This window comes from Vigna radiata, chromosome 10, assembly GCF_000741045.1.
Source record: "Vigna radiata var. radiata cultivar VC1973A chromosome 10, Vradiata_ver6, whole genome shotgun sequence".
NCBI lineage: Eukaryota > Viridiplantae > Streptophyta > Magnoliopsida > Fabales > Fabaceae > Vigna > Vigna radiata.
Window position 1 is genome coordinate 5,274,669 of NC_028360.1, and position 72,089 is coordinate 5,346,757.

General features: G+C 35.5%; 3 protein-coding genes across 8 annotated transcripts; all 3 read right to left on the bottom strand.

Moving 5' to 3' along the window:
- Positions 1-15,404: 15,404 nt before the first annotated feature.
- On the bottom strand, positions 15,405-27,322 carry LOC106775957. Of its 2 annotated transcripts, XM_014663218.2 has the most exons (5): positions 26,881-27,311; positions 24,104-24,168; positions 23,971-24,031; positions 16,310-16,456; positions 15,405-15,658 (listed from the first exon to the last, which is right to left on the bottom strand). In XM_014663218.2, exons 1-5 carry the CDS (start codon positions 27,167-27,169, stop codon positions 15,534-15,536), a joined length of 687 nt encoding a protein of 228 aa, XP_014518704.1. In that variant the 5' UTR covers positions 27,170-27,311; the 3' UTR covers positions 15,405-15,533. The 2 variants fall into 2 exon arrangements, with proteins under 2 accessions (XP_014518704.1, XP_022642285.1); XM_022786564.1 differs by lacking the exons at positions 15,405-15,658; positions 16,310-16,456 and adding an exon at positions 20,205-21,085 and having other exon boundaries at positions 26,881-27,322.
- Positions 27,323-36,966: 9,644 nt separating this feature from the next.
- LOC106776129 (phosphatidylglycerophosphatase GEP4, mitochondrial) lies at positions 36,967-47,412 on the bottom strand. Of its 4 annotated transcripts, none has more exons than XM_022786685.1 (6): positions 47,174-47,412; positions 43,154-43,915; positions 42,972-43,049; positions 38,210-38,283; positions 38,005-38,112; positions 36,967-37,193 (listed from the first exon to the last, which is right to left on the bottom strand). In XM_022786685.1, exons 2-6 carry the CDS (start codon positions 43,842-43,844, stop codon positions 37,071-37,073), a joined length of 1,074 nt encoding a protein of 357 aa, XP_022642406.1. In that variant the 5' UTR covers positions 43,845-43,915; positions 47,174-47,412; the 3' UTR covers positions 36,967-37,070. The 4 variants fall into 4 exon arrangements, with proteins under 4 accessions (XP_022642406.1, XP_014518953.1, XP_022642407.1 ...); XM_014663467.2 differs by having other exon boundaries at positions 43,154-43,912; positions 47,174-47,411; XM_022786686.1 differs by having other exon boundaries at positions 43,154-43,720; positions 47,174-47,339.
- Positions 47,413-56,508: 9,096 nt separating this feature from the next.
- Positions 56,509-63,533, bottom strand: LOC106774410. 2 transcript variants are annotated; one of them, XM_014661397.2, is made up of 6 exons: positions 62,332-63,185; positions 60,577-61,116; positions 60,396-60,473; positions 58,192-58,265; positions 57,988-58,095; positions 56,509-56,836 (listed from the first exon to the last, which is right to left on the bottom strand). In XM_014661397.2, exons 1-6 carry the CDS (start codon positions 62,615-62,617, stop codon positions 56,714-56,716), a joined length of 1,209 nt encoding a protein of 402 aa, XP_014516883.1. In that variant the 5' UTR covers positions 62,618-63,185; the 3' UTR covers positions 56,509-56,713. The 2 variants fall into 2 exon arrangements, with proteins under 2 accessions (XP_014516883.1, XP_022642411.1); XM_022786690.1 differs by lacking the exons at positions 56,509-56,836; positions 57,988-58,095; positions 58,192-58,265 and adding an exon at positions 58,284-59,927 and having other exon boundaries at positions 62,332-63,533.
- Positions 63,534-72,089: the final 8,556 nt, after the last annotated feature.

The following is a 72,089-nucleotide window of genomic DNA, read 5'->3' on the forward strand; positions in this document are numbered from 1 at the left end:
TTAAGCATAGATACAATCAATCAACAATCTCACAATATATTCTCATAGTATCAATCAATTTGAAAGTAGAGATATATTGAAAGAAAAAACTATATGATATAGAATCTGTAAACCAAATAACCAAATTCTATTTAATGGAATTCATAACCGAATTAAACCAGTAGTCGATTGTTCCAGATTTGCAATCGATTTGTATTGCTCTCCATGAGTAGTAACTCCAATAGTATGTCCAGAAGTAATGTTTCTTGTAAAAACCTTTCAAGATCTTTTGAAGATCAAGCATTTTAGAATAATTTAAATGCAATAAAATAATACAGATATGAATTGAATATGAAAAAGAATTAATGTAACAGTAAACATGTGCATAATCAACTTCATCAAACACACAGTCTATTTTAAATCAATTCGAACATATTCAATTCAAGAATTCAAAGCAGATTGAATTAAAACGAAACGAATGATTTCATTGATACTTACAAAAGACATTACATCTCTTCATAACAAGAGATGATGGCATATAAAGCCATCTTACAAAAAGTAGCTAAGAAAGAAAAAAAAGAACAAAAAAGTATCAAGGTACAATGTTAGTTTTTCTTTCTCTTTTTGTTTACGAAATCACTAAGAATCATATCACTCCTGCTATCATCAGTATTCACTTCTTCAACACTCTCATCTGTGCTCATCTTTGAAGATACATCAGGAGTAATTACTTCTTCTTCGGATCCCTTCTCATTTTCAGTATCCATTTCTGTTGACAGAAACTTTTCTTTCAGTTCCAAAACAATATTTCTTGTTTCTTCATTCTGAAAAGTTAGATGTTGCACACGAGAAATTAAAAAGTGAATTTCATGAGTTTCAAATTAAGTATGAAAAAGCTTTGGATGAAGAAGTATCATTGAAAAATAAAATTTGTTATTTAGAAATGAAAGAGTCTACTGTTATTGATAATCCTGTTCAATGTTTTTCTTGCAAGAGTCATATATTTCATATTGACATCTTGGAAAATTTGCTCGTGAAAGCTACACAATCTATAACTGGTGTGAAAAATGACATTAAGAAGGATTCTTTCAAAAAAAATGTTTATTAATATAGGAGAGCATGTAGAGTTTGGGTTGAAAAGGGAACAATTGTAAAAACCAAACTGAATAGTGTTTGTTGCTTCTATTGTATGAAAAAGGGACACACTTCAAACAAATGTAGAATAAAACATTATGGAGTTCCAAATGGAAAATATGCTTAGATTCCTGTTATAAAATAATTTGTTTCTAACTTCAAAGGACCCAAATGAGATTATAGGGACCAAAGACACTATTGCTTTGTTTTGCAGGTTAATATTTCAAGAGAAAAAGAAGGCTCTATGATATCCTGATTGAAACCAAGAACATAATTGAAGCTCTTAAGATAACACTTGGTGTATTCTATGCAAGAAGAGCTTAACCAATTTGAAAGGAATGAAGTTTGGGAACTCATTACTAGAGAAGATAATTATTAAGTGATTTGTACAAAATAGGTATTCAGAAACAAGTTGGATGAAGAAGGAAACATCACCAAGAACAAAGCACGATTAGTTGCTAAAGGCTACTGCCAAGAAGAAGGTATAAACTATAATAAAACATATGCACTGGTAGCCAGGTTAGAAGCAATTAGATTGTTACTTGCTTATGCATACTTAATGAAATTTAAATTATATCAAATGGATGTGAAAATTACTTTTCTAAATGGTATTATTAAGGAGGAAGTGTGTGTAAATCAACCTTCTGGTTTTGAAGATTTTAAATTTCCCGATCATGTTTATAAATTGAAGAAAACATTGTAGGGCCTTATACAGGCACCTAGGTCTTGGTATGAGAGACTTAGTACCTTCTTGAGTGAAAATGACTTCTATGGAGGAAATGTTGATTCAACGTTATTCATTAAGAAAGTAGGAAGTCATATTTTGCTTGTTCAAGTGTATATGGATGATATAATATTTGGGTCAACTAACAACTCCCTATGTGAGGGATTTGCTAGTATAATATAAAGGGAATTTGAAATGTCTATGATGGGGAAATTAACCTTTTTTCTTAGGACTACAGATAAAACAAAATGAATGGGGAACTTTTAACTCCCAAACCAAATATTGTAGGGAAGTCGTTAATAAATTTGGAATGGATACTTCTAAAGAAGCTAACACCCCTATAACTGTTAAGATTGTTGACAACACAATATCTATATCACTCTAGTTTTTTATGATGACAACACATTGCTTAATAATACACATATGTCGTTGTCTTGATACATGTTCTTATGCTGATTGTTTGATATATCAGTTGAACGTGTTTATGTGCTATATTGTTGTGTATATGCATACTCATTGAGCTTGTACATGTTACATCATATCTGGATGCATTAAACTTGTTTTTAAGCATGAAAACCACAAGCACTTTTGTGAACTTATAACTGTGTGACAAAGCTGCAGTAAAGTCGACTCCAATATTAATTGAATCGACTATGCTAAAGTCTTTGTACAGATTTTGAGAATCAGTGCTTTGTGAGTTTTTGAGAAGAAAAGAATTTCAATTTGTTCTGACATGTTGAAGTCGACTGTGTGCGCCACACATTCGACTGCATTAGTTGTTTGTTTTGAAATTCTGTTATGCTCATATATAGTAACGATTATATTTTCAAAAGTTAGTTTAACATTGATTGAAAGTCAACTGTATTGAATGAGAATTAATTTTGGTTGATTATATGCTACTAGTCTGACTTAACTATTATAACTGTCTTCACTTAGTCGATTGGATTAGTAGCTTATTCGACTATGAGAACATCTGTTTAACAGAATTCTATAAATTGTCTGAACACGAATTGTTCAGAGACTTTTGATGATCTAACATTTTTACATTCTGTTTCAGATTGATATCTCTAGTTTATAGAGCTCTAAGAATTCTCCAAGAAGATGGTGGTGATCTTTCTTGAAAGAGATTCAAAAGGGGATTGTTTGCGCACTAATTGGTGATCATTTTCTGCATTGTGAAGGTGCACTGGCTTGATCAAGATTTGGCTGTGTACTTGTTGTGACTATAGGGGATAGACTCGTGGAGTCTGGTTCACTTTGAGAATTTTTCAAAGTGGTGGTTGGCGGATTGCAGGAGAGGGGACATCTTGCTACAAGTCTTGCTGTGTTGTATGCCTATATTTTGGTTAGAGGGTTAGAGAAGAGATTTATATTTTTGACGTGCAGGTCTTCTATAAATTCCTTGTTGTAAAAACCTTGACCATTATAGTGCATTTGCTTCCTAGGTTGGAAGGACACTGGATGTAGGCATTATTGGCCGAACTAGTATAAAAACCAGTGTTTAATTTCTCTATCCTTGCTCTTTTATTTTCAGTCGACTGTGATATCTGCGTAGTCAACTACGATTTTCTGCTGCACACAAATTTCATTACTTGCGTTTCAAGAAAGACTTGTAAAGTTTTCAACTTTGTTTTAAAGATTTCAAAAATACTCTGATTTTGAAAACTCACCAATTCACCCCCTCTTAGTGTAAAACGAAGCCTACCTGTTTCCCAACAATTGGCACCAGAGCTGGTTTTCATAAAATATTTGAAAAACTAGTAGACTCTTTTTTTCATTGAATCGACTATAAACCTGGGGATGGCTTCCTGTTTTCAAACTTTTGGTGAAGGTGCTTCAACAAACAGAGCACCTCTGTTTGTTGGCAAAAATTATCCTTTTTGGAAAATTAGAATGCAAAATCTTTCTTGAATATGTGGATAAAGGAATCTTGGATGCAACTTTGAATTGTCCATTTGTGCCTACCAAAACTGTTGATGATAAAACTATTTTAAAACCTTTTACTGAGTGGTCTGCTGATGAAAATAGAAAAGCTCAGTATGATATTAAGGCTAGAAATATTATTTCCTCTGCACCAACTGTTGATGAATTTTTCAGGATATCTAAATGCAAATCTGCAAAAGAAATGTGGGATGTCTTAGAGGTAACTCATGAAGGCATGGATGAAGTGAAAAGAGCAAGAAAGAATTCTTTGATTCAAGAGTATGAACTTTTCAGGATGAAGGCTGGAGAGACTATCTATGATGTCCAGAAAAGATTCACGAATATTGTTAATCATCTCATGATTCTCGGGAAGGTATTTGATAAATTGACTGGTTATTGATGATTGATTGCATGAGCTTATTGTCTGATTGTTTGATTGAATGAATGTGGTTGAAAAACTATTTCCACGACTACTAGTCGACTACATTTTTAACTCATTCGCCTATTGGCCTCTATATGTTTAAACTTTGTTTTAAATAAACTTTTGACATACATTAGTCAACTATGTGTTTAATAAAGTCGATTGTTGTTCTTCTGAACCTCTGGGTCTCAAAATTGAAATTTTGTTTTGGTGCAAAAATGAAATCAATTGTTTCCCTCCAAATTTTTAACCTTGATGAATATGAATATAAACCTGATGGTCATCAATCACTTCACAAGTCTTCACTTTCTGAACCCGATTGACTCAACCTCTGAAGGCAAATTGTCATCTTCAATGGCGTCCAGTTCAACTCCAAGAAGAAGAATCAAAATTGTTGCTACTAAAATTACTAGACGGGTATCTGATTTAAATGGATGGACTAGCGACGATGAAGGGCAATCAAGGTTTCTTGATTGCTGGAAGATGAGAAATCTGATTTCCCACAAATTCCCGAAGATAAAGTTTTTCAAAGACGAGAGATTTGTATTCCAAAGATGGCTCATACGTCAAGGGTTAAAGAAATTTGTTGAAATGGCTGAACCCTAGTACCCTTACTTAGTTAAGGTGTTTTACTGCAACTTGAAATTTGAAGATGGGGTTCTCTACTAAAGGGTTAAAGAAATTTGTTGAAATGGCTGAACCCTAGTACCCTGAGTTAGTTAAGGTGTTTTACTGCAACTTGAAATTTGAAGATGGGGTTCTCTACTAAAAGGTGAAAGGGGTTGATATCAAGATTACTGATGAAGTATGGACTGAGATTGGAGGACTAAGACTTGGTGGTGAAAAATGCCATTTAGGCATAGAGGGCTTTCACAAATATACTGAGTATCAAAGCACTTTGAGGAATCAAGAGGATAACAGAGATTACTCCAGTTACAAAATTGGGGGAATGAAGATGGATGATTGTTTGGCGATTTTTGTCATTTCATGGACACTCATGCCAAGAGGTGGTAACCACACACAAGCCACAACTGAAGATTTATTCCTACTAAAAGCGTTAAAAGAAAACATTCAAGTTGATTGGCCTGCAGCCATATCAGATAATATGTTAAAAGTCACTCGATTAGAATCAGCAAAGCTACCATACTGTGTGTTTATTTCAAAGGTGCTTGTCCACTTCGGGGTAGAATGCATCGGTTAATCGAGTGAGCCGTATTACAGGACAAGCTTAATTACAAGTCTGCCTTGCATCTGATGCACATGGTGAAAACTTCTGAAGGTTGGACATATAAAGATGAAGCAATGAGGAATGATAATGTTGCATCTTCCTTAGGAATTAATCAGTACAGAGCACGAAATGAGTTTGAAATAATTGTTCTGAGCAAGTTAAGAGACATAGAAAGGAAGCTTGATGAGCGTAATAATAGAGATCAACAATATGAAGAAAATGTAATTTCTGAAGAAGCAAGCTCTCCTGAAAGTTCTTCACAAAGAAGTGAGGATGAGGGAATTGAAGGGGAAGAGACTGAAGATAGTGAAAGAAGTCCTTCAGCATTTTGTCAATAATAAGAGAAAGAAAACTTAAACCTTGTTTCGAAAATCCTAATGTTGTTCTTATTTTTGGTTTTCTTTTGTATATGGCTTAGTATGCCATTGTCTCATGTACCTTGTTCTGCTTTTATCATTGTAATATATTTTTCTACAAGGGAATGAAAGTTAGTTTGAATCAATTTCAATTGCTTTAATCTGCTTAATTGAAATCTGTTATGCTGAGTAATGATTGATTCGACTATGCTATGAGTGAAGTCGAATATGTGTTTTAAACTGTTACACATCATTACATATATTGACTTCTTGTGAATTATATTTCTTGCATAACTAAAATGCTTGATCTGTGAAAGATCTTTGAAAGGTTTTGTAGGAACAACATTGCTTTGGAAACTACAAGTGAAATTTAACATCATTGCAAGCAATGTATTCGACTGGGATTTTAATTCAATCGACTGCACAATAACAGGGTTATAAATTCCAATTCTGGAATTCAATTATCTTTTGTTGATTGATTATCTAATTTTAATTATCTGCAATTATCTCTGATCTAAATTGATTTTGCATATCTTGGTTGAGATAATATTGTGAGATTGTTGAAATTTGTATCATTGCATGATAGAATTGTTTATTATCTTTTCTCTGATACAAATCTATGCTATGTTGTTTGTATACTCTAATTATCTGAACTGTGTTATGCATTTGATCTGGTTTAAAATTTTCATGCATAATGACATGGGGAGTATTTCACTCATACACATATTTTCTAACATGTCTATATTTCAGGGGGAGTTATCCTTTACATGTGATGAATGTGATAAGGGGAGCATCATTGTATTTCATATATTTGCACATTTTTCTGATGCATCTCTATTTTTTCTATCAGCATATAATATATAGAGCACTTCTTTTTTGTTAATGCACAAAAGGGGAGAGTATGTATGAAAGCTTTATGAAAGGGGGAGAAATGTTTTTCTATCTCATATCTGCTTGATATTTTGCTGATTGGTTTGGTTACATGCAGAGTATTTGAACTGTTTTATATCTTTTGCTTACTCTATCTTGTATTTGTTGTACAAACATGGTTGGTTATTAATCATGGTTGTGCATAATCAAAAAAGGGGGAGATTGTTGAGATTGTTGACAACACAATATCTATATCACTCTGAGTTTTTATGATGACAACACATTGCTTAATAACACATATATGTTGTTGTCTTGATACATGTTCTTATGCTGGTTGTTTGATATATCTGTTGAACATGTTTTTGTGCTATATTGTTGTGTATATGCATACTCATTGAGCTTGTACGTGTTACATCATATATGGATGCATTAAACTTGTTTTTAAGTATGAAAACCAGAAACACTTTTGTGAACTTATAACTGTGTGACAAAGCTGCAGTAAAGTCGACTCCAATATTAATTGATTCGACTATGCTAAAGTCTTTGTATAGATTTTGAGAGTCAGTGCTTTGTGAGTTTTTGAGAAGAAAATAATTTCAATTTGTTCTGACATGTTGAAGTCGACTGTGTGCGCCACACATTCGAATGCATTAGTTGTTTGTTTTGAAATTCTGTTATGCTCATATATAGTAACGATTATATTTTCAAAAGTTAGTTTAGCATTGATTGAGAGTCAACTGTATTGAATGAGAATTAATTTTGGTTGATTGTATGCTACTAGTCTGACTTAACTGTTATAAATGTCTTCACATAGTCGACTGGATTAGTAGCTTATTTGACTATGAGAACATCTGTTTAACAGAATTCTATAAATTGTCTGAACAAGAATTGTTCAGAGACTTTTGATGATCTAACATTTTTACATTCTGTTTCAGATTGATATCTTTGGTTTATAGAGCTCCAAGAATTCTCCAAGAAGACAGTGGTGATCTTTCTTGAAAGGGATTCAAAAGGAGATTGTTTGCGCACTCATTGGTGATCATTTTCTGCACACTGAAGGTGCATCTGGTTTGATCAAGATTTGGCTTGGCATCCTTGAGGATTGTTGTGTGTACCTGTTGTGACTACGAGGGATAGACTCGTGGAGTCTGGTTCACTTTGAGGATTATTCAAAGTGGTGTTTGGCATATTGCAGGAGAGGAGACATCTTGCTGCAAGTCTTGTTGTGTTGTATGCCTATATTTTGGTTAGAGAGTTAGAGAGGAGATTTATATTTTTGACGTGGAGGTCTTCTATAAATTCCTTGCTGTAAAAACCTTGACCATTATAGTGCATTTGCTTCCTGGGTTGGAAGGACACTGGATGTAGGCATTGTTGGTCGAACCAGTATAAAAACCAGTGTTTGATTTCTCTATCCCTGCTCTTTTATTTTCAGTCGACTGTGATATCTGCGTAGTCAACTACGATTTTCCGGTACACACAAATTTCATTACTTGCGTTTCAAGAAAGACTTGTAAAGTTTTCAACTTTGTTTTAAAGATTTGAAAAAGACTCTGATTTTGAAAACTCACCAATTCACACCTCCCTCTTGGTGTAAAACGAAGCCTACCTATTTCCCAACAATAACAACTTCCTATTATTTAGATAGAGATGAATCTGGGGTAGAAGTAAATCAAACCAATGTTAGAGGCATGATAAGATCTTTACTCTATCTTATAGCTAGTAGACTTGATATTATGTAGAGTGTATGTGTTTGTGCTAGGTACCAAGCCAATCCTAAAGAATCTCACCTAGTAGCTGTTAAGAGAATTCTAAAGTATCTTAAAGGAACCACTTTTTTTGGATTATGGCATCCTTCTGATGCAACACCTAGTCTAATAGGATATTCAAATGCTGATTATGGGGGCTGTAAAATTGATAGGAAAAGTACTAGTGGAACCTATCATTTTCTAGATTTTTCTTTGATGTCTTGAAACTCAAAGAAACAAGTTTGTGTAGCCTTGTCTACCATAGAAGCAGGATACATAGCTGCTGGAAATTGTTGTGCTAAATTGTATGGATGAAACAACAATTGGAAGATTTTGATATCTTCCTTGATCACATTCCTCTAAAATGTGATAACACTAGTGCAATTAACTTGACTAAGAACCCCATAATGCATTCCAGAACCAAACACATAGAAATTATACATCATTTCTTAAGGGATCACATTCAAAAGGGTGATTGTACCATAGAATACATTGACACAATGCATCAATTAGCTAATATTTTCACTAAGGCATTACCCAAGGATAGATTTTATGATCTTAGAAGGGGTTTGAGAGTTTTAGATATGTCTTAGGACTAAAATTCTTATCAAAATAGAGTTTTTCGTAAATCACCATGCAATTATCAATTACGAAATGGTTATAATCGATTATTTTAGGTTCTTAGAAACAACCTCTGATTCGCAAATAATCAATTATTGTAGTGCATAATCGATTATCTTTGCATGTTCCTGAAAATCTGAGTGTACATGAACAAATAATCGATTATCTTCATCGATAATCAATTATCAGTGATTATCTGGGAAACATTTTGAACCAATAATCGATTATCATCAGTCGACGCAGGTTTGGAAATATAGTCGTTACAACGGTCAGAAACGACTATAATCGGCTAGTTTTTCAATTCTCTCTATAAATACCCATCTATAATCGATTAACAACATCCATTTGTACCCAAATTTTGTCACAATCCAGATTTCTCAAGTTTTTCCTCTCTTTCTTCATACTTTCTTCCACAATCATCATAGTTGATTCTACACGCAAGATGGCCTACATGTATATGCACTGGTGTGCATCTTCTTCCCGTTCGACGCTCCTAGACTTGCCATACGTGAAGGATGGATCTCTAATCTTGATCTCCGATCCTGAGTTCTCTCATTTTTGGCAAGATAGAAGAATCATGGCAGTCAAATACGTAACTTTAGGCTGCTACAGATTCTATGGTTTTCAGTTTCCTAATCTGTTTGAAGCCTAAAGGATTAACAAATCTTGTAGAACAAAAAGGATGTATTTACCCCGATCTGATTCGAGTTTTCTATTACAATCTCTGTCTTCGTGATGGGGTTGTTACTACAAAAGTAAAAGGGCTACGCAGCATTCTTGATGACGACATCTGGACCAATGTGGTTATGTTCACCATCTTGGATGACACAGTGAAAGTACATCTTGGAGTCCCAAAGTTCAATCGTCTTCTTGTTTTCCAATATTTTCTGAGAAGTCCTCAATAACAGTCCAACCTCCAACAACTATTGGTGGGTGGTTTCAAGGTGCAAGAAAGGATGATCCATTACTTGATAGTTTGGATCTTATTATGCCCTCATGCTATCAATCATGCTCAATGCTTCGAGCAAAATCTTCTGATTATAAATGGTCTTTTGAACCATATACACCTTGATTGGCCTTCCCTTATTATTGATACTATGATAAAGGCGTAGAAATATCCTACCTATCATCTTCCTTATGCCTTTCTGATCTTTCGCATTCTTGAATACAAAGGGGTCAATGTTGAAGGAGAACATACTCAGGCTATTCAAGCCATTGGTTTAGAAATTGGGTAGACCATTGTGTGCCAAATGGGATTTGTTGCGTGTGGTAACATCTTTCTCCACAAAGATGAGGCAAATCAAGAAGATGAAAATGATGATGTTGATGCTCATATGGTAGAACATGTGAATGCAACTGATCTATTTGAAACTGGTCCCTCTGCCATTCCTTCCTCTTCATCCTTATCCATTGAAGACCATCTAACCAACCTTTCAAGGAAAATGAAAAAGATGAGTTTGGTTCAGCATGCACTTTATGAAGAATTCCTTGAGATGCACCAAACTCATTACAATTATGTTACTAAGCGACTTGAAGATTTTGATATTCAGCTTGGCAACATTGAGGACCGCCTCAACCTTAAACCTCAAGACTAACCACCTAGTCCAAATTTCTGAAATTTTTTGTTCTTTATGGCTGAATGATTGTTGTCTTTTATTTCCTTTTGTATGTTGTACTTCCTTTTCAATCTATGAATGAAATTTCAATTTTTCTTATCATTGAATTGCATATATACTTTGTTGAGGGGGAGCAACATTTGAGGAGGAGTCTTTCCTTTTGGAACCTTTTTTCTTTATGATCAAAAAGGGGGAGAAGCCTTCTAATTAGAGTTGTTATTACTAACTGTTTGTGTTGTTTGTTAGTTTGAATCTATGCAGGAAATTAGAAATGCTTTTAATAAAAGATCTTTTTATCATCATAAAAAAGGGAGAGATTGTTACCAATGAGGAACATTGGTATCTTGAAGCTACTTTTGAAGTTTCGATGATGTTAAAAGCTGAAAAATTGAAGACTCTTGTTATGTCTATATTAAAAGCATTTTGTAGAAACAATTATATATGATTAATTATGATGATGTAAAAGTACTTAAAATTTTTTGTATTTAATGAATCTCTGCGCCAATAATCGATTATCAAGGGTGATAATCGATTATCAAAGCCAAAGTAGAAAGAGATTGCTCGTGCAAATAATCAATTATCATACAAAATAATCGATTATCACTGCTTGATTTATTATTCTCCAGGGCGTGCAAATAATTGATTATCTCTCAGGATAATCAATTATCAGTTTTTTGAAAACTTCATAACAGTTGCAAATAATCGATTATCACTGGTTAGATTCTGACCCCTGGGCTATATATACACCTTTCTAAACCTCTAAGAGGTTAACTAAGCCATTTGAGAATACAGAAAAAAAAATATGAGGAAGTTCTCAAGTGTTAGTGTGCTCAAATCAAGTCTTGTGAAAAGGAGAAGCTTGCGCTTAATGGGTCTAAGGTCGAAGCGGTTCTCTTCAAGTTGATTGCGCAGGTTCTTCCATTCGTGTATCGAAGGAAGGTGTTCTCTGTCTTTTAATCTTTCCATAATTTTATAGTAATATAAAGGTTTAATATATTCGGAAGTCCCTATTTTTGTGGATCCATATCAATTGGGTCCCCGTATTTTGAAAGTGTTCAATTAAGTCCCTGTTTTGGTAAAATTGATTTAATAAAATCCCTACCGTTAAATTCTATAAACGACGTTAATTTTGTTGTGAACTGGCATGCTGAGTATACAATTTTTAATGACGTGCCATATTCTGGTTTATTGACTAGACAACATTTGCTGTCATCTCTTTTATTTTCCTTCTTCATCGTCTTCGTCACCATAACTCTTCCCAACTCTTCTCTTCAACTCTACAACATCATCGTTCAGAACACCATCATTATCGTCATCATCCTTCCCAATCAAGGTTTCCTTAATCTTGTGTGTGGTGTCCTTCATCGTGTCCCATGCCCCTTGAACGCCCTGCTTCGCCTAATTAAGAAACCCTAAAGTCGCAATTGAAGGGGTGTCTCCAGAGTTAACAAAATTAACTTATACTCTTAACCAAGATACCTCAAGAACAACTGCATTTTGGGAAAAAAGCAAAGGTTTTTCGACAGCAACGTATAAGTTTTCATGGCCCAATTCTTTCAGCGTCTTCAAAACAGTAAAAACAACCAGAAACTTGTGCAGATTGACAAACTTGAGCAGTTACATGTAGAAACAAGGAGGTTGGCAGTAAAAAAAGAGAAATTTCTGGAATATGCTGGTTGAAATTAGAAATTGAGTACCATCCACCAAAAAGGGTAAAATTGTAGGCGGTGAGGTAGAAACGCCTGAGAAGGGAGAAGAAACCCCGCCATAGATAGATCTCAAGGAGAAGAGTTTAAATCAGAGAATGGAAGAGATATGAATGAAGCGTTGCTTATTGTTACCGATTTGAAATGGCATTTTATGATGAAAACCTGAGAAACTATGGTTGTGCGATTAGGTTTTCAATTTGGGTTTCTGCTGTGTTTTTAGATTTGCAGGTTTGGCGATTGGAAAAGCTTGCGATTGACACTGTCATGGCGGCGCTTGGTGGCGATTTTTGGAGAAGGGGATAATCTCTGAGGTGAAAGAGAAGAAGAAGACTTTCAACTATTTTTGGCGAAGGGGATAAAGACATTAGCCAGTTCGATCACTCTGCTCTTTCTGATGCGGAGTTTGTCAAAGAGTGAAGAAGAAGGCTTTTTCTTAGTTTGAACTTCTCTGATTTTCTTTCCCGTTGACTAATTACACTCTAATTCAAAGGTACAAAAATTTTGTCAAAAGTGAAACTCATGGTGGATTGTTAATCTGTTTCTAATTTGCTGGTGGTAGAATTAATTGAATCTATGCATTGTTTGAGTGGATAGGATAAACTTGTGTAGTTTGGGATCTTATATTTTCTTTTGTAGTTTGGAATCTTGTTTCCTCTTTCTTTCGTTTTAGAGAGGCGATGGAATTCGATACAACTACTTTCCAGATCTGAAGAATGGTTAGGATTCATGTTGTTCAAGAGGTGAAATTCTTAGCAAAGAAAGAGGATCGAAAATGGAGAGGGTCGTGCTGCAACTTTCGATAACGATATTGCAGTGATTGTGAAGAGGAAGATGATGGATGGTCTGTTGAAAAATAAATTTAATCCACCTATGCACTTGAAACTGTACCACCTGGAAGCGTCTGCATGCCACATATTCAAAGATTTCACGATGTTATTTGAATTTAACGGAAAGGATCATATTGAATCAAATTGACAAAATTAGGGACCTAATTGATCACTTTCAAAATTGAAGGACCCAATTGAAACAAACTCCCAAATATAGGGACTTCTGAACCTATTAAACCTAATATAAAACTATATTTCAGTGGAAATAATTAATCACTCTTTATAAAGATTAACGACTGCACGTTGAATCTTTTGATTGGAACCAATATAAAAAAAATTATGTGATTTTCTCTATCTCTACATCTTTTGTTTACAATCTGTTTGATAACATTATTGAAAGAAAATCATAATTTTAAAAGAACCAATTCATACCACCCCTCTTGGTTTTTGACTGAAACACACTCTCCAAAATCATTTCCGCTGCGCGATACTAATTCTCAACAAAAAGAAGAGAAGAGAAGAGAAAAAGAGAAGAGAAGGGGAAAAGAAGATAGAAAAAGAAAAGGAAGAAAAAGAGAAAAAAAAAAGAAAAGGAAAGATTGCTACTGATGGAAACTTCTACTCCTAATTACGGAGGAACCCAAAAGGGAAGGTTTCCAATCATTTAATTATTCTCCAATTATCTTTAAGTCTTTGAATGATAACTTATCTTTTAAAACTAATTATCATACTAATTTTTATTATACTACCCTTTTCAAAATATGACAATTTAAATCTTGAGTTATTGTTATCCTTAAGGAAACAAGAAACTCAAAACAAAAGAAAAGGGACTTATGAATTAGGACTTTCAAATTTCCATAAAACTATAAAACAAAATATAGAAAGTCCTTATTCCAAAGTTACTTCCATAAAAAAAAAATTCTTTCTTGGATTGATACTAATTAGAGATATATTTGTTTCTTGGATTGATACTAATTAGAGATACAAAAATTCTTTCTTGGATTGATACAAAAATATCTTTCTTGAATTGTTCTTCTTTATATCTTCCCGATTTAAGTACAAATCATTTTTCAAGAGAGAGGATATGATGGAAACCCGGTTAGGAAATTTCGTTCAAAAGAGTACCGACTTAAGATAAGACTAAGAAAAAAGAATTGAAGAAGGATTTTTAAAAGCTCTTTCTTAATTTTCTTTCTCTAAGTCTTAGAAGGATTTTCTTTAATATGTTTATACGTGTTTTGTAAGGTCTAATAAGACTAAGAGATCATAGATCAACTAGCCAAGAAGCTTGATAAATCAAGAAAAGAAGCAAGGAAACATCAATAATGGAAAAATAAGCCAAATCTTCACTTGGAGGAATGCTGGAATCTTCGATGCATTATGCAATTGTCTAGCAAGATGCTCTAGGAAACCCAACATATGTCACATTCCAACAGCTTAGTTGAAGAACAAAAGGACTTGCAACACTCAACGCCCTCCAACTCACGCTCCGCGTGAGCGTTAGGACATCATTTGCATACAGTAGCTTCAAAAACGCTTTAGCAAATTCAACACGTGGCTCTTCATGTTTTCTTCCCACTTGCACAGCTAGCATTTGCTCCATTATATCATAGTTAACGTTAGCCAAGTGTAGGCATGAACCAGGAGTTTTGTTTCTCCTTTAAATAGCTTGCTCCATTGTTTGTAACCTTTACCTTTGATGTGAACGAAGAATTGGTTTCTATTAATTCAGTCAAGAACATTCTTCACCGAGAGATGAGCTTGAAAGTTTCCTCTTAACCTCTCTCCCTAACAAGGTTCACCAACCCATGTTCGATTCAAAAATCCTCTGCCTCCATTCCATTTCTTAAACACAGAACCGCTTGGAGTGTTACTCCAATTCCTTTCGATTCCTTATATCTTCATTCCACCAAATACATTTTCAGCTGACAATTCTCCTTCCTTCCGCTGCGTTCCATCATCATTTTAATTATGTATCAGTTGTTCGTGACTTCCAATCAATCTTGGAATCCAAAAGCAGTTGCATCCATATCCATTCAGAGAAGAAGATCTGGTTGATTGCTTCCACCACCAGTATCAACTTGATGTCTCTTCCATCAAAGTATTTCAGTGATTTTGTGATGAAAAGTTACTTTTTACGAGGTGATCAAAATTTTAGTACAAAACTTTTAAAATTTGCATATAATATATTCAGCACTTAATTTTCTATAGGATAATAAATTTGATGACCTTTTTCTTTTTACCTAAATTCAAACAAAATCACAAATAACCCTGTTAACAAGATTGAATTATACATTAATTGTGTTAATTAACCAAAGTCAAAATTTTCACCATTTGTTTATTTTAACTATACAAACATGAAACTAGAAGTTGATGTTCAACTTGTTTCGGTATCATCGCTTTTTTTGTTTGTGTCTAGTTCAGTTTCAGTTTGCCCATTTGTATCAGCAACCTTCACATTTTTCACCTTTGATACACGAAACATAGCTAAATGGGTATCTCCTGTAAATGTTAATGACAACAATTAGGTCTCAAAATTCATATAAAATATAAGATGCGGACACAAATAAGCAATTTATCATTTTGAAACAAGGTAAGACTTGTAATGACAGACAAAATATGCTACAGCTGTCTAATTTTTGGATTTGAATAATGATTTTTCTTTTAAAAAACTCATGTATCTTTATATATTAAGAGTAAACATGTTTTAATCTTTAAACATAAAGTTAAAATTCGTCTTTTGTTCAAAATTTTAAAATAGTTTAGTTTTTAATAAATAGTTATTTTGTCTAATAATATTAATTTTTTTGTGTTAAATAATATTTCAGATTGATAATTGAATTAAAATATAATATATTATATAAACATTCAAATGTCATCATAAAACACTGTTTACTACGTTAAAAAAATTAGCTTCATTATATTAAAAACATTATATTAATTCAACTTTTTAAGTTTGAAAATTAAAATATATAAAAATTTAGAAATAAATTCTAATTTTAAATTAAAATTTAAAACTTACAAACATATTAAATTTATTGCATTTTATTAACATCCTAAATTTCTATTATATATATCACATGAAAAATATTATCAAAAAAATAAAATATTATTGTAAAAAATTGTGATAAATTAGAAGTTTGTAAAAGTTACCAAATGTAATAGAACTCCCAGGTGATAGAGTTGCAGCTACTCCAGGTCTCAGACGTTTGTCATTAATGAATGTCCCATTAGTACTATCCAAATCTGTGACAAGAAGATTCCCTTCTTTCTTCTGAATGCGTGCATGCACACCGGACACTGCAAATATCATATAACCTTTTAAATTCCAAACATCCTTTATAATATTTTATTTCCATACCTTAAAAATTCAATTATCAAATCCTTGGGACCTCTAACTTCAGATATCCATAGACAAAAGTTAAATGTGGAAAATAAGACTGATTTATTATTCAAATCATAAAAAATACATTTTCAAACCTTCTATTTGTAATAATCTAGTTCTCCTAAAAAGGAAAATAGGGAAACTAGGAAACCTTGAAAAAATAAAATAAAATAAAAGATTATGTATCTATTTCCTCTAATTAGGAATATTCTAAAAGATATTATCTCAAATTACAACACTCTCCCTCAAGCTGGATCATATAAGATTGTATGAACCAAACTTTGAATAGACAAACTCAATAAACCCAATAAACCAACTAGGACAACTTCAACTTGGATAGCAATGGACGAGGGCAAACTTCAACTTCGGGATGGTGACTTGCAGTAGCAAACAGCAACAAACTGCAAGAATAGATGAAGGGCCTACAGTGGCGAATAGCAACAAACTGCAGGGACTGAATTGCCATCAATAGTGACGATCAACAACAAAACTTCAAGGGACTTAACTGCCCTAAACATCAACAAGCCTTCAGGAAACATTTGCCCTGTAGAGGCAAACAACAACAGACCTGCAGGGACTACACTACCCTGCAGCGGCTGGAATTAAAAGGCTAACAGCCATAAACCTGTAGGGACTTAACCACCCTAAACAGTAACAAAACTTCAAGGGACTTAACTGCCCTAAACATCAACAAGCCTTCAGGAAACATCTGTCCTGCAAAGGCAAACAACAACAGACCTGCAGGGACTACACTACCCTGTAACGGCTGAAATTTTCTCCTCCTTACGACTAAACAGCAGAACGTGAAGGTGGAAGAACTGGTGAGAACCGATCCGTACGAGGGACAAACCTAAATCCCATAACTTTGAAAGAGTCAATTCAGCGGTCAGTCTCAAATAACAACTCCAAGTGAGTTGTTATAACAAAGCATTGGCAGAAACCAAAAAACACCATGGCATCAAAAAGCCAAAGACAGGTTGGAGGTCCAAAGTTCTCTGCTGGACTACTCCTAAATGTGATACTTAGCACTGTATCACAAGAAGTACGGGCTAAACTTGAGCCCAAGAAGAAAGTTCTCTCCAGGGGCTGAAAAATATTATGGCTTCTTCAGATTCCAAGGAACACGCAAAAACATCTTCTCCGCAACATGGAAAAGAAAAGGAAGAAGCTTCGTCGAAAGAAGAGGATGAAGAATCCTCTAGAGAAGAGGCAGAAGATGACGATCTTCCACCACCCATCACCAAAACCAACGGCTAGTGCACTTAACAGAAATAGACTCCCCTTTATGCCACAGGCCAACGAGACATCACACTTCCAAGAAAGAATTACATAATTGTAACTAGATGGAGGAGACAGGCTTGGCCACAGGTGTCGATGCATTCGGCGGCACAAGCGGCGGATACGTCGGCAAGAAGCACCCATCAATAACGAATTTAATGAGAGGGAGAAACCCAATGGAGGAGGAAAGGTCCCAGTCATGAAACGTGAGGCGAAACCCGTTGGTTGAGGCATAAACCGAAACGCAGTAACCAGAAGGACCAAATCAGAACCCAAACACGAGAGCGAGGTCTGGCGGAAGTGGGTCACACCAAGGAGCAGAGACTAAAACTCATATATACTAAAATATAGCCCAAACGAGTTGTCACCGATCCTAGGAATGGGCTCAGGAGGCTCCGGCGACCCTGTCTGCGGCATCGGCGGCGAGTGGGTCTCACCGAAGGTGGGCACGTGGGCTACACGCGTCGGCGCCGGTGGCGGGGCGTGGAGGCTCCGTTGACGGAGCGACTTCTGGCTCTATGATCGCTGGTGTTGGGCACACCTTTCTGCCTATCGACGACCCCAACCGGCGACGGCGGCAGCGGCGGTGGTCGCACAGCGGTGGCGGTGCAACTTGGTGGACAGTGGACAGCGGTGAAGAGCGACGGTGCACAGCGGAAAAAGCAGCGAAGGCAGTAGTGTTGGATTATTCGAAGAAGAGACTTTCAGTCCCAAAAGGAATGGGTTCGAATCCGACTCTAATGATACTCAGACAAACTCTCTATTTGGCAATACTGGAAAAAAGAACAGAACTTGGCTAGGGCAATTGGAGCCCATTAAAAACACAGGTTAAAAAAAAGAGAATTTTAGGGGCCGGCGGCGGCCATGACGGCCGGTCGCCGGCAGACAGCAAAGACAGCGGAAGCGGATCAGACAAGCTATGATACCACGTGGAAAATAAGACATCTATGCATTTATGTTCATATATTTTTATACTTATATTCCTTTTTTATATTGTTTTGAACAATTATATATATCAATTGTACTCTCTCTTTATCATGGAATGAGAAATACAATATTTCGTTATTTCTTCTTTTCTAACATTAAATCAAGTCTTTTGAAGTCTTTGGACTTTATACTCAAAAGTACAATCTCTTATTTTGAGATCTTGTACCAAACAAGATATTTTATGTCTGAAGAATTATGTGACATCAACAATCTTTATGAATCCTCACATAGCTGCTTATTACTACTATACTTCAGGTACATTAGCTGATTAGGATTTCAAAGAGTTTTAAAAGCTTTGTTCTTAAAAAGTTTTATGATATTCAATGAATACTTTAAAAGGATATAACAAGTCTAGTGTCATTAAATTAGGACAATTATGATCTTTTAAGGAGGACAAATATTTTAGGTGTATTAAATTGAGATTTCAGAATATTGTAAAAAAACATTTTATTTTGGTATTCAACGAAAATTTTAAAGGGGACAATGAAAGTCGGTCATATAAGTATATATTTTTCTAATATTTATAAGAAATATGTTGGTAGTATTCATTCAAAAGGAATAAAAAGATTTCACGAGACTTTTTAGTAGTATTTATAATTAAGCACTCATCAAACAATCTTTTTCAAACCTTGAGACTTTTGCTTTATCTATCTCATATGTTAAGTTCTCAAATACTTGGCCATTTTCTTCACCAACGATGTTGGTGCAATGAATTTCCAATTAAAGTAATTGACGAATAATTTTATATTCAGTCTTATCAAATAACTAAAATCATGTTTTTTAACATATTCTTAAAACACAAAGTAGGAATAAGTGTAACTACGAACACGTTTTTGTTGACAAGTACGAATAAGTATAAGAATATGTTTTTATTGGTGTAGAATGAATGATTTTGTAAGGAAATAGAAAATTAAAATTCTAAGTTATATTTAAGAATATAAAATTAAAATTTCTTTACATCTTATTTATTTTTTGAAACTCATTTTCTCTAATAGCATATTGTCTTCTGAGTTTGATTTTCAATTGTGAAAGTAATTAGGTTGTGTTGTCAATTGTTAAGCTTGATTTTGAATTGTAAAAGTAATTAGGTTGTGTTGTGAAATGTTAAGCTTGATTTTGAATTGTAAAAGTAATTGGGTTGTGTTGTTGTGAATTGTTAAGCTATGGAAGGAGATGATAAGTGATTTAAAAGTAAAACAAGTTCAATTAGGTATAAGAATCATGTTAGAAGAGTTAAGAAAGATTGGTTTGGTGTGTTCAATATGTTGGTCGGTAAGGAATTAGCTCACCCAAATTCATTGCAGAGCATCTAACACAACCAGAAAATAATAAGCGGGAATCCCACATAGACAATAGAATGTAAACCAAAACAGGAAGAACAAAAAAAAAATCACACTATTAATGTGACTCGATTGAAGTGTTACTGAACTTCGATCTACCTTCACATGAGAATTCACTATATACTCAGAGATTACAACTTCACAATTTCTCTCACAGCAAAATCTCACTCAAATTACAACTCAAACGTTTTTTGTTTTTGTTTCAACATATGGTACAAAGGTCTTATTTATACAATAATAACGTTATAACTTACACATGTGATACACGTCTACAAGGAAGACATGTGAATAATAATTCTTATACTAAATTAGAAAGCCATTTAGACAGTTTAACCAAACAGTCCAAGTTTCGTAGATGCTAAGAAACTAGATGATCTACTGATTACCATATACTACATATCATAAAAACTATTGAAAAAAAAGTGACACGTGATCTTATTTTTCAATTCACTATGGTAATTTTTCATTAAACCTTAACAGCTTTTAAATAGATGTAAATAAGACCAGATCAAATATAAAAAATAAAAACTAAAACCAAAATATCAACTTACTTAAAATAAAAAACTACATAATCTATCTTTATCTATAACAATAAAATACTACTGCATCTAAATAATCAAAACTACTAACCTCTATCTTATTTTTAACAAAAAGCATATGGACTATTGTTCACCATCTTAGGAGATTGGTCATCACTCAACTTATAGTGAAACACAAAAGGTGTGGATACATGTTTAAGTGTTATACCAAACTTCTCTATGATTTTTCTGAGATAGGTTTCATGAGACACATATAGACACTTCAAATCACATTGTCTAATGATCTCAATCCCCATAATCTTCCTCGCAACTCCTAGGTCTTTCATCTGAAACTTGTTGTCCAACTGAGTTTTAATGTTATTCACTTCAGGTTTACTATTGCTTGCAATTAAAATGTCATCTACATACAACAACAATGTAATGAATTGACCTTCTCTTAGAAACATGAACTAGAAATAGGTATCATACTTGCTACGTTCAAAGCCAATTCTTGCCATGAACTCATCAAAACACTTGTTCCAATGCCTTGAGGGTTGTTTTGGACATACAAGGATCTTTTTAACTTACAAACATAATCCTTCCTGTCTCCTACTGTAAATCCTTCTGGTTGTTTCATGTACATGGTCTCTTCTAAGTCTCCATAGAGGATCACAATCTTAATGTCTATATGTTCCAACTCAAGGTTAAGTTCCATAACCATGACTATCAATATCTGAATGAATTTGTGCTTTACTACAAAAGAAAAGACATCATTATAATCAAATCCTCTTTAAGTAAAGCCTTTAGCTACCATTCTCGCCTTGAATTTTCGTTGATTTGTTTATGGATTGGCATCTTTACATTTGAAAATCCATTTCTAATTGGTGAACTCATAACCCACATGTCTATGAATAAGAGTCCATGTATTGTATAGATGAAGTGACTTCATCTCCTCTCATTGCTAGTGTAGAGATACACCAAAAGGTTCATTTTTAACACCTCATTAGATATGCGTGTCCTTACCTCTCTAGAGCTCTTACCGTTCTCCTTGTTTTATATCTAACAAACATGTAATCATTAGACTATTTATCTCCATTAGAAGCTTCTTGTAGGTCATCTACTAGATCGTCTAATATGCATCATGTTATAGGAAACTAGATCCTTATTTTTTGCTAGACTCCACCTTAATGTTTGCCTTTTCACCATCATGGCTACTAACATGTTCACATCCTGAAACTCTTAGCTTCTAAGTCAACTAAGTTTCACTTGTTGAATCCTGGCTCAAGACATCATAGACCATATCCTTTCGCACATTTTGGATAGCTTATAAGCATGCACTTAATACCATATGCATCCCTTTTTCCTTGCCTTGTGTGATCATAAGCAACACAACCAAAGATTCTCAAGTTATCAATATTGGAGGATTGTGCTGACCAAATTTCTTTAAGAGTCTTCATCTCCAACGTTGCTGAAGAGCATCTACTAATAAAATATGTAAAAATAAATTCAACACAGACATGTTTAAAACTCCAACACTTAATAACATAGAACTCACTCTTTCCATAATGGTCCTATTGCATTTCTTAACTAGGTCATTGAGGTGAGGAGTTCATGTTATCATCATATACCTTGCAATGCCATTTTCTTTATAATAGGTGTTAACAAGTCTAAATAGAATTCAAGACCTTTATCAATTTTGAACCTATTCACCATCATCCTAGTTTGGTTCTTAACTAGATGCTTCCAAGGTTTCCAAGGTTCAGCCAGATGCACTCCCTTTGAAGTGGAAGTAGTGGCACAAGAGCTACAACATAGGAATGAAGCCCTCAAACAACTACAATATCATTTAGAAAGGGCGCAAGGCCAAATGGATGAATTTGCCAACAGGAAACACAGTCCATCAGTGGTTAAGGAGGGAGATTTGGTATATTTGAAGATCAGGCCTCATAGGCAGGCATACATGCCTACCAGATTACACCCCAAGCTGTCAGCTTGGTATTACGGTCCTTTCCAAGTGACCAAACAGATAGGCCAAATAGCGTTCAGGTTACAGCTGCCAGAGTCAGCCTGTATCCATCTAGTTTTCCATGTATCACAACTTAAACTGGCAGTGGGGACCCATCAAGTAGAGAGGGAGTTACCGGAAGATCTACAAGGGGGAGGATTGGTTTGTAGTCCCCTCAAAATGTTAGAAAGAAGGACTATTCAGCTGCATGGAGAAACAATGCCATAGGTGCTCATTGAGTGGCAGGAAGGGGGACCGAAATCTACTACATGGAAGGATGAGGTGACCATGAGGGAATAATTTCCAAACTTCCACCTTGAAGATAAGGTTGTTCAAAGGCCGGCAGGAAATGATAAGACCTTAAGGGTTTATGTAAGGAGGAAGGAATTAAAAACAAGACATAATGGTTAGGAGGGGGGAAAGTTAGTTAGGTGGTTCTGGTAGGTGTGTTTGGTTTTAGGAATTAGCTATATAAAGGGGCAGAGTGTCTCGGAGGAGACACAATTTGTTGTTTGTTGTTTGACAGGAAAATTACATCCAGTGCGAAGGAAGGATTACTTCCTTGGATGTTTTCGAACATTTCCTTTGTACCTCGAATATTAATACAGTGTACCATTTGTGAGTTTGTGTGTGAGGCCTGTAACGAAAACCAGAGAATTCTGGGTTTCTTGTCACCAAGAAACTAACATGGATGGTATTACTTTATTGCATTGTACTTGTATTAATGTTAAAAAAGTCTTTTAAAATCCTAATTCTCTTACAACGTTTCTAAAGGCTTATTGTATTCAATAATATACCAATATCAATGAATTCTTTTTAAGGAGGATTACAATGGATTTTATAAATATCATCTCACTCATCAATCTCATCGAAAGACTTTTTTTTCTTATTGCTTCTCTGTCAAACTTTTCTTTCTCTCATCACACATTATCTTTTTTTCTCTTTGTAGAGTACTTTATAACTTTGTTCACAAAGAATAATAAATGTTCAACTAAATGAATAGACAAATATCTTCTTCAGTATTATCATATAACTTGGCAGATAAAGAAAATAATAATTTTGAACAAAATTTATAAATTTTAACCGATTGAAGAGAGTCAACCGGAGGAACAAGAAATTTTATGCGAAGACAACTAAATAAGATATGAAGTTAAAATCAATTGCTAATTAATCATTAACAGATTGAAAAACTTGTAATGGATTTATATATTTTTCCAACCTTATTATTTTCTAAAGACTATTGTAATTTCGAATATTCTTTTATAGCTAACAATTACTCTTTCTGAAATGGAACACTATACCTGTTGCAACTGGAATTACTAGATCAGCTTTGTCTGGTACACGTCCAACAGTCACCTCACTCTACATATTCAAAAGCCAGTTATTTAGAAGTATACTAGGCCACACAATATTATTGATCATAAAATTACTTACAGAAGCAATTTCATATGCACCTGGCATCTCGACCTTGTACCCTATGTGCCTTGTATCACCATCTCCTATCAAATAACATTCATTATGTTTCCAATGTAATAAAAAGCCTTGTTAATCTTGACACAAAGAAAATCATATTAAAACAAATACTTAAAGTGGTGGACCTTTGGGCCTCTTACCTTAAACCTCACAGATTCCTATTTTGGACTGCTAGCCCCATCAAAATCTTAAGTTAAACCATTTATTTCTTATTTAATGCTTAACTTGAAAGGTTTGAGATCAAAGAAGAAGCAAAGATTGTTATATTGACTATAAGACAACCTAAGAGTCTTTCTGAGGCAAAAAGATTGGTGGACCATTCCTTAGCCTTCAAGCAGTCATGGAAGCTTAGAACATTCCAGCATATTAAATGTCCATGTATCAAACTAGGAATAGAGTATAAAGAATGAGTGTTCAACAAGACATACTAGCACTGACTTCAAGAAAAAAAATGCAGATTATTTTATACTACAAGTCACATTTTAGGTGACTTTGATCTACCACGCAAAATGACAAGCAATAGAAGGAGATTTAAATCAAAGGATTTAAGCTGGGTGGATGAAAACAAGGGATGGTTTTGGTGTTATTGGAGATGGAAAGGTGTCTCTTAAGCTAAAAGAAAAATTTTACTACATATGACAAGTGATGATGCTTATTATGGTAATGAATGTCGAGAAACAAAGAGCTGGCATGAGAGTAATATAGTAAGGGTGGGTTGCAAAGATGATAATGTCATCTTATATAAGTGATAAGACCAGAAAAAATAGTGTGAGGAATTAAGTGTGGAGTTGAAAGTCTCACATCAATTGGAGATGGCTAAGATGAGCAATATATAAAGAGAAAGCTCACAATCTTAATGTCTTAATGTTTTGGGTTTTAGATGCCCTTAGGTCTCTTTTCTGGGGTTAAATTCAGACACATGTAAAGGAGAAAAAGAGCATGACAAAAGAAGGTACACGAAATATCTCTTCTATCTTGCATATCCCAACAGGGAAAATATATATACAAAGTGAAAAACCATTTTGGATAGGGATCAGCCAGGATAACATAAAAGACAAAATAAGCAAATACAACTAAAACATTCTAGAACCTACTAATATTTACAGCAAACATAACAATATAACAGATTGGACTGAGTCAAGAGTATGCTGAAGAATGAGGAATAGATTAGGCCAAGAATGTGTTAGGCTTCTTATGTTTTAACATAAATCCAAATCTCTTTGGTTATGCAGTTTTTAGTTTTTCTTTTTTTTACAAATTAGAGTATGAATAAATTAATTTTAGCTCGTGAAGAAGCTAATTTTAAGTTTTTTCTTATTTTTTCTTCCTAAAAGAGTTTATGGAGAAATTCATCCAACCAAATCCATAATCATGTAATTTTTAACTTTAGTGACACATAATTCTCTTTTCTGAAATAAAAGTGGGATCTCTTCCTTAGTTTTTTGTTTTGTTTCGTTTAGTTTTGAAAGCAGTAAGCAACTAATAGAAGAGCGTTTTCTAACAAAATAACCAACTAAGCTCTAATAACAAGAAAAAAAAAAACTACAGAAACTTTGACACTGCACAACCATAAGATTAATGACGCTATATTGTATTAAATATTGGAGAACACAAGAGCATATGATAAAGGCTGCTAAGTGCATTGATGAGTGATAAAGGTTTATTGGTATCTAACATTTGAGAAGATAGTAGAATTGAGCCCAAGACTGTTTGGGCATTAGAGAAAAATGATAACAGAATCCAGTTGAAAGAGTTGATCAAACCGAGGATATCCCAATAGTTAGAGAAAAAGGTGGATTAAAACCAAAATAGATTCAAAATGAAACTGATGATAGATTCAAAATGAAACTGATGAAAAGGCTCTATAATAAAATGGATTCTTTGAAGAATTGGTTTAGCACAGAACATAATATTTAGCCATCTCCACCAAGTGGCAAATGCTTTGCTGTTGTTGTAACTTACATTTTCCAAACTAATTTCTCAATTTTTCTGAAGAAAAATCATGCACAACTGTGATGGATCTTACAAAATAACATGTTCAAACAATTCATTTGTATTTTAACAGGTCTCAGATGACAAAGTTACCCTCTCCCTAGTTAAAGAAACTAAAACAAACAAATAGAATACCCTCCCAAACAAATAAAAGTGTGGTCCATTTTCCTTTAAATAATATCATCTGTCTTCAAAATTTCAAATGTGAGCACTATACCAAATGTGAGAACTATTTACTAGGCAAATCTCAAAGTTGTTCTGGCAGGGAATTCCCAATTTTCCCACAAGATTTTCAATCATCTATTGAAGGGTGTCACAACCTTTATTGACAAATTATATAACTCCTCTATTATTGAATAACCTGTAAGAAACGTAAAGGAATCCTGGGATAAAATTCTAACATGAATTTCTTTGTTTCATATTTAAACCTTTAGGAATTAGTAACAGGTGCTCATCAGTCATCAAGGGTGTGCATGCTGCATCCTAGATTGGGTACACAATTATAAAACATCTCATAATATAGACCAGTACAATTCCCCACCACCCCTACCTAAAAAGGGTTCGTATCAATAAAAATAAACACCAATTTTCCATGTTCAAGTACACTCTCCTATGATCCTTTCTGCATAACTCCAAGCACATTGTATGCAAGATTTTTAGTTTATAGAAAGCAGAAAATTCTAGAGGGATTATTTAAAGCTCAAGTTTGTAGAAAGGGTTCTATAGAGGAGAAAGATGTAACTGACCAACTGGTTCAAGAAGCCATCTTTCTGCATTATTGGCATTCGTTGTAGTTGTTGTTGTTGAGGATGCAGCCTCTGATGCATGTACAACTCCAAGGTTCTGCTTTTCTTTTGCTTTGGATCTAACACCATATTGTGAGTGCAACAGAAAGCACTTGGGCAAATGATGGTGGGTTACTGAACTGAAAGCAACTGAGGTGGGTTTGCAGTGAACCAAGAGTGGTGAATTCCACAAAGTTTGAGACTTTGAGAATTTTGCAAGGGAGAGAGAAGGTACAAATATGATTTCCATTTGAGCTAGAATTGTTAGACAGTGCTAGAGAAAAGTAGCTGATGTTTGCTCATATGGGTTGGCTTGGTGGTCCTGCTGATGAAGGATAAACCTGAAAGGTGATCTCGGTGTGACTAATGGGAAATGGGGTGCGTAGCATGTGGCAGTCATTTAATGCTTCACACAACAAGAAATTGGATAACTATATGATCTTTTAATGCTATGTTTTTTATTTCGTATTTTATACTGATTGATTTTTAATTGTTAAATTAGTGATGAAAAATAGACATCTACACCACATAATATCTTTGCACACCCTCTCAAATTTCAAAATAGCATTTTGCCCTTCATAAAGTAACTTCTAAAATGTTTCAAAAACTTTTAAAAACAAGTTCTCCAAAATTTTCCGAATAAAATTTCTGGAAATAAAATTTTCAGAACAAAATTTTTGAAATATCTGAAATAAAAATGTATTTTGGAATAAGATTTCTGAAATGAAATTTCCAAAAAAAAAAACTTTCAGGAACATGCATATAATGTCTTTTGAACACTCTGCATGAAATCTATTTTCGAAATACATAAAATGTGTTCCGGACAGAATATTCTAGGACGAGTGTTATTCACCATTCTCTCCTTTATCCTTTGCAACATTTTCTCTCTTCTTCTTTCTCTGCAGCAGCGTGTTGGTAGCAGTGAAATAAAAGCAGTGCTGCGGCGAAAGTATTTGAATCTTTTCATGTTATTGTGGGGTGCAGTTAGTAAATGTGAGATTGTCAAAAGCAATAGTCAGACGTAAGATCGATGCATGTTAAACAAGTTTAGTTTGTTCTATTCTTGTATTTTATGACTTTTGGAAAATTAAAAAATAAATTTAACTATATATATATATATATATATATAGTTTATTTCAATTAAAATAATATTAATATTTAGATCAAAATAATTTATAGCATAAAGTTGAAGTAGGTTTTCGAAATTAAATCTTGTTAAGTCAAGGTAAAGTTCGAGTTGTGTCAGATTTCAGTTTGTTTGAATTGCAAGTCAAAGCAAGTCTATTCAGATCCAAGAATCAAGATGAGTTGGTCTGAATTAAAGGTCGAATCAAGTTGTCCTGCTAAAGATCAAGTCAAGCTAGTATGGGATAAAGGTCGAGTGGAATAGGCTTAAGCTGAAGGATGAGGCAAGTTGATCTAGTTGAAGGCTAAAGTGATTTGAATCGAGTTCAAGGTCAAGTTGAGTTGACCAGGACTGAAGGCCGAGATGAGTTGGCCCGAATAGAAGGTTAAGCCAAGTTAGTCCAAATTAAATGTCAAGTCAAGTTTGGTTGGACTGAAGGGGTTAAAGGTTGAGGTGTTTTGGCTTGAGGTTCAAGATTTACTCAAGTCGATTGCGGACGAAGGTCATGGCAAAGTCAATTGGACCTTTGGCACGATTCGACTCAGCTCGACCTTTAGTTTGAGCTTAAGGTCTTATATTTAGAAGTTAATTAAAATCTTGTAATAAAAACTTACTTTTGCTCTGACCCTAACTCGCTTTAAAAAGGGACTTTAGGGATTAGGGTTTTTCGAGACCCCTCAATTGATGGTCACATAAAATAGGTACTAATTTAGGAGTGGATTCGAATTGACCTAAAGGTCATTGGTCAAATTAATACCCCTACTCAAAGGTCATCTTATCCCATTTTTTAGCATTAAAATACATCTTAAATTTGGACGCTATCATAAGAGATTTTCAACATATCACAAGCTTCTAAAATTCACATTTTTCCAAATCCAAAACATAAAAAAAAAATTTGGAATTGCAAAAGATACTAAAACAATTTTAATTTGTTGATTAATATAAAAAATGTATTATCTTTTATTTAGTCCTTACATTTGTACTTACTTTTAAAATATAAGCATTTGAGCATTAAAATACTTCTTAAATTTGAACAATTATTGTATCATATACGTTCAAGTATCCTTTGGCCATGATAATATATAATCTAATCCTACCTGAATGCATGTCAGCCTACTAGGTCGACATATGCCCGGTGCGCACTTACTCACCCAAGTTGAAGTCATACCAATTTCATTGTCAGTTACATTAATCTACAAGTTATATCAGAAGATACACAATTAATTACGATAACTCAAGATTAGCATGTACTTAGGCCACGTGGCCTAGACCCATCCAAGTAAGGGCCCATGAACAATAAGTATAAATAGAACATTTTACGAGATACACTAATTACATTCATTTATTATCGCATTGATTATCTTTTAACGCACTATGCTAACATGGTGTCGGAGTGTCTTTTATAGGCACAACTCCTGTCCAGCTAATAGAGGATGAGTACTCTTGAAGAGGACAGATACCCCTGAAGTTGAAGTCTTGAAGCACTTTGAGTGTTTGTTGAAGTCTTCACATGATATATTTAGCTCTATATTAACAATTGGAACCCACTGTGGATCAACATATATTTTGACAAGAGAAAGTTTTATGGTGCCTAAGAGAACTGGAGAGAGTTAAACATGACCCTCCTCGACCGACATAGCTACTTTCTTATAAGCTTAGGTAAAACTTCAGGAGGAGTTTGTTGAGTTCAAGAAAATGAGCATTGAAGAGATGAATGCCTTCAAGTAAGTGAACACTAGGCTGAAAATGTAACACCCCAATTCTGGGAGTCACTAAAACACCCTAAACTTAAATGTTTTTGCAACATTATCCAAATCCTCAAATTGAATACATTTAATAAATTCCAAATGTTAATTAAATTTTTACTAAACCAAATACTAGAATTCAATTGTACCCAATACATAAATTCTTGAAATTCTTTTCCAAAGAAAAACTATAATTCATATGAAATCCGAGATAACATTTCCCCTTTCTCAAGCGTCTACTCAGTACCTGCAAGATATGCATCTGCTCCCATATAACACAAACATTATACGATCATCGCCACACGCAAAAAAAAAAATATGGGTGAGCTAATCGAATAAAGATCAAAACAACAATGCAACACTTATATCCCAATCATTAAGTCTTTACCACGATCCTATCACAACAAATAACATCAATGCATAGTAAGACTATAATTGATAATACAATAACAAACCATACATTTCCTTAAAAGGAATCATGATCAACCCATTAGCTCTATACAACTAATCCATTAAAGGCAACTAATGTCAATACCAACTGTAAGATCTAGAAAAATAGGGGTCTTAAAAATAAAATAGTTTTGAGACTTTGGGTTTTTGTTTGAAAATTAATGTTCTTAAGTGTACAATTTTGTTAGAACATAATTGTTATGTTATTTCTTTTATTTTATTTATATTTTTTCCTAGGGGCAAAAAAGTCTTTTACCTTTTATTAATTAGGTGCAAGAAATTAAAATAAGGGTTGTAGAATGGAAAAACATGCAAATGAAATAAAATTAAAAATTAATAAAAAGATATTATGTAACTCTTTTAGAAGATTTAGTTGTTATTTTAAAAATTGGTTGAATGAAAATTAAGAATTAAAAGAGAAAATTATTATTAGGTAATGTTAGATATTGTAAAAGATATTTTGAGATATAGCTAATTAAAAGATATCTTAAGATATTATTGGATGTAATTAGATATTATTATTAGATAATAATAATAATAATCTATTTTTGATAAACTTATTATAATAAATTAGAACAAAATATATTATTATAAGTGAGAAAATATTAGAGATAGAGTTGGATTGATTTATAAATATTAAGATATAAAGAGAGGGGGGTTGTGTGTTTTAGAAACACTAAAAACTCTAAAAAAAAGAGAGAAAACAAAAGAAGAGATAACATAAAAACTCTTAGTGCAAAGGAAGATTAATGGTGTTTTTGGGTTGTATATGTAGTCCTAGTATTAACTAAGGTATAAGGAAGTTTACCTTTCTTTGATTGTTGTTATATATCTTGTGTGTTCTTGATTATTTTGATTGATAATCTTTGTTTGATATATGATATATGATTATGATTATGATTAGATGTTACCATTGTTGGGCAAGGGTTTGTATTTGCCTGGGCATAAGTTTTTGGTAATATTTGTGATGGGTTTTCCTTATGAATGTATTATGTATATTTTGTTGGGTTATCCCAGCAGAGGGTTTGATGCTAAGGGAAAACAAAGTTATGATGCTTGAGGGTTTTCAAGCAAATATATGTTGTAAGGGTGTGGTAATAATCATATGCAATATAATTGAGTTTATTGGGGGTATAACATGTCAATGATTGGATTTGGATGATTCAATGTATTATATGTGTTTGAGTATGTTTACAAAGGTATGTGATGCTTGAATTCATGTATGGTTTGTTAAGTATGTTTTCACGTGATCTAGGGTTGATGATTGTATGTTTGAATGCTTGAATCATGTTCGGGATGTGTTTTTGATTCGACAATAATCGATTATCATTAGTTATAATTGATTATCTGCGCATCGATGTTGAGTATGGTTATGGGAATAATTGATTATTTGGGATGATAATCGATTATCCCTTCCTGCGTGATATTCTAGGTAAATTTCACTAAGATAATCGATTATCTTAGGTGATAATAGATTATCACATTGCACTTTTGTGAAAAATGATGAATTTGATGAAGAATGGATGTGGACCAAGCCTGAAGAGCTGTGGAACGTGATGATAATCAGAGGTTGAGGTTAGTAGTTATGTTTAGGGCCAGGTTTGACTTATGGTTGAGAGTGGAGCATGAGTGAGTGTTGGGATGTACCTAAGTATATGATTGATGAGCATGAGAGTGGAGGTTAAGTCTACTTGTTGTACCTCGTAAATCTTGGTTCTATCTACGGATAGGGACTTCATTTTGCCTTGTGTGCATTGGAAGGGTTGTTCGAGTATTGAGTCTTCCTTGTGTGGGGGTGAATGTGTGTTCCTTGTCCTTGTGTGGCAGGACTATATGTTCCTTAGCTGGATTGCGGGACTACTTATGCAGATTTGTAGGGGAGACTACAAATGATGTGTAGGGGAGGGCTACAGATGTCCTGTAGGGGAGGCTACAGGTGAGCTCTAGGAGTGGCTATAGCCAGTGAGGTAGGGTACATGAGTGAGACAGACTCTTTCCACTATGGTGTTATGGTACAGTGATGTTCATGACTAGGATAATCATGTTGGTGATGTATCTATGATGATGATCATGGTTCTTAAGATGCTTCAAGTGTTGTTATGTTGATAGCGGTGTTACTATAATGATTATAGTAAGTAGTTAATAAATGTGTTAATGGGTAGATAGACCAAGGGTCTAAGTGTGAGATGTTGGAGATGACATCAATGGTTAAAGATCGAGGATCGAGGATCGAGTAATTCATTATGTTTGAATTATTTGTGTTAAAAGATTAGGAGTCCTATTATTATTACTACTATGTATGAGGTGATTGTTTATGGTTGAGGTTGTTGTTGATGTTGATGTCCTAATGTATTGTATATTATTTCCTATTTTATATAATGAAATTTGTTCATTGTTTGAGGTTGTTGCTGATGTTGAGGCCTCTAAGGAAGAGCTTTCTTATGTTATGGTGAAAGAAGTAGTTCAGAAATATGGTGTGCCATTTAAGAAGCAAAATATAGAACATAAGGAGGAAATAATAATTTTGTTGTAGAAGAACAAACACGAGTTATTTCGGACCTTGAAAGTAGTATTCATCATTTAAGAAAGTTGGTTAAAGAGAAAAATGAAAATAAGGGTACACAATTTGTGGACAAATCATTTTTTGGGAGTGAAGATCCTTGTCAAAGTACAATAGTTCAACATTAGCACTAAAGCACGGGGTTTAAAGCTCACGTTTAAATGAAGGAAAAAACTATGTATGACTGAATGAAGGCTTGACCCGGAAGACAGTTCAAGAGTCGGGTGACTAGAACTCCATTTACCAAAGATGGCCAGAGAAAACAATGAGTAGTAGAATAAATTGTAGTGTTATTTAAATGTTTAGAATTTGAGATCACTTTGTTCAAGTAGAACAGGAAATGTAATTGTTACTTAATATGTTCATGTACAAAGAAATGTTGTTTCCCATTATTTTGAATTAATTTTATTGTCTGAAATTGGTTGAACGGGATTTGTTTTATGTTTTCTCTTTGACCACATTGATTGAAGTTGGTATCCAATATTGAAGTTGGTACCCAATTAATTGAAGTTTGATGGCCAACCAAATAAGGAGGTTTGTTATCTTGATTGTTGCTACTATATTGACAGAACAATCAGCCAAACCTATATACCATTATGCCCTATTCAATTCGTTGAAATAATAACACAAATAATAATATATAAACCTTACTTCAGTCATTTTCAAAATTTTAAATAAAAACTAATATTAATTAATTTTATTCACTTTCTCAGCATTTTCCTCACCCAATAACATATCGTATATACTTATTTAAGACCATGAAATACAATAATAAAATAAAAAGCTACTTTTATACAGGTCTAACATTCTTCCTAACTTCAAAAATTTTCGTCCTCGAAAATTAAGATACTACTCGAACAAGTGAGTATTACTTCCCCAAGTATTCCTCTAACTCCCAAGTCATCTCTTGGGTTTCCTTATTCCAAAGCATATTCATTATGCAAATCTCTTAACCTCGCATCTTCTTCATCTAAACATCTAACACTCTTATTGGTCCAGCTTCAACAGTGAGATCTTCGCGAACTTGTATGTCGTCTAACTCCAACACATGAGTTGGATCAGGAACATATTTCATCAGTTGTAACACATGAAACACATTATGCATGTTCACCAACTGCGATGGTAATGTTATCTCGTATGCTACTGATCCAATTCTCCTAAGAAGCTCATAGGGGCTGAGAAACTTAGGTGACAACTTCCTTGACTTAATAACACTACCCACTCTTGACTTGTATACCAAGAGTGGTTAAACTCAAAGTAGTCAGGATTTAGTAGGGAAACTAATAACGGTCTAAAAACCTTTATTTTTATACTTGAAATTAATATCAAATCACACCCTTTATGGCTTAGAATGAGCTTAGAATCATGCAAAACACTTTAGTTTGGTTTCAAGAGAGTCAAAAGTGGTTTTAGAGATATTATGCTTGTTTTTACATTGTTTTGGTAGGATTTGATGAGAATTGAATGATGGAAGGGAAGAAGGATGGACTTAGACTCAAGAAAGGATGAGAAAAGATGAGAAGAAGGAGTCACGTCCACTGCTCAGCGCCATTTCCAGCGTTGAGCGGTAGCTTTCAGAATCGCCCAACGCTAAGTGTTGACGCTGAGGGGAGAAGAGGAGAATCAACCACCGCTGAGTGCCAGAATTGACCGCTTAGCGTCCTGCGATACCAAGGCCCATCGCTGAGCGGTGAAATGGATGCTGAGCGCCTAACTTATGGGCTTGGGCCAATATTCGTTTATTTTTCTCTATTATAAATAGACCAGTGCGAATCAGAGAGACATCTTTTGGCAGAGAGAACGTCAGAGCACCTTCTACACTCTTTAGAGGCGGTTTTTTGGATGCTAAGGCTCAAATTTACCAATTCTAGGGTTCACTCTTTCATTCTTTCCATTAATTCCATCTAGTTTCACCATGTCCATGGTGAACTAAACCCTTTGTTGTTGGGGAACAATGTAGTCCTTTTGAAACTCTCTTATATCAAATTTCTTATTTTATTTATATGCTTTTATTATCAATAGTTTGAGTTTTCTTCTCTACGGATAGAGCTTGCATCATTTAACTCATTTGGTGTCATGATCTTTCATTTTGTCGATACGGGAACGTACGGGGAAATCTAGAACTAGGAGGAATTCTCTTGATTATGAAATACTACCTAGGGATAGGAGTAGGACGATCAATTGCTTTAAGCTTCTGTGATTAATGCATTAGTAACTACTAGGGAGACTAGGGATAGTAAACTAGTAATTATGGTAATAGGCTTTTTTCACCGAGGAATCGGGTTTAGAGTAATATAGAAAGTTGCATGAACATTGATAATAAAGCGAATTTAATAAGAATAGTAGATATAAAAAAGTGGATAAGGATGGAATTGTAAAGCCCAACAACTCCATTCATTCATATCTTAATCTGTCAATTGATGAAGTTTGCATTTGCATGTTTAAATTCATTTTTTTTGCATTACAACTACAAATTATTCTTCTTTCAAGTCTTATGCAATCAATTCAAAAGAACGTCTAGGCCACTGAGTCCTTTGGAAAACGATATTTGGTCTTACAATTAATTATTACTTGATACAATCTGGTACACTTGCAAGAGTGTAAACAATCTGGTACACTATTAAAAACACACACACCTAACAACTATAACATACTCTCTAACCCCTCCACTAGTTAATAAGCATTGATTTGCAAAAGAATCTAAAAACACTATTTATACCCCTTTTCTAGTGTTTTTCTTACTTTTCATACCTTCATCCCTCATTCTTCCTGTAAGCCTCCGTCGCACATCAAATTCAACCGTAAGTGGCATTTCCAACCATAGCATCAATTTCCACAATATTGCAATAAGAAAGTTGAGGCAAAAATCACACACAGGAAAAGGAACATGCACCACCACGGACGCAATTTCCAACAATCGTCAACCGTCAGGGTTAGGGATGGCAAAAAAATCCGCGGACACAGGTATCCGCAGGTAAAACCTGTGGTGGGTAGTTATTATCCGCAGGTAACGGGTAGCGAGTATTTTAATACCCGCTTCTAAACGGGTCAGGTACGGGTAGTATACTATCCGACCCGCGGGAACCAGTTACCCGCAAAAAATAAATAAAAAATTAATTTATATATATTTCAATTAAATTTAATTAAAAATAAAATAAAATTATATTTTATTAGATTAAAATTAATTAAAACTAAATTTTAATTTATATTTAATTTANTTTATATTATATATATATATATATATATATATATATATATATATATATATNTTGTAATTTTATTTAAATTTTATTTTAAAAAATATAAAATATTTTTTTTTTGCAGATATCTGCGGATACCCACGAATTTTTAAAATATCTACGGGTATTTTTTAAGCGGGTACCCGACGGATAGTGGGTCGGGTAACGAATACATTTTTATCCGACAAATCAGATAACAGGTAAACACTATTTGTGCCCGACCCGACCCATTGTCATCCCTGGACAAGGTTGAATGGAATAACTCCCACATCAAATGCATTTCCAAAATCCTAAACCCCAACCAACCTTCCTAACCACTTTCTCCGTAATCACTACCACCAAACTCATTACCTTTAAACCCACCTCTAAAGAAAGAGTTCCAATGAAGAAAAAAAAAAAAAAGAATTGCAGTAAGGAGAGTAAGAAAGTTGTAGGAAAGAAGAAAAACTCTAAAAGCGATAATTACCATTTATTACCAAAGACACTTTACATATAAATGTAAAGACGAAATCAACATATACATTGAGCGAAGAAGAAATATGATTTCAGCCAATAGTTTAGAAACTTCAAAACATATTTAACTTTATTGATTATATTACATTACATTATTATATAATATTAATAGTTAATATTATATTAAAAAGCCTAACCTTTTAATATGATTTACTTACACTACGACAGTAGTCGCAGCTGCTCTACAGTAAGGTGTAATATAACCTTAACTAACAAACATGAGAAAATTTTGTGAAAATTACAAAATTAATTTTTAGAATTGTGGTTTTTGTTTTGAGCGGGCAGCGGGAATTGCTAATTTTATTTAAGAAAAAAACTGGTTAAAAAGATTATTTTTTAAATTTAGTTATTTAAACAGGCTCTAACCAGATGACATAAATTGCCACATATAAGACAGCTGGGTAATTTTTTCCATTTTGGTAAAAAATAAACTAATTGATTATTTAAAAAAAATATTGACATGTATGCATTACTCAAAGGCAGTAATATGGTAAAAAAAAGGGGGAAGTATTTAGAGATTAGTCTTGTGAAGGATGTGGCTCTCTCACACATATATTTGGGTCTGGCAATAACCTCTGGCCAAGTGGCTTCAACCCTCTTCTGGACCAGTACCTTACAAAGGAATTCTCTAGCTTCCTCACCTATCATCAAAATTATTAAGGGACTGTTATTTCTTTTTTCAAATTGATTAATAATAATCAAATATAAGAAATTAATTAATATTCATGAATAAAATTTGTCAAACAGAATTCACACACGCAGCATTCGAATGGTATTAAAACATCAAAGCATATCAGAAAGCAGATAACATATACAAGTAATTACAAGTTGATCAGGTCAAAGATCCATGATAGATAGATCTCAAAGAATGAGAGGAGTTTCATAGAGATAAGTAACACATTGAGTAATTGATTTGAATATTGACAAAAGATACAATAATAGTGGTTAAGTGCTTTATTTATGGAGCTTATTTCTATCAAACAAGTTACTCTTAACAAGCTATATAAAAGATCTATAGAGACTTTCAACACCAACACAACCCATAGCAGAAAGAATCTGTAAGCCAAGATACCATGAATTCCGCATTGGCACAAAGAATCATGCCAGAGATGTATAACAGTTCCATTAAATGAGTTGAGTTAGATTACTTGGTCACACTACAAGCTTTTCTAAGAATTTACTACTACAATTTGATGCAGATGAGTCATTCCACACAATTTTTGTGAAAAATATATTATCTCAGTTTTACTAGAATCTCATCAGTTGACTATACAAGAGGTACGAGAGCTTTTAAGCTTGAAGATTTTATCGCTATATTTCTCTTTCATTATAGGATCTGTCAAACAGAACTTCTCATTTATCTTCCATTAATGAACAATTATTTCCACTAATCAAGAAAAATTAATCACAACAAACAATTCTTGCACTCAGAATGTAAAATGAAAAGCATACCTGTTTAACAATAAATGGCTCCTCAGCAAGACTCAATGGCTCTGTCAAAATAGTTAGAAACCCATTCCGATTGCCATAAACAATGTCAGTGAATGGCCGATCACCCACCTAGCACAGATATCATGCTTTAACTTTTAACATAAATCTGAATCAAACTACAAAAAAGTAGCTGATAGAAGGTGGACACTACAAAATTCTTATCTACCATAATTAATCGCGAAGCTTCACAACCAAAATGCTTTTCAGTTTCTTCAGCTGTACCGCCTGGCTTCTTCACTCCTGAACATTCACTTGACAGGATTAATATGTAAGAAAGAATACTTTTATTCAAGTTGATTCTTTGAAACAGTACATCAGTCTCTATATAGAGAACTCTAACCCTAAAATAATAATTACAAAGTGATCTCTAGAATATTCTAACAACTTCTATTAGCTTCTAGAGTGCATTTAATATCCTACTAACAACATTTCCCCTCAAGCTGGTGAATGGATATCTATCATTCCTAACTTGCATGTGAGATCATGAAATTGCTAAGTGGAAAGACAAATCTGCTAGCTGAAGCCCAAATGGACGTATGAAGTAGTGATAAGGCCACTATCCAATTTCTCTTTAATAAAGTGTTAGATATATCTCTGTGTTTGGTCTTAACATGCTGAATTAAGCAATTCTAATAGTTGACTTATTATCACAATAAAGAATTGTAAGTTCTTCACATGCCACTTTAAGATAATTCTTAGCCACAATAATTCACACCCATTGTGCCATAGTTCAGAACTTAGCCTCTTCACTAGACCTTGCAACAACATTTTGTTTCTTACTTCTCTAAGCCACCAAATTTCCACCCAAGAACATGCAATATCCTATGGTAGATTTCCTAGTTGTGACAAACGTACATGCTTCAATTTTTAATTTTTCATTTCTCTTGAACAATAATTCCCTTCCTAGACTAGTCTTCAAATATTGAAGGATGTTGTTTACTTCTTGTAAATGTCTTTCCTTTGGATCATGCATGAAATGACTAATGACACTCACAATATAGGCTATGTTTGGTATGGTGTGAGCTAAGTTAATGAGCTTCCTAACACGTCTTTGATATTGGCCTTTATTCACAATAGTGTCGTCATCACTACAAAATTTATGGTTTTGTTCTATAGGAACTCTAGTGGTCTTGCAATCAATCATACTTGTTTCTTTGAGAAGATCAATAACATACTTTCTTTGGGATATAAAGATGTCGTTGTTCGAGTAAGCTACTTCTATCCTATGGAAGTTCTTCAACCTTCCTAGATCCTTCACTTCAAATTGAGTAGCAAGCTTTTCTTTCAAGATTTGTTTCTCATGTTCATCATCACCTGCAACAATCACATCATCAATATAAACTAAGAGTAGTGGAAGTCTACCTTTTGGGGATTGCTTGATGAACAAGATATGGTCACCTTGACTTTGATCATAACTTGAGTGAGTTAACCAAACCAAGCATGAGGTGACTGCTTGAGTTCATACAAGGCTTTTTTCAACCTACATACTTTATTCCCCTCTTCAATATGCCTAAAACCTAGACAAATTTAAATGTAGACTTCTTCCTCTAATTGTCCATGCAAGAAAGCATTTTTCACTTCAAATTATTACAATTCATCTTTGCCATTGAAGCAAATGTCTCCTCATAATTAGCACCATAAGCCCAACTAAATCCTTTAGCAACTAACATTACTTTGTAATGTTCTAATGTGCCATTAGATTTATACTTTACATTATAAACTCTTAAATTTAGGAGAGAGAATATTTTTTATTATTTGTATCCTTACATGCATTGGATACATATACAAGAGCTTATTGAATGAGAAGCCTATTCTACATAACAAATCCCTAAAATTGTGGGATTGTTATTCTAGTAATAATAGCAAGATACAGAAAATATAACAAATTAAATACATGGAAATAATATCTAAAGTTTCTTAAAATATATTTTGACACTCTCCCTCAAGCTGGTGAATAAGCATTTTCCATTTCCAACTTGGATATAATTCTTTCAAAATTATTGTTGCTCAGTCTTTTGGTGAGTATGTCTACAAGTTGACCTTGAGTGGACACATATAGGGTGCAAATCAAGCCACTGTCCAGCTTTTCTTTGATAAAATGTTTGTCCACCTCAATATGTTTGGATCTATCATGTTGTACTGGCTTGTGTGTTATACTTATTGCAGATTTATTATCACAATATAACCTCATTGGTTCATCCCACTTTATCCTTAAGTCTTCCAATATAATCTTTAGCCAGAAAAGTTCACGTATTCCCTGGGCCATTGCTCAAAATTCTGCTTCAACACTAGATCTAGCTACCACACTATGCTTTTTGCTCTGCCAAGTTACTAGGTTTCCACCAAGAAAGGTACAATATCTAGTACTTGACCTCCTATCCAAAGTTGAACCTGCATAATCAACATCTGTATATGCCTCAAGACTGGCATTCTTATTTCTTTTGAACAAAATTTCTCTTCTTGGAGTCCCTTTTAAATACTGGACAATTCTAAGTGCAGCTTGTAAATGTGCTTCCTTTGGTTGGTGCATAAATTGGCTAACTAAACTCATAGCAAAGGCAATATTTGGCGTAGTGTGAGATAGGTAAACGAGTCTTCCCACAAGTCTTTGGTGCATTTCTTTATCCACAGAAACATCCTCCTTTGCACTTTCCAACTTTATATTTGGATCAACAGGTGTACTTGCTCGTTTTCAGGTTGTTTTACCTGTTTCCTGTAGCAAATCAATGATAAAATTTTGTTGGGATACGAAGATTCCTTTCTTGGAATGGGCTACTTCAATCCCCAAAAAATATTTTAGCTTCCTTAAAGTCTTGGTTTCGAATTCCTTGGCAAGGCATTGGCCCAACCTTTGTTGTTCCTTTCTATCATTCCCAGTAATAATTATATCATCCATATAGTCCAATAGTATTGTTACTCCCCTTGAATCAGAATGTTTGATGGATAAAGTGTGGTCCCCTTGGCTCTGTTTGTATTTAAGACTTGTCATAACTTTGGTGAATCTCCCAAACCATGCTCTAGGTGACTATTTCAACTCGTATAATGCCTTTTTTAATTTGCAAACTGTGTTGGCCTCAATCTATCCCGTATACCCCGATGGTATTTCCATGTATATTTCTTCTTCAAGATCCCCATGTAGGAATGTATTTTTTACAGCAAATTGTTGCAGTTCCCAATTGTAGTTTGTTGCCAATGACAAAATTACTCTAACCGTGTTCATTTCGGCAATTGGTGCAAAAGTCTCTAAGTAATTCACTCCATATGTTTGGCTGAATCCCTTGACCACCCAACCTTGCCTTATACCTCTCAATAGTCCCATCAGCCTTGTATTTCACCTTATAAACCCACTTGCACCCAACAACCCTTTTTCTAGGTGGTAAGGAGACCAGCTGCCAAGTATTGTTTTTCTCCAATGCCTTTATTTCCAAGTCCATGGCTTGTTTCCATTTTTTGTCAATTAATGCCTCAAATATAGAAGAAGGTGTAGTTGTGGTGTTTAGGCTTATGAGAAAGGTTTTATGGGTAGGTGAGAATTTTTCGAAGGATAGATAATTTGTCAAGGGGTAAGGTTGTTGTTTGGTGCATGTTCTGTTTTCTAAGAGCAATTAGGAAGTCTAAATTATGATCTATCTGTTCAAATGGTTTTTCAGAAGGAAATTCATTACAAGTAGTAGAGTTAGAATTTATAGGATGTTAGAAGTGGACTTTAAGTCTAACTCAACCCCACAAAACCGACTTGTAAAGTGAGGTTTGCACTCACTTATATACTATGATATGGAACTTCTAACATAGAATAAAAAGGAATTACCTCAGGTAATGTCGTAGGGTTGGATTCTTGAACATAAGTAGATCTTGGAATGGCCTTTCCTCTTCGTGTGTACACCAAATTTTTTCCAAACTTTGTATTATCATGTGGTTTAGTTGCTAGTCCTACAGATTGAGGTATTTGATTCACCTCTACTTGTTACTCTTCAACTTCAGCTTCACATATAGTGGTAATATCCTTTTAAATTTTTGTTTCTGGTCCAAAAGACAGATTTGGTAATATAAAAGGCTCATCTAGTCCAAAGTAGCTTACTCGTTCATTGAAAGTAACATCTCTTAACAAAGAATTTTTTGGATGGGGGATGAAAACACATATACCCTTTTTGTGTGGCTGAGTACCCCAAAAAAATACATGTTATTGCCCTTGGGTCAAGTTTTCCTCTTCATTACTATGAACATGTACGAAAGAGACACACTCAAATATTCTAGGTTGAAGGTTATTTGTATGGATTATATGTGGGTAGAATGAGTTTAAGACTTCCATGGGGCTTTTTGAGGATAAAATAGTAGAAGTTAATCTATTAATCAAGTAGAAATGAGAATACCTTCCCCCCAAACTCTTTTTGGAACATTATTTTGAAAACGAAATGCTCTAGTTTGATCTAATAAGTGCCCATTTTTCCTTGTTGCAATCCCATTTTGTTGGGGGTGTGTTTGCGCATGAGGATTCATGGATTATTTAAGGAATTTTCCAAAGGTTCAAGTTTGGGAGCTCTAATACCAACTTGAAATGATTAATATGAAAGAAAGAAGATTTTTATTCAAATTGATTCTTTGAAAGAGTACATCAATCTCTACATATAGAGAACTCTAACCCTAAAGTAATAATTACAAAGAGATCTCTAGAATCTTCTAACAACCCTCTAGCAACTTCTATTAACTTCTACTAGTACATTTAATATTCTAACAACTTCTAGTAATGCATTTATCGTCCTACTAACAACCCATTCGTACACATATCAATATCCCTACTAAAACAATTTATCCCAAGAGAATAATTCACACTCCCAACATTTTAAACAGAGGAGAGAGACCATGTATTTTCAAGTTCCAAGATAAGGAAATATTGCAGAAAATGCTCTAAAATAGAAGGCAAAACTCACTATGTCTGATTACTTTAATTCCGATTGCACCTTCAAGCATCCTAGCTTTTGAACCATCATGGTCATATTCATGAAGTCCTGATTCACAACAATAAAGCAGCAGAAAACAATTTAAGTGACACAGTGAACAACTTGTACCATAAAATTCAGAACATTTTCTAATTGCTTCAAGCTAGAATTACCAGCAGAGTTACTAAACACAGCAATATCATGACCAAATGCCAATTTACAACACTCCAATGAAGACGCAAGTGGTGGCCAGGGCTTCAAAGAGTAAGGAGCTGTAATAGTATTGTCTTTGTCAAAGACAACTCCCTTAAATCCCTTTCTGCGCAGCACAGCCCAATCAATGTACCGTATATCAGGAACAAAAATATGGGGCATTGCCAATTTTGGGTCTTTAAACATCACCATAGTTGAACATAGAATGGCCTCCAAGTTTATTCTTTGGCCAAGTGCTGCTTTCACATCTACCCACCACATGTTCGTGAAAAGGCTAGCCCTGTTATTGTCCTTGAATTCTCCTTGTTCGTCTACTTGATGTTGGTAGTGGTTTCTTGTCCTTGGATGTTGATTATTGATGTCATCTGTGTCACTGTCAGGGAACAATTGTAGAAATAATAAGTGTTTGTGGTTCTGGTTTGAATTGGAATTGTGAATTGAATGGTTATTGTTTTCTTTCCCTTTGCTGCAATTGTGGGTCTGAGGAAGACTTAGGCCACATAAGTTTTTGAGGGAAATTTGGCTATCTGCATTGGCAAGTGATAGAGTCGTGAGTTTTCTCTTTTGTTGGGCATGATGATGGACGTTGAGATGGTTGGGAATGCGGTACCAACAACTTGGAAGCTGAGCAGCGACAGTAGTTAACAGCATTTTATTCTTTTTCTTGCTTAACTAATGTCATGGCCACATGTTGCTACAGATGTATGCTTCAATCATTGCTACTTATATAATAAGATCAAAACAAAATTACGGTTTTTAATTAAAGATCAATAAATAGAAAATGCAACATCAATGGAAGTATAATGAAGGTATTACATAAAAGATTCTAAATATAAGATAATTTGAAAAAGTAAAATAGTCCACGAAAACAAAGAGTCAAAAAGAATTGGTCATATAAATTAAAATGTTCTAGTCTTCTCATAAAAAAAGTCCCACCATAAATTATTATCATTCATTGCTTCTAGGTGCAGTAGTTGCCAAAAGAATACTGAATGTCTAAAGGCAAAGTAGTTAAGTATAATAATTATTGTATATGATTAGTAAGCTTGTTATCGGTCAGTAACATATGACTACTAGAATCCAATAAGATCTATAAATAGAATTTTTTATTTCACATCACTATCATTTTCAATGAGTTTAATATATTACCCTGTGAGTATTTTGAGCTCTTGATCTTTCTTATCAAAATGATCTTCATGTTGTTGATCCATGGCTTTGTCACAATAATAAAAAAGCTCAACGCTAAAATACATTCTCTAGGTTATACACTATCTAAACAAAACCAAAGGCAAGATTCTTTTCCCCTTGGCAATAGATTTTCTTACTAACTGGCATAACAATAAATCATTTCTGAGTTTATAATGATGCAAAAATTTAAAAGAAAACACAAAAAATCCACTCCAATCATGAACTATCTAGTGCGTTTCTTGGTGACAAGAAAAAGAAACCTTGAAAACTATCTTGGTGTGAACACGAGACACATAACTCACTCTAGCACACAAAAGATTATCTGCCTCTGTATTTCTGGTAACACAACAATGTACAAAAGCATTCAAGGAAGCCTGTCTTCCTCCCCACATGATGCAATTTTCTTGTCCCAACTACAAAACAATACATGTCCCTTCAAGACAGTTAACCACCAAACATAATTGCCTAACCAACTTCCCCGTCCATCCCACCTTATGTCCTGTTTTTGTCCCCTTTTTTCTTGACATAAACCCTTAAGACTCATTCATTACTCGTCGACCTCTGAACAATCTTGTCCTCAAGGTGAAAATCTGGGAATTGGTCCTTCATGGTTGCCACATCCTCCCAGGTTGGCAGCTTCTGATCCTCCTTCCTGCCATTTGATGAGCACTTGGGGCACTTGTTCTCCTTGGACTTGCATCGTCCTTCGTTCTAACACCTTGAGGGGACAACAAACTGTCCCTCCCCTGTAGATCCTCTGGTATGCCTTTTCTACTTGGGCTCCCACTGCCAGTTTGAGTTGAGATACATGAAAAATCAGGTGGACATGAGCGGTTTCTGGAAGCTATAGCCTGAACGCTACTGGTCCTACCTGTTTAGTCACTTGGAATGGGCTGTAATACCTAGCTGACATCTTAGGGTGTAGTTGGGTAGGCATGGATGCTTGTCTGTGAGGCCTAATCTTTAAGTATACCCAATCCCCCTCCTTAATCACTGGTGGTCTGTGTCTTTAGTTGGCAAATTTAGCCATTTGGCCTTTTGCTTTTTCTAAGTGATACCTTAGTTGTTTCAGAGCTTCATCTCTTTGTTGTAACTCTTGTGCCACTGCTTCCACCGTTGTCTCTCATGGCACAAAACGAGCTAGGAATGGGGAGCTTGCCCATATACCACTTCAAAGGGAGCGCATTTGGCAAACCCCTGGAAACTAGTGTTATACCAATATTTTTTGGTCCTACTCAAAAACTTTTGGGTCCTGCCCATGGAAGAATACAACTCCAACTTTTGGGTTGCTATGAAGTAAAACACCTTAAATAGGTCTCGAGGGACCTACTCAACTTTTGTCTGGCCATCTATTTCAGGGTGATAGGTTGTCCTCCTCAACAATTTTGTTCCCTGAAGTTTGAACAATTCTTTCCAAAACAAGCCTATGAAATTTGTATCACCCTAACGATTCAACGATTCATTTGTTTTCACCTTTTCACCTTTTCATTTGTTTTCATCTTTTCACCTTACGTGCATGTACTCTATATAGCTCTTTAATTGTTTGGTTTCCATTCTTCTAAATAAAGACTTCACAAGCTTATATAACTAAAGTTTTTGTATGAATTCTACTTAAGTTGTTTTTACCTATTACTAGTTGTAACTGTTTACATTGAGCACTATATATGCTATATTTGAATTATTTTTTACTGCACCAGAATCTTAAGTCGGTACAAAATTACAATCCATGATTCGAAAAATAGTTTGGTGATTCACAACAAGCAAAACATGTAAAGTGGAGGGGGAACCCTCCTCTTTTTCCAACTCTCACTATTCAGCAGTTTCTCACCATATATACTAAACAAGTTCATTCACAGAGAAAGTAAATTTTTAAAATAACATGCTGGGTCAAACAAGCGAAAAATAAAAGTTCCAGAATGTGTTTATTCTCATTTAATCAGATAGTAAATGAGAAAGGAAAATCTTTCACATCACACCAACAGACCTACTACTTATTCTAAGTACCCTCTCCCCCATACCGGGGCAAAAAACAACGACAATGAAAAGGTGGAGTGCAGATTAATTATTGGGTATCAGAAATTTAAGGCCTGTTCGTTTGATGATGCAACAAATTTTTACATCACTCGTATGCAAATCCTTAAAAACAAGAATTAAAGTGAAAGCAACGTGACCCTTTTGTAATTATAAGTAATAAAATGAAAACTAGAAGAATTTTCATAAATCAAACAAACCCTTGTCATATTTTAAGCTCTTCTTCACTCTATTATTAACCAAAACTGAATAAGATTTTCTTTCCAACACTATTATTAACCAAAACTTAACTCTATGCATAAGCTTAAGAATAACCAAACTTCTGCAGTCATAAATTTTCATATTGCATTAGTAGGAGAGAATATGAATGCAAAATGTGTGCTACTAGCATTCCTCAAACTGAATTAAAAGTAATTTCCACCCCAAAAAGGAAATAATGAGAAAAATAAAACTTTTTTATTTTCACATAATAATTGGTATTCATTTCCCATCGAAATAATTCCAATTAGTCTAACTAACCAAAGACAAGAAACAATAGCAGCGAATATTATAGCTAAAGTATAACGGCAACATGTCACCTTACAAAACACAGGTACAAATTTGTTAACCTAAAAATGCATAAAAAAATCCATATTCGAGAACTAAAATCATTATCTTATATATAATGATTATACATAATAATAATAATAATAATAATAATAATAATAATAATAATAATAATAATAATAATAATAGTAATAATAATAATAAAAGGAACTTACAGAAACAGCGTGATGAATGGTGTGGGGATTGAAAAAGGAGAATAGCAGAGAATGCAAACAAAGTGAGTAAGGATTTTGGGTTATTGTGTTTTTGGCGCAGCTTCGCGCTGTTGCGTTGTGGATCAAACGAGAAACGAGGAACGAGGACCAAAAGAATAGAGTTACGTTACCACCTCGTATTCCCAGTTGATACCTACGTTTCTTTGGGTCGTGAAAGTGAGAAAAAAAAAAATAGGAGATGGGACAAGAAAACAAATTTAATTATTTTCAAAGTTCTTTTATATAAATCTAAATTTTATTTTATTTTTTAATTTAAAAATGGTGGATCCTTGGGTAACTTGCATGTTTAGAGGATATCTATACCTTTTATCTTTAATCAATAGAAAATAATCATCAGCATTTAAAATTACATCTTAAATTAAGCTAACACTAGTGAAATTTCGAATTTTATAATTGAAAAATTGATGTCTATTTAACTTCTTTTTCTAAATATTAAACTTGAAAATGGTATCTGTGTTAATGAAATTAAAATCCAAAATAATACATCATTTAAACCTACAAGTAACAAGTTACTAACCTTGTGGGACAGAGTGTAGAACAAAAAATAGTGATTGTTCCGGTAGTGTTGTCGTTGAAATTCATCTATACAATTTCTCTTAAATGTCCAGTTACACATGTCGGCTCCTCCTGGTCGTATCCTCTGTTTCATCCTTACTCATTCAGAACTTTCCTCAACCACGTCCAGTCAGGTACCTGCTAAAGGTGCTCCAACGCTCAAGTCAGCGGATGATCAAAGGGTAGAGATAAAAAGAGAAAGTAAATACTACGAATAAATGTGCATTCAATGTAATCAACCACCTCCTACCTTTGACCTCTATTTATAATTTTCATCGTGGGCCTATGATTAACAAAGCCTTAATTACGGTCCAATCACTGACCCAATGTTCCTAATCTCGTTTTACCTTAATTCAACATTAGTGCTCCTTTCTTCCTAACTAGTTGGTCTATGGCAGATCCTTGTTTCCGTCGTTTAGACTATGCTGACATCGATTATTGGTCGGTCAGATAGAGACCTGCTTCCTGAATGTTTCCTAGTTCTACCTATTATTTGTTGATTGGACCGGCCGTATACCACGGTCGTCCGGTCCCTATGGTACACAGGCTCCCCAAGCCCTAAGCGATCAGTTGTTGTGGGGTTTGAAAAGTAGCACAACCATTTTAAGAAGGTAGATGGATTGTTCGCAATACGGGAATATTTTGGGCAGGAAAAGACACGTGTCTTGAGTTGGAAGACTGTCATTTCTTAGTAACCGTAACGGCTTTCAATCTGAGCCGTTGAACGTGAGAGTTTTGGGCAGTGAGGATGTGGCACAAATTTTCAAAATTTTTACTATAAATAAGGGGTTGAGGTTAAGTTCTGGTTACGCTTCCTCAACTCCTCTTCTCTTTTTCAATTCGTTTTCCCCCAAGTAATAAGATGACTGTGGTCAACATTGAGTCTTCTTTAGAGTCGTCAGGTCGCGACGGTGGCGGCGGTGTGGGCAATGGTGATGGTGGTGAGAGCAGCGATTATCGTGGTCGTTCTTCGTCCCCCAACTCTTCGTCTTCCGGTTCTGGCTTTGCATCTTCTTCCCAAGAAAGGCTTCCGCCGGCGGAAGAGGTTCAACCTATGGTGGGTCAGCCAACCCCGACCGAAGTTGGTAGTGCTTCGCGAACACAATCTTTGGGCGTTGGAGGTGACAGGATTCTCAATGGAATCCCCTTGTTCCTACTTCAGGGGGGCATGACGGTTGATCTGGTTCCTCTCGTTCCGGTCGGTGGTTTACTAGTGATTGACGATTATGACTGGGCGAGTTTTTATGTGAATACCCAAGTGTCCTCATATTGTTCGCGGACCGGCCTTCGGGATTTGGTAGACCGATCGTACATAGTGAGGGATGTGGTGGATGCCCGATTGATTAGAGCGGCTACCAACCGCGAGAATGAGCGAGTATCTCACGGGAAAGAGTCCAGCGCGGACGATTTCTTTTTCATCTATGCTAACTTTTTCAACCAACTGCATATTCAGATCCCCTTTATCGACTTCTAGATGGCTCTCCTTGGTGAGTTGAATGTGGCACCGACACAACTTTATCCGAACGCGTAGGCTAAGGTTCAATCGTTTGGCGCCGTATGCCTTGCCGCGGGAATAGCTCCTAATGTTCCTTCTTTTTTGTATTATTTCGACGTTCGTCTTTCTCCTAAGGGCGGTTGAGTTTCTTTGACTTTGGTGAAAGATCGGACCCTCTTCAAACCGTATTCAGAGTCTTACAAGAATTTTAAGGATAATTTTTCCAAGATCATGATCATTGACGAGGAGGGGAACCCTCTCTTTCCCTTATACTAGACGAAGACTCCAAAGAAAATAAAAGCCTACGCTATGTGGGATTTAGATCTTGGAGATCTTATCGCCGTTGAAACCATCAACGCTCTCCCCCGTCACCTCCCTGCTCGCGGCCTGGTTGACTGCCTTCCTTAAGAGGATTGTGACCAGAGAGCGTTCGGTATGCTATTCGTTCAGTTTGTGATCTTTATTAGTAAAGTGATGTTAACTTAGCTGAACTTTTAGTTTGTTTTTAGGTATTATGGTCGCCTCTCCTCCCCGCCAATCCAACTTCATGGCCTCCAAAAGAGGTTCTTCGAATGTGTCCTTTGTAGTTAAGGGACGTGTTCCTCCTCCTCCGAGACGTCCTCCACCAGTCGGCCGGTGACTATCGTTGTGAATCGCCCTTCGACGGATCAAACTATCCCCGAGGGACTACCTACCGGGAGTGTGGCCATTGTTGGGAGTTCCCACACTCCTTTAGGGAAGGGTACTTCCCAACCCCATTCCACTCCTGTTATTACAAGGGTCCTTCCCACGCCGAACGTCAACTCCCCCGTTGAGGTGGCCTCTCCATCGGCTTCAGCCCACGCCTCCAACTCTGCGCACAAGAGAAGAAAATCCCGCAAGGAGGGCGACCGTTCGTCCTCTAAAAGGATTCGTCGAGAGGCAGCACGTCCGTCGCCCCTCGCCCGTTTCCTGGTGGTGTCTTCAGTACCGACATCAATGTCGGTCAACGTGCGGATTTCAACATGGGATCCACTCACCGGGCAATACTTGAGGGGCTTTCTAGGCCGATCTTGGTAGATGCGATCTTTGAGATGGCTTCCCGTACCGCCTCGATGGTAAGGTACCTTAGGGAATTCGGGGATCATCGCAGGTCGAGGGAAGTTAAAGTTGCTTTACTGAAGGAGCAGGAAAAGAGGACCATTGCCTTACACGAGGATCTATGGGCCACCCGAGAGAAAATTGTCGAGCTCAATGCAAGTATAGTTAATGAGCATGAGGAGGGTTTTTACAAGGCATTACGTCAGGCGGTCGTCCTTCTTCATGTTCATGAACCCTTTGATGTCGGTTTTGATATTGAGAAGGACGTGTACGACGGTGAGCTGGTATACCTTGGTCCGCCAAATGCTGACGAGAACCCGGCGGGTCCTGACCCCGTGGATCCGGGGGTAGATACGACCGGCAGTTCCAACGTTGCGGGAGAGGACAATGCGGACCGATAAATTCTTCTTTTGATACTTTTTGTATATGGTTGGTGTAACGCCCCGACAACTTACAAGGACTGCTGACTGCCCTCACACATCAACACGAGGCTTTCCAGTGTGCTTTGTCCTCACTCACACACTTTCCGAGAAAACTTCCCGGAAGGTCACCCATCCCATAATTACTCTAGGCTAAGCACGCTTAACCATGGAGTTCTTATGAGTTAGGCTACCGAAAAGCAAATGCATTTGTTGATATGAGTAGCCAAATCAATTCCTTTAAGNTATCCTTCAACCGTATAGTCCCATACCTATACAGTCTCTAGATCTCTCTCATTCCGGTGTATGTTCGATTCGTCCATGAACCCCTTCCACTAGAAGCCTGCCAGGAGCCGCTCCTTGTCCATGCCTCTTGCACCGACGATCACTCCCTGCCCTCGTCAGTGCCCGGGTGTCACATGTATCCCGGCCATGTCCGCCACCGTCCAAGCGAATAGATCTCGGTTTTGCCACAGAACGGCTCGGAGTTTTTTTTCTGCCTCAGCCTCAAGCCATTTGGCCATGGACATAGTATGTGATGCGTTCGTCCCTAACATGATGAGTTGCAGCTCCCCCAGAGGCTCCAAACGGTCCTTAGTGTTGGTACAAGGATCGAGGTCGGCAATAGCCACCTCCGATCGGCTAACTTTCCTGCGTTCTTCCCTTGGATACATCTTTAGACCGACTGCATAACATTCCCTTGTCGTTTTTTGGTCTCCTCTCACGGTACAGATTACTCCTCCATGATTGGGACATTTCAACGTCAGATGTAGTGTGGAAACACTCGCACCGAACGCGTTCAAACATGGTCGGCCCAAGAGAATGTTGTATGAGGTATTTGCATCAACTAACTGATATCAGACTTTCTTCTCCTCTCTCTCTCGTCAAGCCGAGTCGAGTACGCAGATTGATATACCCTCTCGTGTCCACTCTCTCTCCTGCGAAACCCACGATTTGCTCGTTGTATGGAACTATCAAATCTTCATAGATGTCCATTTGTAGAAATGTTTTCCAGTAGAGGATGTTGACCGAACTCCCTTGGTCAATAAGCACCTTACTCACACCATATCTTGCTATCTTAGTCGTGATGACCATGGGGTCATCCTGGTCGGGTTCGGGGGCATGAAAGTCGTCGTCTGTGAAGGTGATAGCCGACATTGATTTCTTGGGGACGTCAACGGCCAGAATCGAGCGCAACGTCCGTAAACTCCTCTTTAAGTCCCGAAGAGGACAAGCCACCCCCGGCGAATCTGCCAGAGATGGTGTTGATCATTCCCCTCAACGCGCGGTCTTGGTGTCCTTTGCTTCTGCTTCTACTCCTCTGCCTGTCCCCTCCTCGATTGATTCGTTGATGACGACAGTCGTACTGACCGCTAGACCGGTCGTCTCTTTTAGGACTCCTCCAAGAATTTCCCCTGGGACTTCTTTGAGGGGTCCTTGCCCTCGGAAGCGACATCTCCCGCCGGTCTTCTCTTATGTACTTCTGTAATTGTTTGGCTCTTATTAATTCTTCAATCTTCAATCTCTGATGTACCTCGGAAGCGACACACTCCTCGGTAGTATGACCAAAATTTTGGTGGTATAGACAATGTTTGTTGCCATCTATCCCCCGCGGGGTGGGGCATTTTTACGGTGTTTGTAAAAGTTGAGCGCTCAACGGCTCTTGTAGTATTTGGGCTCTGGTGTCGTTCAAAGCTGTATACTGTTGGAATCGGGGTCCTCTCGGCCCCTCCCTGCCTTTCGCATTCCCGGACTGGGAGTTGTGACCCTCTGGCCTTTTTCCATCCTTCTTCTCTCTTCTAGCCTCCTACATCTCTTTTCTATAGTTTTGTTCATTTCTTCGACGCATATTTCATCAGCGGTTCCTTGGCATAATTCTTCCATAGTTCGCGAGGGGTATGACATATGATGTCTTTAAACGGGCCGAGTCTTAAAGTCGGTTGTACATACTAGAGGGCAAGCTCTACACTTAAGCCCTTTACTCGTCTGACTATTTTTTGATATCTATCAACGAAAGTTTTTAACGACTCTTCCTTCCCTTGTTTTAAATTCATTAAATCAACCACAATGACGTCCTATTTACAGCAGGCAGCAAATTGTTTTTGAAACATATCTCCCAGACCATTGAAGTTTCCTATTGAGTCGTTCGGGAGTGAGTTGAACCATTCTAGCGCTTCCCCTTCGAGAGACAAAGAGAACGCCCGACACCAAATGCCGTCACATCCGATTCGAAAGGCCGTGGCATTGGTAAAAGACTTGACGTGTGCTTCTGGGTCCGTAGTGTCGTCGTACATCTTGAAATTATGTGGCACGAACTGTTCAGGTATGTGGACGTCCATTATGACTTGGACAAACGGGACCGGCATCAAAGGCCTCTCGCTATTTATCAAAAATGTGTTCTCCCCCTTATCATCCCTCTTTCGCCCGGTCTTCTCCCGGCCCCTAGTACTGCTTTGCTCGTCTTTGTCGCCTTCTAAGAGTACCGTCTTTTCACGTTCCTCGCCGGCGCCTTCTCCTATCTCTGTAGTTTTTCCCTTGGTTGCTTGTTAAGCACTCTACCCTTACTGTTGCCATATCCTCTTCATGGCGTCGTTGCATCTCCTCCAACCTTTGCTCCAGTGCCCGTATCACTTCACTCGAGTCTTCTGGGCTCATGCTTCTATTGGTCACCATTGGTACTAATCAGTCGACCCCACGGTGGGCGCCAAAATGTTCCGGTTGTGCTGTCGTTGAACTCCACCTACATAATTTCTCTTGAACGTCCGGTCACACCTGTCGGCTCCTCCTGGTCGTGTCCTCCTGGTCGTGTCCTCTGTTTCCTCCTGACTCGTTCATAACTTTCCTCAACCACGTTTGGTCGAGTACCTGCTAAAGGTGCTTCGTCGCTCAAGTCAGCGGATGATCAAAGGGTAGAGATAGAAAGAGAAAGTAAATACTAGGAATAAATGTGCATTCAATGTAACCAACCACCTCCTACCTTTGACCTCTATTTATAGTTTTCATAGTGGGCCTATGATTAACAAAGCCTTAATTACGACCCAATCACTGGCCCAATGTTCCTAATATCGTTTTATCTTAATTCAACCTTAGTGCTCCTTTCTTCCTGACCCGTTGGTCTGTGGTAGATCCTTGTTTCCGTCATTTAGACTGTATTGACGTCGGTTATTGGTCGGTCAAATAGAGATTCTCTTCCTGAATGTTTCCTAGTTCTGCCTATTATTTGCTGATTGGACCAACCGTATACCACGGTCGTCCGGTCCCGTCATGCGTCCCAAGTTGGAGACATGTTTGTAGTTGATCTAGACAAGTATGAATGTACATGTAGGAAATGGGCTCTGACAAGCATTCCATGATGCCATGCGTTGGCTGCTATGAAGTTTCTCAATTTAGAGCCTGAGGACTTCATACCTTGTTGGTTTTGTACTACAACATACCAAGAGATATGCTCTTCAATTGTGTATCCAATAAATGGTAAAAATATGTGACAGATTACAACATATAATGATGTCTTCCCTCCAAGAAAGAGAACATTGACAGGGAGACCAAAGAAGAAAAGGAGGTTGCAAGAATGGGAGTTGATCAAGGACGACACAAGGATGAGGAAGGCTGGTCTACATAAAATATGTGGCATTTATAGGCAACTGGGTCACAATAAAAATTCTTGCCAGAATTCAACCCAACAACCAGTTGTCAACACTGACCAAGCAAATGAACCAATAACGCCATTAGTAAATGAGGGTCAAGCATAGGAGGGGATTACTTAATGTTTATCTGACTGTAGTGAACAATTGTAAAAGAGGATTAGTCATATTTTGCAACCTTTTACAATTATGAACAATTATCAGCACTTTGTTATTTACTGATGTGAACCCTTTATAATTGTGATGAACAATTATCAACACTTTATTATGGAATGCATTGCAATGTTTGAGACAAATTTGTTATTCTATATATTTCAAGTACTGGAATTTGGTTTATATTTGTGTGTGTTATTTTCCTTAAGTGTGCTGCTGAAGATGGAAAAAGTATTAGAGATACAAATTTGCTGTCAACAATGGTAAATTTGTATTCTATTATTGTCCAAATCAGATACAAATTTGTATTCTGTTATTGTCCAAACTTGATTTGGCTAGTACTACCTCTATGGTTACATCACAGGCCAGTTAACTTTCACTACTTAAGAAATCTTTTTGCTTAGTCACACTTCATGCTATATATATACCTTTTATCATTTCATTGTCCTCAAGAGTTGAGATGTGTTGTTTTCTATCACGATCCTCTACTCCAAAAATTATGGCTCGGTTGCAAGAAACTAATATGGTAGGTCCATTCAGTCTTATAATTATGGCTAGGATGCTATATATATATATATATATATATATATATATATATTTTCTCATACAATCTTATAATTTTATTCAACTTTCTTTCGACAATTGTATTCACTAAGAGTAATTAGTGATAATTAATGATAAAACCATTAAAACTAGACAAAGAAAGAGTAACAAGTCCCCCTGCAAGAGTATAACTGTGCCAGAATTCTTTGACAGTCACAAACTTTGAACTTCATTAAAAACTATTAAACCATTTCGTTCACTTAACAAAACTAAAACAAAGTTACAACAAATCATCCCATTCTGATCAACATTGAAACTAAAATAATCTCTATCACACATAAAACAAAAACCAACAATATNNANNCNTTCATCCACTTNTGAACAGTGAAAACTNATATCTGTAATTTAACTATCATTTTCCTAATACTCTCCATTTCTTCATTCATCACCAAACTTTCTTTCTTTCCTTCGCTCTTCATGTAGCTACCACTTTCTTCAATTCCAACATCTGTGCACCATTTGAAGAAGTTACAACCAGTGTCTTCAACACCATTTTGTATAGACAACTGTCAATGACAATGTCGTGTTCTAAAAAACACTACCACTAGGTTCAATCTAATATACCTTATACTTGGAGCATCCCCAAAATTGTTTGCCTCAATTCTTCATCGTTTTTGCAGTTTTCATCACAGATCTCTCTCCACAGTAGTGAAGAAACAATAGGGTTTTCCTTTCGCCTGCATGTCGACGAACAACAAGAGTGTTCCTTCGACATCCTCTTCGAAGAACAACGACTTCAAGCTTGATCAACACCACACCCACCCACGTCACAAATAATACTGGAAGAAGAACTAAATTAGCACCCTTTTCAATTAAGGATTTTGAGCTTCAGCTAAGGGATTTTGAGCTAAAATCCAAACACTTTATGTGCCACGTGGTTGTCAAAGCACACACAAATTATTAAGTCCACCTATTAACATCTGCGTGTGCCACATCTGTACAAAATGACACCTCACATAGCCACCAGGCAAGGGTTTTAATGTCGTCTGCAAAATTTAACAGTAAGGACTTCATTAATTCAATTTTTCATAAATAGAGACTCAATTGAGTTATTTGAAAATACGATGACCTATTTGACGCAAATCTGCATAAATAGGAACTACTGAACCTATTAAATCTTCAATTTAGTCTAAAACTAAAACAATTATGTAATTTAATAATAATATCTCTTAGAATTAAAATTACAATAAATAATTAAGTTGAAAATAGGAGGCTATAATGTAACCGCAATAGACAATGAAAATTGTGAAAAGTTACAAAATTATTGTATATAATTTGTCTCCTGAAGTTGTAGGCACAAAAAATTAATAACGTGTTTGTAAATGATTATTTAAAAACATGTTTATTATTATTATTTAAATTTAGTTATTCAAACATGCTTTTACCAGAGGAGATAACTTAGCATATATAAGACAGGTGGGGAATATGTTTACCATTTGGTAAAATAAAGAAAATTATTGTTTAAAAAATATTGACATGTACTCATTACTCAAGGTACTAAGATGGTAAAAACAATTAGGGCAGTGTTTAGGGATTAGTCTTGTGAAGGATATGGCTCTCTGACACATTGCTTTGAATCTGGCAATAACCTCTGGTCAAGTGGCTTCAACCCTCTTCTGGACCAGTACCTTACAAATGAACTTTCTAGCTTCCTCACCTATCATCACAATTATTAAGGCATGTTATTTCTTTTTCCAAATTGATTCATATTGATAAAACATAAAAAATTAATTAATATTCATGAATAAAATTTGTGTAATGATTAGCCAGCATTGTCAAACAGATTTCACACACTCAGCATTCCAATGGTATTAAAACATAAAAGCTTATCAGAAAGCAGATAACATATACAAGTAAATACAAGTTGATTAGGCCAAAGATCATAACAGATATAGATCTCAAAGAATAAGAAAAGAGTTTCATAGAAATAAGTAACATATGGTGTAATTGATTTGAATATTGACAACAGATTCATTAATAATGGTTAAGTGCTTTATTTATGGAGCTTATTTCTCTATCAAACAAGTTACCTTTAGTATGCTACATAAAAAATCTATTGAGACTTTTAATTCTAACTCAATTTCACAAAATCTTGTAAGATGAGATTTGCACCCACTTATATATTATAAATTAATCTTATCTTTAGTCAATGTGGGATTTTCAACACATCCCCTCATGTCAAGATATATACATCTCGAATGTGAGAATAAACATTAATGAGTGGTCCAATAGCAGTGTCATAGGGAATGGAATAATATGTCTAACAAACAACAAATATCACTAAGACTCTAACATAATTTTAATATCATGTTAAGAAATGGACTTTAAACCTAACTCAATTCCACAAAACCCGCTTGTAAGGTGAGTTTTGCTTCTACTTGTATACTATAAATTAATCTTGTCTCTACTTCATGTAGGACTTCCAACACAACCCATAGGAGAAAGAATATGTAAAGCCATGTACAAAGAATCCGATTGGCACAAAGAATCATACCCCATAGATAATATCACTCAAGAAGCTTTTCTGCGAATTTACTACACCAATGCTTTGGATGAAGAAGAGCCATTATGCAATTTTTGGTGAAAATATATTTTCTCATTTTTATTAGAGTTTCATCAGTTGACTATACAAAAGGTACGAGAGCGTTTAAGCTTGAAGATTTTATCCATGCTATATTCTCTTTCGTTATAGGATCGGTCAAACAGAACTTCTCATTCTCTTCCATTAATGAAAAAGTATTTCCACTTATCAAGAAATATTAATAAGAACAAACAATTCTCACACCCAAAATGTAAACGAAAAAATACCTGTTTAACAATAAATGGCTCCTCGGCAAGACTCAATGGCTCAGTCAAAATAGTCAGAAACCCATTCCGATTGCCATAAACAATGTCAGTGAATGGCCGATCACCCACCTGCCACACATATTATGATTTAACTTTTACATAGTTCTGAATTAAACTACAAAAAAGTAGCCGATGGAAGATGAACAGTGCAGAATTCTTATATACCATAATTAATCGCGAAGCTTCACAACCAAAATGCTTTTCAATTTCTTCAGCTGTACCTGCTGGCTTCTTCACCCCTAGAGCATTCATACACATATCAACATCACTACTATAGCCATTGTTAGGTTTCTTGGTGACAAGAAACCTAAATTCTATCTCAAAATAAACAATCACAAACAGAGATAAGAAACCTCACTGTGAGGCAACAATTTATTGAATGAAAAATACAGAAAACATTCAACAACATCCAAGGGAAAACATTCCCTTCTACACAGGACAATCCCTATTTAGAAATAAAACACCCAACAACCAGAACTAGAACACTCCCTCCTTAAAAGACAAAAACTGCCTAACTACTAGTTAAAACTTTCCTAATTGCTATTTAAACTCCTCCTAACTACCCCTAACCACTTCATATTAACTTCTATGTTTTATTTTTTCCAAACTATCTAAAATCTGTCTACAAACTATCTAATACATTACATATCTTATCATTACTTGCCGCTGCAAAACAACCTTGTTTTCAAGGTTGTAATCTAAAAACTGGTCCTTAATCATTGCGACAACTTCCCATGCGACTGCCTCAAGGCTTCCTTTCGGCCGTTGGATTAATTCTTGAATTTGCAAAGATCTAACTTTGACAACATAATCTTTTGCAAACAGATGCTTAATAAACAATCTGGCTCGGCTTCCAAAATCAACAAGTTTATTATTGGAGTTTGCTAGCAGTTGATTTCCATTACACATAAGTAACCCAAGACAAAAGGGAGATCACCCAACTTTCTTGTCCTTCTTGCATAGGTCCTGCCACTTTGTCAAGAAATACTCTCCCAAGTGGGTTTTTGATGTTGGGTTTACTAGAGACACCAATATCTTGAATTCTTGGATAAGTTTTCCCCCTTCCCTATCCTAGTTACTACTTCCATCCTCTCATGTTAAATTTCCACACTCCCAATCTGTGTTACTACTGCTAAACTCTCAAATAACATGTTTCCCTTGTTCCCTTCAACTATCCTTAGTTGAGGTCTTGCAAGATCTTGCCAAGAAAGGTTATGAGATTTTTGTTGCCAGGTCTTGAACCCCTTGACTGCATTTTTTCCCATGGTATTGATGGTTAGGTGTACTTTTGTTGTTCCATTGATGTTTTGGACTTCAAAAACATTTTTTGTCCCAACACCAAATACTTTTGAATGATCTACACTTAAAATAGCCTCACCTTTTATTTTACTTGCAGAAGTAATGGTTACAATTTTCCCACCACATTTGGCCTTCTTTCCTCTATCTTCACCTTCCTTCACTGTTTTGACATATTCACCAAGACCTACCACACTATCCCACTAAAACCAGCATCTTTTTCAAATTCATTCTCAGAAGCAAGAGTCACAACATTCTCATCACAGTCTTGGTCTCCACCTTCCTCTTCACTGATATCCTTTTCTCTTTTCTTCTCCCAATTGATGCAATTGCCTCCTTCATTTGAGGCTTTCTTGGCTTTCTTGATGTCATGAAGAAGTTCCTCTCTCCCTCCCTTTCATGCTCTGTCAACAAATTTCTCCCTTCCTTTAGAGTCCCTTTTCTGAATCTGGACATCCAAAATCCTATTACATTCCCATATCATTTCTTCCAATTTTTGGAAACTTTTTCTCATCTCTTGACACCATGCCCTCATCTTTTACAGTTCGCTAGTCCCCCTCTCCAAAGTTTTGAAGCTTCCTTCCATGCTTTCCCTCCTTCTTGATCTGTCAGGTCGGACCAATTTGTTAGGTTTCCTGGTAACAAGAAACCTGAATTCTATCTCAAAATAAACAATCACAAAGAGAGACAAGAAACCTCACTGTGAGGCAGCAGTTTATTGAATGAAAAGTACAAAAAAATTCAACAACATCTAAGGAAAAACATTCCCTTCTACACAGCCGCCCCCCTCCCCCCTAAAAGACAAACACTGCCTAACTACTAGTTAAAACTTCTCCTACTACTGTTTAAACTCCTCCTAACTACCCCTAACCACTTCATACTAACTTTTATTTTTTATTTTTGCCAAACTATCTAAAAACTGTCTAATACATTACATATCCTATTTGTCATTTATCCCAAGGGAATGATTCACACTCCCAATATTTTAAACAGAGCAGAGGGACCATGTATTTTCAAGTTCCAAGATAAAGAAATATTGCAGAAAATGCTCTAAAATAAACTGCAAAACTCACTATGTCTAATGACTTTAATTCCAATTGCACCTTCAAGCATCCTAGCTTTTGAACCATCATGGTCATATTGATGCAGTCCTGATTCATAACAATAAAACAGCACAAAACAATTTAGGTGACATAGTGAACAACTAGAAGCATAAATTTTACAACAATTCAAATTGCTTCAAGCTAGAATTACCGGCAGAATTACTAAACACAGCAATATCATCACCAAACTCCAATTTACAACACTCCAAAGAAGACTCAAGTGGAGGCCAGGGCTTCAAAGAGTAAGGCACTGTAATAGTATTATCTTTGTCAAAGACAACTCCCTTAAATCCCTTTCTGCGCAGCTCAGCCCAATCTACATACCTTATATCAGGAACAGAAATATGGGGCATTGCCAATTTTGGGTCTTTTAAGATCACCATAGTTGAACATAGAATGCCCTCCCAGTTGATTCTTTGGCTAAGTGCTGCTTTCACATCTATCCACCACATGTTTGTGAAAAGTCTGGCCTTGTTATTTTCCTTGAATTCTCCTTGTTTCTCTACTTGGTGTTGATAGTAGTTTCTTGTTCTTGGATTTTGATTATTGGTGTCTTCTGTGTCACTGTCAGGGAAGAACTGAAGAAATAGTATGTGCTTGCAGTTCTGATTTAAATTAGAATTGTGTCTCGAACGGTTATTACTTTCTTGCCGTTTGCTGCAGTTCTGGATCTGAGGAAGACTTAAGCTACCTGCATTGGGAAGTGAGAGTGGTGAGTTTCTCTCTTGTTGAGCATGATGATGGACGTTAAGATGGCTGGGAATGCGGTACCAGAAACTTGGAAGCCTAGAAGCGGCAGTACTTGACAGCATTATGGACCTTGTGGTCATAACTATTCTAATCTATTGTTTGACCTTGTGGACTTCTTACCGTAAACCCCACAAACTCCTATTTTGTATTACGCCCTATTAAAATATTAAGTTAAAAGCATTTATTTCTTATCTAATGCTTAACTACCTCTTGAAAACTGTGATCAAAGAGGAAGCAAAGATAGTAATATTGACTACAAGACAACCTAAGAGTTTCTCTGTGACAAAAGATTGGTGGACTATCTCTTAGCCTTCAAGCAGATATGGAAGCTTAGAACATTCATGCATTAAACTAGAACCAGAGTATAAAGAATGAGTGTTCAACAAGACACAAGCTAGCACTGACTTCGAGAAAAAAATGTAGATTATTTTATTCTACAAGTCACATATTAGGTGTCTTTGATCTAACACACAAAACGACAAAAGCAACAGATGTAAATCAAAGGATTAAAGCTGGGTGGATGAAATCAAGGGATGGTTTGGGTGTTATTAGAGATATGGAAAGATGCTTCTTAAGCTAAAGGAAAAATTTTACTCCATAAGACAAGTGACAATGCTATTCTCTCCAGAGTCAAATTAACTAAAACAAACAAATAGAAAACCCTGTCAAACAAATAAAATAAAGGCCCAATGTCCTTTATGCAAATCTCCTATTTCCTATGGAAATCTCAAAGTTATTCTGGCAAGGAACTCCCAATTTTTCACTAGTGAAGAACCGTAAGAAACGTAAAGGAATCCCAGGATGAAATTCTAACATAAATTTCTTTGTTCCATGTTGAAGCCTTTAGAATTTAGTAACAGGCGCTCAGCAGTCATCAAGGGTAGGATTGTGCATGCTGCATCCCAGATTGGGTACATAATTCTAAAATATAGGCTAGTACAATTCCCCACCACCCCTCTACCTAAAAGGGTTTATATCAATAAAAATAAAAACCAATTTTCCATATTCAAGTACACTCTCCTATGATCCTATCTGCGTATTTCCAAGCACATCCTATGAAAGATTTTTAATTATAGAAAGCAGAAAATTGTAGAGGGATTACTTTAAGGCTCTGGTTTGTAGAGAGGGTTTTATAGAAAAGGAAGATTTAACTGACCAACTGGTTCAAGAAGCCATCTTTCTGCAATATTGGCATTTGTTGTCGTTGTTGTTGGGGATGCAGCCTCTGCGGCATGTACAACTCTAAGGTTCTGCTTTTCTTTTGCTTTGAATCCAGCACCAGCTTGTGGGTGCAACAGAAAGCACTTGGGCGAATGATGGTGGGTTACTGAACTGAAAGCAACTGAGGTAGGTTTGGAGTGAAGCAAAAGTGGTGAATTCCACCAAGTTTGAGACTTTGGAAATTTTGAAAGGGAGAGAGAAGGTACAAATATAGTTTCCATTTCAGCTATAATTGTTAGACAGTGAGAGAAAACTAGTTAGGTGATGTTTGCTCATATGGGTTGGCTCGGTGGTCCTGGTGATCAAAGATAAACCCGAGGCTCTTGCTTCCTGCACCCGCTACTTTCTGCCTGCAGCTCACATTGAGTGTGTGAAATGTCAGAATCGCCCTTATGGATTTTTAATCAAACCCTACCTCTTTCTCCCTTCTCCTTCCCTGCCGGCGCCGTTCAAGCCGTCATGAGCAACCGCTCAAGAATTCGTAAGGCGCGCTGGCCGCGAAAGCCACCGCGATTTGAGGACCAATCCCTGGCTCTCCGGTGATTTCGTGCTAAAATTCGGCTTCAGTGATCATTTTCTTCTTGGTTTGAATGTTTGAGTTTGGAGAAAGATGAAAGGTTGATGGGAGAAGGTGGAAGAGAATAGAAGGAGATGTTTGGTGGTGTGAGAGATGTAGGAAAGGTTATGATAAAAATGACGAAGGAGAGGGAGAACACGTATCTCTGGTTCTTGAACATCATCATCTTCCAACAGCCTGCAACAAAACACAGCGTCTTCTTCCATGGAGGACTCTGTTTTAAATAAAATTCAAGGGGGCAAAAGGGTAATATAAATCTTGTCGGGATGCGTATAGCAATTTGGGATGCAGAAATCAAAAGCCTAAATCTTAAAGGTTATATTGGTGTGACTAATTGAAATCAGAGTGCTTCTCCCTATTGCTTCTTCCTGCACCTCCCACGTATTTACCCTTTATTTATTAAAGTCAAATGAAAATTAATGATCTGTAAACCCGGCAACCTTCCTAACCACCAATAATCTTCAACCTTTATTAATTGTATAAACCTTAATTTTCATATGTTCTCCTACATGCACCCCCTTCCTTTTTTTTTTTTTATTTTCATTCTTGGCTTCTTCACTTCCACTGCTAAGTTGTTTTCAAAATTCAGAGTTGTAAAGTTAAACAGTAGTGGTATTGTGGTGGTGCTCTGGACAGTAAAAGAGAAAAAAGGCTATAAATGTTGTGCAGAAGACATCGAGAGCTCATGAGATTAGTATAGAGTGGCACAGTCCGAATAGCGATTAGATATAGCCAAAATTTGCCCAACCGTATTTCGACCTGCGATTGAGGTGTGCGCACTTCCAAGTGCGGTTTCATCCAATTTTTTTATCCAGTTTTATTTTGTATGGTTCTTTATTTTCGTAGTTGCACCTTTTATTATTATTTCCATTAGTATAAGGATAGTGTACGAGAACAGAGGGAGAGTTAGGATTTATTTTTCTTTTATTGGCCATGCAATGCATAGGAAAAGATAGAGTTACAGCAGAATAGTGAAAAATATTGAAGAATGATATTTTCGAATAACAAATTAAGGTTTAGGAATAGTAAGTGAGGTTTTGTGTTATACATTAGAGTGAGGATAGCACTGTTTCTGCATGCAAAGGGAGAGTGAAGATGAGTTTCTAATAGATTGGTTATAATAGTAGTAAAAGAGTTTGTTTAACAAAAAAAAAATAGAAACTGCAAACGCAGTCTGAGCTGCGTTTTCTCCAAAATCGCAATCTGAGCTGCGTTTTCCTCCAACCGCAGTCTGAGTTGTGTTTTACTCCAACCGCAGTTTGAGTTGCGTTTCTCCCAACCCGTGCACCCCAAAACCAAACCAACCGCAGATCCATCGGCGGTTTCAAGCGCTGATCCAGCTACGGCAGGCGTTAACCGCAAAACGACTTGCGGTTCCACAACGCACCCCCAAAACCCATCCGCCGTTCGTACTGCGGCAGGGGTTAACCGCAGTACCATTTGCGGTTAACTCTTCACGGCCTCTCCCACGCACAGTTCATATACACACAGGTTTTCAGTAAAAAATCCATCAGATTATTTTATGAGATCTACTAGACGTTAGAAAAAAAACTTCAAACACGAAGAACTGCTACCCAGCCCACGCCCAATGTCAAGATAGCACTAGGTTGGATGGTAGGATACGAGCTGCACTAGTTAGAGTGAGGGAAGGAGAGGAAGACCGGTCAAGGGAAGGGAAGAATGAAAATAGGGGGTGTAGGGTTTTTTTGTCTGAGTTGCGGCAGACAAAATTATCTTTTTATAAACCCAATGAATAGGGTCACAGAACTAGTGATATAGGGATACAGTGGAAATTAAAGAAGAAGTAGGAGGTGCAGGACGAGATCTAGGAGATGCAGGGAGGAACACTCTTAAAATCAGGGGGGTGGTCGAACAATTTCTTTCCCGTCAAGAAATTTGGTGTTCTGAGGAATTTTTTCTCCAATAAGATTAGGTAATAATAATAACAATAGTAAATAAATAAATAACCCAGTATACTTAAATGCTATAATTAAATTAAACATATTTATTATAAATTTATAATCATGTCCAAAGACCTTATGAGCATGAACACGGCTATCTTGTTTGGCAAGCTACGAGAACATGAATTAGAACTTGGTAGATTAAAAGGTGAGGAAGAGATTGAAGAAAGGAAATCCATTGCTCTGAAAGCTACTAACAAAAAAAATCTCAAAGTCAGATGAATCAGATGCAGAGATGGATGATAAAGAGATGATGACCATGATGATAAGGAAGTTTAATCGATTTATGAAAAATGATAGTCAACTTACTAACCATGCAGGTCATAGTAAATCTAAGAAAAGCTCGAGGTCAAATGTTGTCCAATGCTACGAATGTGGAAAGAAAGGACATATCAAGCCAGAATGTCCAGCATTGAAGCAAAAGCAAAAAGCAAATAGAAGGTTTCCTCAAGACAAAGGAAGAAAACAAAAAGGAGCCTACATTGCTTGGGAGAATAATGACTCAGACTCTTCAAGTGATGAAGATCATGACCAAGAAGAGGAGTCTAACATATGCTACATGGCTGGAACATCACATGATGACTATGACAGCGATGCAAAATTTGAAAATGAGCCAATAGAAGTGAAGTATGATCAACTATTGGATGCATTCAGAGAAGTACATGCTGAAGCAATGCGACTACAATACAAGGTTAATCGACTCAACTATGAGAGGAGAGACTATAAGTATAGAATTAACAACCTTGTGTCTGAAAATGAGAAATTAGAAAAGGAATTTAATGATGCTTTGTTATCTGCTAAAGAGATAAGAATTGAAACTGTTACAGTAGAGAAACTGTGTGACAAATGTCCTACACATGTTGAGCAAATAAGTTACTTGACTAGTACACCAGCCAAATTCACTCAAGGTAGAGACAATTTGAATGTTGTTTTAAAATCCTCTGGCAAAGCTATTCACAAACAAGGAATTGGTTATAAAGCACAATCTAACAAAACTAATGCAAAGAAGTTCATTGATCTAAGCAAACCTACTAGAAATGCTTGCTTTTTGTTGCAATTGTGTTGGTCACACTGTTAGAAATTGTTTTTATAGAACTATTGGTATTCCTAAAGGTCTATATGTATAGAGACCAAAGCAGCAACTGAGTATAACTAACAATCAGGGACCCAAGTTCAAATGAGTACCTGCAACCAAAACTTAAACTGTTTTGCAGGGTTACAAGCAGGTGCAATAGAAACTCAAGGATGAACTACACTTGATATATCAATCTTCTTGTGTGTCTACAACGGATAATTTGTATCACTCTATTACATCATGTACAAATTGATTGATTGTTGATGCTTGATTATGTGTATGATTGGTTGTATGTTTAAATGATTGATTTGGTTTGAAAAACTGTTTTCACGAATTTTAGTTGACTCTATTATGAGTCTATTCGACTACATATGTTTTATGGATTGCACTCTGTCTTGAATTTTGTGAGTCGTACTATAGTCAACTCTAGTTTTATTCAAGTCGACTTTAACTCTCTATTTTTTAATCAAAGGATTGAAAATTTAAAAGGAATTTTTTTGAAGTTCTTTTGGTGCGCGCCTCTCTTTATATGCTTGTTTTTGGACTCTTGAAACTCATACACTTTGAACACAAAAACCCTTATTCTAACTCAAGAGATTCCATAAATCCACAAAATGGCTGCATCTTCGTCAAGTCCTGGAAAGCACTATGTGCCTACAATGCGTGAACCGAATCCGTCAGGGTGGATTAGTGATGACAATGCCAGAGAAAGATTTCTGGGGCTAAATGTTCAAAAAGGTGGTTAAACATGAGACAATCGAATTGTCTTTATTCTGTCAAGAGAAATTCGGCTTTCCTGAAAAACTTTGATTTCAGGGTCTCGACACTTTTACTCAATTGAAGGGGGACTGCTATCCGAAACTTGTTGAAGTCTTCTATAACAATGTTAAGGAAGTGGACGGAAATATTCATTCTCGAGTGAAGGGAGTAGACATTGTAATCAACAATGATACTTGATTGAAGATAATAGGTCTAAAAGATGAAGGTCGCTTGTCTCATCAACCTGACTGCTTGCAAAACCAGAGAACTAGGAAAACAGAAATGTTTAAGGATTGTATGAGATATTGTGGGAAATACTGGAAAGAGAAAAGATTCATGCTCAAATGGCTTGATAAGGAAGAGAAGGTCGTTGCATTTATCATTGGTCATATTTTGTTGCTAGGAAGACCCAATGTGATCAAGCTAACTCCAAAGGATGTTTACTTACTATATGCGATCATGCAGAGGGTACCAACGAATTGGGTGGCTGTCTTCAAGTGGCACATTCTTGATGTTGGCATTAATAACTGGCACAGGCTACCATATGGTGTGTTTATAAGCAAAATATTGGAACAAAGTGGTGTAAATTTATCTAGAGAGAAGAAACTCACTTGTAGCAAGACAAATCTTATTGGGAAATCAACCTTATCTTGCATTGGACTTAAGAGAACTGCTCTTGGATGGTTTTTCAATGATGAAGTAGACTCAACAAAAGGAAAAGAAACACTGATTGATTTTGACAGTGAGCAAGAGTTTCCACCTCCTAATTCTGAGTTTGAAAAGCATGTAGGAAACCTGTTTAAGAGAGTGACTAAAAGAACAAATACTTTAAAGAAGGTTCTAACGACTTTAAATGAGAAAATGGATGAGATCTTCAAGCACTATGTTGATATTTCCACATCCTCAGAAGGATCTGTTAGAGAAGATTTGATGACATAAGTGAAGAAAGCTCTAATGAATCTTCAGAATCAGAATAAAGTTTTGACTGTTCTGCAGTGTTTGAGTATCTTGAGTGTGTCATTATTTTTTAGTTGTTTCTTTTGTAAATGGCTTAGATTGCCATTCTATTTTATTTTACTTGTTTTGTGTCTTGTTTTGCTATATCCTTAAACAAGAAATGAAAATTAGTATTTCGATTCTGATTCAATTGCGTTAATTGTTTGATTATATCTACTCTGATTGAATGAGTATTAAATCGACTTTATACTGAGTGAAGTTGACTATGCATGTTTAAACTATTACATTTTCTACATATTAACTTCTTATGGATTACTTTTTCTTGCATAACTAAATTGATTGATCTGCAAGAGATCTTTGAAAGGTTTTGCAGGAAAGACATTGCTTGGAAATTAATGCTGGAATCACAACTCACAGAGAAATAATGAAATCGACTGGGTTACTAGTTCAATCGACTTGACCTCAACAGGATTATAAATTCCTTTACTGGAATTTGGTTATAGTGTTGATTGATTATATTTCTGATTATCTGCAATATATCTCTGATTTTGATTGTGTGTTTTATATATGAGATTATATTGTGAGATTGTTGATGAGTGTATCTATGCATGATAAATTTGCTTAAAATCATTTACATGATACAACTCTGTTTTACACTGATTGTATGCTCTGATTGTTACTGTACTGCATTGTGCATCTATACTTTCTATGAAAATATGCATAATGACAGGGGGAGCATTACACACTTGCACATATTTCTTCACATGCTACACTTCAGGGGGAGTTATCATTTTCATGTGAATATATATGATAGGGGGAGCATCACTGCATGTTTTCAAACTGCTTATATATTCTGTTTGATGCATCTCTGTTTGGTTTATCAGCACATTATATCTAGAAGCATACCTTTTTTGTTAATGCACAAAGGGGGAGAAGTATTGTGAAAAGTATGGTGAAATGCTATCTGCTTGATATTTTGTTGATTGGTTGTGTGCATTCAAAGTATGTTGCACTAATATTTGATTGCTATATATTATGTGTACTCTGAATCTGGTTTGGTATTGTACAAACATGGTTGTTTATTAATCATTGGTTGTGCATCATCAAAAAAGGAGGAGATTGTTGAGATTATTGACAACACAATTTCTATATCACTGTGATTTTTTATGATGACAACACATTTTTAATAACACATATGTTGATTGATGTGTTACATGTTCTATTGCTTATTGATTGATATATTGTTGAACATGTTTATATGTTTATCTTGATATGTGAATGCACATTTACTAAGCTTATATATGTTACATCATATCTCGTTGCATTACACATGATTTGAATGAAGAAAACCACATGCACATTTATGAACTTACATTGTGTTGCATTACTACAAGCTGTAAGTCGACTTCATTATGGGGGAAGTCGATTTAAGCTTGTGACTATGCACAAATTTTCAGAAATAGTGCTATGTGAGATTTTACATTGAAAAGAATTTCAAAGTGAACTTTTGTGTCGAAGTCGACTATGTGTGCCACACATTCAACTATATTAGTTGCCTTGTTTGAAATTATGTTATGCTCATGAATAGTAACGACTATATTTTTAAAAGTTAGTTGAGCATTGAATGTTGGTCAAATGTATTGACTGAGAAATTAATTGGTTTGACTGGATTGCTACTATTGTGTCTTAACTGTTATAACTATTATAATACAGCCGACTTTATTAGTAGCACAATCGACTATAGGAGCGTTTGATTTATAAAAATCTATAAATAGACGAGACCTGATTGTTTTTAGAGACTTTTGATGAACTGACAATTTCATATTCTGTTTCAGATTGATTCTCTGAGATTTAGAGCTCCAAGAACTCATCAAGAAGACGATTGTGATCTTGCTTGGAAGAGTTTCTGAAGGAGGACTATGTTGCGCTTACTGCTTGATCATAATCTGCACAATTGAGGTGTTTCTGGGTTGATTAAGATTGTTGTTAGCATCTGTGGTGATTGTTGTTACCTGTTGTGACTACAGGGGTTGAACTTGTGGAGTTTGGTACACTTTGAGGATTGTTCAAAGTGGGTTGCAGATTGCAGGAGAGGGGATATCTTGCTGCAAGTCTTGCTGTGTGGTTTGCCTATATTTTGGTTAGAGGGTTAGAGAGGTGTTTTATATTTTTGATGTGGAGGTCTTCTATAAAAGCCTTGTTGTAAAAACCTTGACCATTATAGTGCATTTGCTTCCTGGTACTGGAAGGACACTGGATGTAGGCATTAAGGCCGAACCAGTATAAAAACCTGCGTTTGAATTCTCTATCCCTATACTTTTACATTCAGTCGAATTTATTATCTACGTAGTCTACTTTGATTTTCCGCTGCACTAAACTTTCTATAACTTGCGATTCAAGAAAGTTTGTAAAGTTTTCTACTTTGAATCAAAGATTGCGAAAAAACTCTGATTTTGAAAACTCACCAATTCAACCCCCCCCCCTCCCCCTTCTTGGTGTTAAAACGAAGCCTACCCGTTTCCCAACAAATACAAAACTATGTTATTTCCTTGTACTATGGTTGGTCATGTGTGAACTTTTCGTATTGCGATACGTTAAGAATGTGTTGGATTCTCATGTAGAGACAAATATTTGAGTGTCACTTCCTTCTGTGTTAGGAGGTGAATGCCTTGCCCAAAACATTTTGGCTCGTGCTGAGTATAGTGCACCGGTTCGCATTGTATCGATGTTTTTATTCGTTTGTCCTTAAGAAATCAGGGAGATAGGTTGGAAGTTGCGATGGAATACGACTCGAATCACCTTGTTAGTGAGAACATGTTTCCTATTAGTGAAAATAGGTTATGCCGACACAATAGAAGGAAATGACATTGGGTCGTGAATGGATTTGTTGCGATGATAATGTTGCGATGGAATATGTTGTATGGTTATATTACTCTGTGTTTAATATGAATATGTTATATTGTGTGTTATGATATTTTTTGTTGCTTATCCTTGCATGTTGTGGTTGTGGTTTCCACCTACGATGATTGTACTTGTACGGGAGTAGGTGATCTTGCATATAAGACCGGATCTGAGTAGTTAACGAGGGTTGAGAGTTTAAGTTCGGGATTTATACTCACTTTTATCTTTTAAAAGTTTTCAGACTTGGTATTTTCATGTAAAATGGATATTCGGAAATTTTCAGACGACGTTTATAGTTATGTTTTGCTTCCATAATTTAATTGAATAAAGTATGATGATTTGAAATGATGTTTTATAGAAAGGTTTGAACAAAATTTTACACCCTGACATATCAAAAATCGAGGTGTTACATTTGGTATCAGAGCCTGGTTTTCAAAAAAAAATTGTGGCTTTTGGGTAGCGAGCTTGTTTAGCTTTTGTTGTGTGACTTTAATGCATGTGTGTATGTATAATTGTGTGAATTGTTGTTGAGTCTCTTTGAGAAGGAGTCTAATATTTCTATTGTATCTGGTTTGGTAATCTATTTAGAACAAATTTCAATTTTATTGTGAATCTGTGTGGAGAAGCTTAGTCTTCTAGTGTTTAATCTGGGGTTTATTGTCTTATATTTTCAAATTAATCAATGTAAATTCTAAATTAATTTGTTGGCGTTCTCATTCTTATCCAAAGTACATTCTCAATTAAAAGAAAAAACTTTGTAGATTAATCATAATAATTTTAATCAAAGTACATTTTCAATTAAATATTATTGTACCTAATTATGTCTATTATTTTACCTTTTATATCAACTAAAAAACTAATTAACTGAAGTACATTATTGATTCATTCTTATTAAATTTTTTACCACTAATCAAACTACATTCTCAATTATTGATAAAAACTCATTCAATCACATGAAAGCTTCTAACTTTAATCAAAGTAAATTCTCAATTAAAAAAAATCCCTTAGACTCATATGATTTATATGTTATGTAAATTTAACACGATGCTAACTTGTTATAATGTAAAAATCATTACTTTTACTTTATCAAGAAGCAAAAGACAGATAAAAATAAATCACAATAAAAATAAAAATGAACAAAAAAATTTATTTATCAGTTTTTAGCATATATATATTGTAAGTTGACTTAATTACTAATTTGATCTATTTTGGAAAAAAAAAGTTGTTAAATAAAAAAAAATATGTATTAAATTGAGTCAAAATTTTAAATAAAGGAACTAAATTGAATTCTAGACATTGTCATGTAGAACTTACGATGACACATAAGAACACTATCACATGACATGAGAAGAACTTAAGATATGTGATAGAAAGAATAGTTAAAACTAAAAAAATTTTAAAAAATAGTTAAAAAATACCGCGAACATATGACAAGCATCAAAGATAGCGTTAATGCCAATATT

Bases quoted from the DNA above. Each gene is read 5' to 3' on its own strand.
- LOC106774410 (XM_014661397.2), bottom strand. From the start codon at position 62,617: ATGGAAACTATATTTGTACCTTCTCTCTCCCTTTCAAAATTTCCAAAG. The intron at 60,474-60,576 runs GTAATTCTAGCT...GTTATGAATCAG, and splicing joins TGTGTTTAGTAATTCTGCCG to GACTGCATCAATATGACCAT. The intron at 58,096-58,191 runs GTATATAAGAAT...TATGTGTGGCAG, and splicing joins AAGCTTCGCGATTAATTATG to GTGGGTGATCGGCCATTCAC.
- LOC106775957 (XM_022786564.1), bottom strand. From the start codon at position 27,169: ATGGAAATCATATTTGTACCTTCTCTCTCCCTTGCAAAATTCTCAAAG. The intron at 24,032-24,103 runs GTAAGTAATTTT...TTGAATATGTAG, and splicing joins GTGCATATGAAATTGCTTCT to AGTGAGGTGACTGTTGGACG. The intron at 21,086-23,970 runs GTATAGTGTTCC...TGTTGTATGTAG, and splicing joins AGTAATTCCAGTTGCAACAG to ATGACATTTTAATTGCAAGC.
- LOC106776129 (XM_022786685.1), bottom strand. From the start codon at position 43,844: ATGCTGTTAACTACTGTCGCTGCTCAGCTTCCAAGTTGTTGGTACCGC. The intron at 38,284-42,971 runs GTGAGTTTTGCC...GTGAATGTTCAG, and splicing joins AATTAAAGTAATCAGACATA to GAGTGAAGAAGCCAGGCGGT. The intron at 37,194-38,004 runs GTATGCTTTTCA...TTTTGATGATAG, and splicing joins AGCCATTTATTGTTAAACAG to GTGAGGAAGCTAGAGAATTC.